General features: G+C 42.0%; 1 protein-coding gene and 1 long non-coding RNA gene across 3 annotated transcripts; both read left to right on the top strand.

Moving 5' to 3' along the window:
• Positions 1 to 1,859: 1,859 nt before the first annotated feature.
• On the top strand, positions 1,860 to 7,297 carry LOC148123406 (uncharacterized). The gene is made up of 2 exons (XR_015738288.1): positions 1,860 to 3,637; positions 4,990 to 7,297. It is a non-coding gene; the product is annotated as an uncharacterized LOC148123406 (long non-coding RNA).
• Positions 7,298 to 27,037: 19,740 nt separating this feature from the next.
• On the top strand, positions 27,038 to 48,704 carry LOC146895996 (cytochrome P450 2B2-like). 2 transcript variants are annotated; one of them, XM_087908207.1, is made up of 9 exons: positions 27,041 to 27,260; positions 31,688 to 31,850; positions 31,986 to 32,135; positions 33,949 to 34,109; positions 34,895 to 35,071; positions 35,516 to 35,657; positions 37,546 to 37,733; positions 37,890 to 38,031; positions 47,827 to 48,704. In XM_087908207.1, the coding sequence occupies exons 1-9, from the start codon at positions 27,090 to 27,092 to the stop codon at positions 48,006 to 48,008; spliced, it is 1,476 nt and encodes a 491-aa protein (XP_087764333.1). In that variant the 5' UTR covers positions 27,041 to 27,089; the 3' UTR covers positions 48,009 to 48,704. The 2 variants fall into 2 exon arrangements, with proteins under 2 accessions (XP_087764334.1, XP_087764333.1); XM_087908208.1 differs by lacking the exon at positions 37,890 to 38,031 and having other exon boundaries at positions 27,038 to 27,260.
• The last annotated feature ends 23,385 nt before the right edge of the window (positions 48,705 to 72,089 follow it).

Genomic DNA, 72,089 nt, shown 5'->3' on the forward strand with positions numbered 1-72,089 from the left:
CAGGGAATTGAGGGGGATGTATCTGACCTTTCTATGGTGGGTTCTTTAATTCGGCTCCCTGGAACTCACAAGAACTCCTTGGGTTTGTAAAAACAGAAGTTTTAGACACATACATTGTATAACGACTGTGACATATTTTTGTATAATGAAAGGTATTTTTTATTTGGTGGGGCAACCTGGCAAAACCTCTCAGCTATCAAACTGTCAGAGATCTTTGAGAAGGATAAGATTTCACTTGAGTTACTGATTTAAAAATGACAGAGAACTCACTTGGTTGGCACCCAGAGCTACTCTTTTGGGTCCTCCATGGTCGCTGAAGGTTGCATTTAACCTTTGCTCTTTAGCACAGGGCCTGTCAGGCTCCAGAAGACCCTGTGGGCTAAGAAATCTGTAGGAAGACAGGCCTACCTTACCCAGGAAGCTAGGCTGTGGATTCCCATGACTCTGTCCACGTCTGGAAGTCTTCAGTTTAGGTGAAAGGCAGTTTTACCCAATGGTCAGCGTTTCACAGTTGAAGCGAATTGCAGATGGACGCTGTTCTGCAACTGCAGATGGATGTTGTCCATTTGTCTGTCTTCTTGGAGGAAACAGAGTGCTGCTGGTAGGAGCCAGCCTTTCTTTTTTTGTTATGAAAAGTTTTTTAAATAATTAAATACTTAAATATCACATTCCCCAGATCTCTGAGGCAATATTTTGAAGAAAGACGGATAAGTGTGGAGGATTTTAAGTAAGGCATCAAAGCATGAGGCTGTTGATAGACTGGGACGGCTCAGAGAGGGATAAGGGAGTCACCAAGTCTGGGTCATGTCGATCTTCCATAAGGTTGAGAAGTTCGAAGGCTGGCACATTCTCACTTGCCAATGTTGGTGAGGCTGGACCCCTGTGGCATGGCATAGAGGACAAGTCTGCACCGGGGCATTGTGATTTCCAGTGTCCAGATTGCTAGCAGAGAGGGCATGGCCTCGTAGGAGGCCCAGGGCAATACTGTGCCAAATGGCCATTTAGACCACATTTGATGCAGCTACTAGCAAGGTTTACTTAGACTGATCTCCACTATGGTTGACTTCCCTTGTCCCCCTTCTGTGGATCCCAGTGACCTCATAGCAGCTACTAAGGCTTGGGCTTGGAGCTTTGCCGCCTGTTGTCAGGAGGACTCAGCTGTTTCTTCTTGGGCGTTAAAAACTTTAAAGGCCATTTTCACTAATCCCTGTATGGGGATTTGGGGATCTTCCTCTGCATGTTTAAAAACTTTTTTCTAATATCTGGTGCTGACTGAGAAATAAAATAGTTAGCCAGGACCGTGGCTCCTGCTGGGGAGGCTTGTGAGTCTGGTCTGCATACTGTCTACCTGCTGCCTGAATTCTACTTCCCTCTTCAGGAGTGAGAATAGAAAGAAGCCTGGAAGACATAGAAGTCATACCAGGTTAGATCTTAGGCCTGGGACAGAGAGTGAAACTCCTTAACATTAACAGAAGGATTAGCAGAGAAGGAATCCAACAGCTTTCCTAATTGAGAGAAGGGAATGTGGACTTTAATAATACCATCAGCTCCAGCTGACTTCCAGAGAGCAGAGAAGTACAGGGTTATGCAAAATCTGGTGAGAGAGGAGATGGGTGAGGATTGGTAGAGGTTAGTCCAGTGTGTAGAGGGGGTCTAAGAAGTAGGTTGAGGGAAAAGGTGCAGTTGGAGGGAGGGGAGGGGAGTAAGGTGGATAGGGAGAAAGTTAACCTTAAACTTCCAGTTTGGCTGGGGAGGGAGTAGGTAGGGGTGGGAAAGGGAAGGAATGTGGAGAAAGTTGTTCCATAGGAGGGGGTTGGGTAGTAAGGGGTCAAGGGAGTGGGGGAGGGGCCAGTGTATTAGGTTGCATAGTCCTTGCAGGGCTTTCAGGGTCCCAATTCCTGGATGGTAGGGAATCTGGAGCCTCTGTGACCCTGGCAACCAGAATCAGTTCTCCTAGACCCTGATTACTGAGAGAGGAGTGAGGGCACAGTGCCCAGATTCGTGGACATATGAGAGTTCTGTCCATTTATCCCCACAGTGGCAATAATTTTCTAGGTACTGGAGGATGGAAAACTCAAGAATTCCCTCTGGTATGCATCGCATCCCATTGTCAAGGTTGTACTGAAGCCAAATCTATCGCATAAAGATATTAGCCTTTTGGGACAGATTACATCAGACAGTCCCAAATTATAAAGATTTTGTAGGAGGCAATCCAGGGGCAATAAAGGATCTGATATCGAATTTCAATAACCTATTTGAAAAGTCTGTGCCCAATTGTGGGGTTCAAGTCTGTCACACTGCATCTACTGAGACATCTCTTGAGCCAAAACGGGGCTGTGAAAATTGAATGGTATGCATCCCTGGCCACACAATCTTCACCTCAGTTAAACCGGGCTTAGCCGCTTGGATAAGACTTTGGGCGCGATTGCGACTTAAACAGAAAGCCCCCAAATCAATAAACATAGATGTGAATGGATCCTTAAACCCTATTGACATAGAGCAAAAACGAGGGGAACTTACCAAGACAAAGCCAATCTAGCCTGGAAGCCGATTTAACTTGGCAGAGAGCACTCTCAATAAAAGCATTTTTCTGCATGTGGCCTTGAGCCCCTGGGAAAAAACACATCCTCCAAACCCCCAGTGGGACCTCCAAAACGTTAGGAATATTGCTAAAATCGAGCCTCTCTGCTAACACGTGTAATCCCAATCAGACCGAATCAGACCTTGTTAAAAGATATCCAGGTTTATTTGGACCCCTGTGCTCTCGGGTGACCCTAGGGGGAGCAGAAAGCCAACAGGACCATTGAAGAGGAAAAGGGAAGACCAATCCCATGGGATATTTAAACTGCCCCCGCCCCTGCAGAGAACAAATGTGGCTTTCCAATCTTCCTTCTCCATCTCCCCACTGAGGACATAGGGTGGCCTCCCAGGAATGCTAGCATCTGTTAAACCTGGGCTTTTTCTAATTTGGTTTGATTTGGTCTGATTCAGATTATTGCATCAGTGGAGAGGTTTATTGGGATGTAAAAACTTTTCAAAGATGTTTATGTTAATGACTTTGATGCAGAAAGTCTTGAGGGAACAATTTAACATTTAGAAAGGCACATAGTTGAGTGAGGTCTTTGGGGTCTGGGAACAAAACAATGGCAGCCCGGCTATTGCTGGCTGATATGCCTTGATCACAGGTGATGATTAATTCCTTGTACCCATTTTAGCTCTCAGTTTCCTGATATGATTTAATAAATATACTGTTGACGAGTGGGTATGCACCCTGAGGCTTTAAAACAGAAATGTTGATTTTTAGTAATCAAGAATGTAGATTTGTGATTCTTTTGAGATTTTTTTAATAAAATTACCTTTTGAGATAAATTATAAAATTATTGGTCCTTTCTTTGTAACTCTAAAATACAGCCTGTCAATAAGACCTGGCTGAGAAAAATATCTTATACTCTGTTATTGTACAACAAGTTGCTTAGATATGAATGTATGTTGATCTTTGGAAATCATTTGACTTTCTTTTCTTCAATACAGGGATTCTCTGTGTAGCCATGGCTGCCCTGTAACTCACTCTGTAGACCAGGTTGTCTTGAACTCTCAGAGATCTGCCTGTCCTGCCTCCCAAGTGCTAGTACTAAAGGTATGTGCCACCCCAACTCAGCTTGTTTTTCACATATAATATGTAAAGGGTTTAATCGTGGAAAGGAAATGAGAAATATGCTGTTGTTTACTTGTATTCATTGCAATTCCTCACTCGAAAAATAGAGTATAATTGCATTATTTTTGCACTGCTTGAAAGATTTTGCTTGGGTGTATAAACTGTAATGAAACATAAGAGATTTGAGTCCCTGACATAGTGGAGATGTGTGTGTGTGTGTGTGTGTGTGTGTGTGTGTCTGTGTGTGCGAGCGTGCATGTGTGTGTGTGTGTATGTGTGTGTGTGTGTGTGTGTGTGTTTTCATTTTTCATTGCCCCAGAGAATTATGTTCTACTCCCTTGAGAAGAAAATCTATTGTGTGATCAATTGCTGGCTCCAGGCCTCCTCTTCGGTTATTGAACTGCTAAGAGCTATTTTGTCCTAATAACTAATCATCATATTGCAGCCCTCTGCATTATAAGGTTCTATATGATTGGCCTCCAATGAAATAACAAGGCTAAAGCTCTTAGCTATTCAGACTTTCATAGAGAAGTCCAAACATGTTTATTAAAGACTGTCAGCATCACTTCTATGGTTGGTATGAAAACTGCAGTCTAACTGCTCCTATAATTGTTAATAATAGGACAAAATGCTTATATTATGAGTCGATATGAATTATGAGCATCTAAATATATAAAAGCCTGAGTACATCAGTACACTTGGTAAGTTTATGAAGCATAAAAGCTTGGCTTATTGGGTGTGAGAGGATACTCTGAAAAATCTAAATACAGTTTATAAGAAATAATGGCTTAAGGTGAGTATAGCAATTATTACAGAATTTCTTTCCCCTTCCATCATATCATTAAACCAGTATTTCAGAAGTTCAGAGTTTAACTTTAATAGAGTTCTGACAAGCTAGCTGAGCAATTACTTCTTGCTGTTTGGGTCACAAGCTCAAGATTTTAAATTTCTTTTGGTTGTCTTCTGAATACAGGCTTATGTGCTGTTTAACCTAAATGTATATTTTTTGCTAGGACTCAAGGATGTGAGTCTACTCCTGCTGTTTTACAGATACCTGTTCAATGCTTTTCCTACAATATGGATTTCAGTACAGATTGATAATGTTAATATATCTAAAACTATTTTAATAAAATGATTCATACAAACTTCAGAATATTGACAGGATTATAAAACTTGGATTTACTTTTCACAAGTTAAAAGGATTCTGGTATTTTTTTCTCTCTCCTGGTCTTGGGGCTCTGCCCCTCCCTCAATTATTGGGGCTATAAGTTTACAATTTTCAAATGAGTTCCCAAATTTTTACTCCTGTTCCTCATTTGTATCTATCTTAACAGGTTCCTACTTGTCTGACAAACACATCCAAGCATCAGTTGCTGATGACAACCTGCTCCAAATGACTATGAGTCTGAACTTGCTAAAATCTGGTGTGAACCAGCCTAGCCAATGCGATTGCTGTTTCTTCAGCTTGTGTATGACCCAGATGCTTCCAAGTTCCCTCGTTGCCTTTGACCGACATTCTGGCCTTCCAGGACCCTGAGAACAGTGTCCTATGGTCAGCAGGAAGTAATTACAGAAATGAGTATGACATCCCTATTTCCTTTCTGTAATGTTAGATAAAATGGGAATTTCTCAAATGTTGACTGGATAATGTCCAGTGTATTGGATTTTGTTAATCCCTTGGTTTAAACTTCAGTAAAGCTCTTGCCTTGTACCCGTCTGTTCTGAATGCCTCTTATCAGCCCTCTTAGGAAATACAAAAGTTGCACCTCTTGAACAAAGTGCTTGCATTTGCTATGGAAAAGGTGTGGACTACAGATTAGTACTATATTATTTTAATGGATTTAAAGTAATTTATAAGTATGATGAGTGTAATTTTTAAATACTGTGTATTATAAAAGACATCATGAAATATGCCACTTTTCTGTTTAATAATTCTATTAGGAGGACTTATCTCATTCACAGAACTGATTACATTTCTGATGCAATCAGCAGCACTTTGTAATTTCCTTTTTTTGGAGGGGGCAAGACATTTGTAGGAAGTGGATTTGAGTCACTCAGAATATCTACTGTAGGGCTACCCAAAACAGGTTTCTGAATAAATCACTGCATGGTTTATTAAAGAACAAAGCTTACAGAAATGAAAAAAGGGGAGGGCAGAATTTCTCTTTCAGGCATCCAGAGAGTGTGGTCATTGATGCCTTGAATAAATGATAATTCCTGTCTGGGTACCATTCAGGTAATGATGCTAAAACCCCAATATCAGCCTCTGGAACAAACTCATCTCAGGGATTTGAGATATTGTACTATTCAGTGGCAAGGAATTTTGAAATGGTACCTTTGAGTCTTAAGGATCAATTAAAAATAAAATAAAAAAGTATGAGTTAGGATTATATCCACAGTCACCATATTTGTGATTTATTTTTTTAATTTTTTAATGTGGTTGTCTGTAAACAATCTCCCATGAGTAGATTTTTGCATGAAAACACCACCACAGTGCGCTGGAGAGATGGCTCAGTGGTTAAGAACATTGCCTGCTCTTCCAAAGGTCCTGAGTTCAATTCCTGGCAACAATATGGTGGCTCACAACCATCTGGATTGAGGTCTGGTGCCCTCTTCTGGCCTGCAGACATACACACAGACAGAATATAGTATACATGATAAATAAATAAATATAAAAAAACACCACCACATAATTATCTCAGGCCTATAAAAAGATCCATCAACTAGTTTTTGAAAGGGTCCCGACACTATTGTGGTATGGGGAGAGGGCAAGTTTGTGGTTTTTACAGGATGAAAATAAATCTCAATTGGTATGGTGTGTGGAGCAGAGACATACTGATCCTAATGTTGCTGCTGAGAATCCAGAAAAGCCAGAGTGAGACCCATTGGGCCTATGTACCTTATCCACCAATTTTACAACCTGCTGTTGGGGAAGGAAAAGAAATTGTGGTCACAGTCAGTGATACACATCTGTTAGACTGACCTGCCACACAAGAGTTCCTGATTACTTGAAAATTTTCTCATGTTGGGAATGGTAAAGGAATTCCTGTATGTTTTGCAAAGAATATTACTTTGGAGGGATGTCTTGGAGTGTTTCCAAAATTAATGATGGGAAATGATAAACAATATACTTATTATACAAAGTTACTGCTTCCTCAAGGTAATTGAGTAAATGGTACTTCACCCTCTCAATGATTTCCTCCATGCACAGAGGAACTGAGAGACTCTAACAGAACTCTGTTGTGGAGAGGATGTACTGGTATTATCCCATTAAAGTACAATATCACAGGGACTTCACAGTCCACTCTTGACTGGTCTGGAAATCAAGAAGACTATAGCGATCCTATAGTGATCAAGAAGACTATGATACTATGCCTAGAGCAGAACCCTGGGACCAAGGACTGTCAGCTGGAATTTGGTACTCCAGAACAGAATTTCCACAGACTTATCCTTGGAAAATTGTTGCTGTCATGGGAAAAGTGAATGGACAATTCTGTTCTTCAAATCCTGGTTGCCCCCTGAAAGGAACTGTTTTGGTTTATGTAAAAATGCTTAATATTCTTTTGATGTGGGAGATAAAGCTCTCTTTATATGTTTTTATGTTTAATTTGTCATAGGCTGATTACATATTAACTAATTTTATTTCTCAAGTGGATGATCATACCTGGGTATTGGTGTTAAAACAACTTTCTTTTGTAATATTGCCTGCCTGTGCATGCAAATGAGCCATAGATTGATGAAAAAAGGTTGCAGGTAACTGAAGAAATCAAGAAAGCTTTAAGTAGACAGACATATGTTGCTGGATTAGTTATAGCAGGAACTTCAGCTCTTGTTGCTATGCTTGCTACTACTGCGGTTGCTTCAGTGGCTTTGTCTCAGTCTCTTCACAATGTGGGGTTTGTTAATCAATTATCTAACAATGTTTCTATGGCATTCGAAACACAAGAAGATACAGATGTAAAAACGGAACAAACATTGAACGTCTTATAGGATGTGGTACAATGTTTGGGAGATGAGCTCCAGAGCTTAAAATCCAGAGCACAGCTGAAGTGTCCTGCTAATTATGAATGTGTTACAGCTTCTGTGTATAGTGATAGTGTTATCGGTTGGGAGAGAGTTAAAGTACATCTCTAGGGAATCTGGCATGATTCTAATGAATCCTTAGATTTGACTAAATTACATCAAGAAATTTTGTATATGAAAAAGACTAAACTGGATTTTGATGCAGCAAAAGTACCTGATGATACTTTGGAACATTTTTAAAAGGCTGCCCATCATGGTCAGCATTTACCTTGCTTCTTAATAGTATTACAATTATTGGAGCTTGTGGGTTTTTCAGCATAAGTGATTATGAACTCACTGTTAAAAGAAGGCTTGAAACATCAAGGAGTAAAACTCCACACACTTCCCTAAAAGCTTGTTACCAGAGACTTGCAGTCAGAGATTGGTGGGTTCTCTTTGCCTCCTTTCACCCTAAGACAGAACATGAATCATTGAGATTCATGCTCCTATGATGTGTAAGATTGGATGTGGTCTTCCGAGGGACATGAGGGGTCTTTAAAAAATAAATGAAAAAGGAGGAACATGTGGGAGCCCACATGTGACTCAGTCTCCATCTGGGGTCACTTCTGACTTAAAGAAGTCATTTGAGTTCAAGCTTGGTGCTCTACTTTTTCCAGAAACCTTGAGGGCTGTGAGTAATGCCTATGGTACCCCATAGAAAGAGCACTTTTGTCAAATGGAAGAGCTCATTTTTCTACTAAGATTTGGGCTGGTGTATGCCAGCCAGAGGCATGCCTTGTTAAAAATTAGGAGCTGCTTAGCTGGATGAGATACTCTAGCTTAGCTGGATGAGATACTGTACCTGCTTGAGCTTCCTTTCAAGGACACTGTAGAGAGATCATTAGCTGATGGTACTGCCTTTTGTTCTGCCTTTTCCTGTCATTAGTACATATGCTCGGTGAGAAATAAACTCAGGGCTGTTTAGTATTTACCTTCAGTCCTCCTTGTCTATCCTACGTCGCTGTCTTCATTTCTCTTAACCTAACATTTGCTTATTCTCAGTGGCCCCTCCCAGGGTTCCCCCAGCTAATTTCTATCAGAGTGGGTGCTGACAGTTGTTGGTCACTCCCTCATCTCAGTGAGTTATTTTTAATTCCCATGAGCAGCATTCACTCTGCAGATTAAGACATTTACTACTGGGGTGCTGGAACGGGGTGGTGAGTGAAACCACCCCAGAGTTTCTTTGTTTCAATAGCCTGCCTACAGCAGGGAAGGCCTTTTGTCTGCAAGGTCCCTGACCAGCAAGGCGACCTGAGCCTGTACCAGGAGATCCATCAGAGGGGTGAGTGTGTTCCTGACCCATGGTAGTAGCCAGGGAATTGTAGCACAGACATTCCTCAACCCCCTAAACTTCCAGGTCAGTCTGCAGGGGTTTCTCTCCCCTGCTACTGCCTCTCTCTTCCTATCCCATTCCTATCCCAGCAAGGTAGGCCTTTTGAATTAGAGGTCCCTGACCAACAAGGGGAACTGATCCTGTACCAGAAGATCCATCGAAGAGCATTTGAAAGAAGAGATGGGCAGGGGCCGTTGCAAGAATTCCACCAACAATCTGAAAATCAACATGAAAACACCAGAACCCAGCAAACTTACAACAGGAGGACTTGAACACCCTAATCCAGAAGAAGTAGAAAAAATTGACATTATGAAAGTGATAGAGTCCCTTAAACAGGAGGTGAAAAACTCCCTTAAAGAAATGGATGAGAAGAATAACAAATAGTTTGAAGAAATGAGTAAATCCGTAAAAGATACCTTAGGAAACCAAGAAAAAAACAATCAAACAGATAATGGAAACAGTTCAAGACTTGAAAACTGAAATGGAGACAATGAAGAAAACACAAACCAAGGGCCAGATGGATATGAAAAATCTAGGTAAATGATCAGAGACAACAGAGACAAGCATAACCAACAGAATACAAGAAATAGAAGAAAGAATCTCAGATGCTGAAGACACCATAGAGAAAATAAACGCACTGATCAAGGAAAACAGCAAATCCAGCAAATTCTCATCACAAAACATTCAGGAAATCTGGGACACAATAAAAAGACCAAAACCAAAAGAATAATAGGGGTAGAAGAAGGAAAAGAATTACAGCTCAACGGTCCAGAAAATATATTCAACAAAATTATAGAAGAAAACTTTCCCAACCTATAGAAGCATACAGAACACCGAATAGACTGGAACAAAAAAAAATCCCCTTGCCATATAATAATCAAAACACAAAATAAACAGAATAAAGAAAGAATATTAAGAGCTGCAAAGGAAAAAGGTCAAGTAACTTATAAAGGTAAACCTATCAGACTTATACATGACTTCTCTATGGAAACCATGAAAGCCAGAAGGTCCTGGATAGATGTACTTCAGACACTAAGAGACCATGGATGCAAGTCCAGGCTACTATACCCAGCCAAGCTTTCATTCACTATCAATGGATAAAACAAAATATTCCAGGATAAAAACAAATTTAAATAATACATAGCCACAAATCCAGCCTTACAGAAAGTAATAGAAGGAAAATCACAACTCAAGGAATCCAACAATGCCCACAATATCTCAGACATCCAGCGACCCTTCCCCAGCACAACTCAAAGAAGGGAATCAAACAAACTCTATTAACAACAACAAAAAATAACCGGAGTTAACAACCACTGGTCATTAATATCACTTAATATCAATGGGCTCAATTCACCTATAAAAAGGCACAGACTTAGAGATTGGATATGAAAACAGGATCCAAAATTCTGCTGTTTACAAGAAACACACCTCACCCACTAAGACAGACATCTACTCAGAGTAAAGGGTTGGGAAAAGGTTTTTCAAGCAAATGGACCTAAGAAACAAGTGGGTGTGGCCATAATAATTTCTAACAAAGTTGACTTCAAAGTAAAATCTATTAGAAGAGATGGAGATGGACATTTTATACTCATAACAGGAACAAATCATCAGGATGAAGTCTCAATCCTGAATATCTATGCCTCTAATATAAAAAAATCCACCTATGTAAAAGAAACATTACTAGAACTCAAGGCACACATCAAGCCACACACACTAATAGTAGGATACTTCAACACTCCTCTCTCTCCAATTGACAGGTCAATCAGACAGAAACCTAACAGAGAAATAAGAGAATTAATGGAGGTAATGAATCAAATGGACTTAACAGATATCTATAGAACATTTCACCCAAATAGGAAAGAATATACCTTCTTCTCAGCATCTCATGGAACCTTCTCGAAAATTGATCACATACTCGGTAACAAAGCAAACTTCCACAGATACAAAAAAAAATTATAATAACCTCCTGTGTCTTATCAGATCACCATGGAATAAAGTTAGAATTTAACAATAATTCTACCCCTAGAAAGCCTACAAACTCATGGAAGCTGAACAGTCAACTATTGAATCACCCCTGGGTCAGGGAAGAAATAAAGAAAGAAATTAAAGTCTTCTTGAATTCAACGAAAATAAAGACACAACATACCCAAACCCATGGGACACTATGAAAGCAGTGCTAAGAGGAAAGTTCATAGCTCTAGGTGACCACATTAAAAAAAAGGAGAAAGCTCACATTAGAGACTTGACTGCACAATTGAAAGCTCTAGAAAAAAAAAAGAAGCAGATACACCCAGGAGGAGTAGAAGACTGGAAATAATCAAACTGAGGGCTGAAATCAACAAAATAGAAACACAGAAAACAATAAAAGAATCAATGAAATAAAGAGCTGGTTCTTTGAGAAAGTCAACAAGATTGACAAACCTTTATGCAAACTAATCAAAAGGCAGAGAGAGAACATGCAAATTAAAAAGATCAGAAATGAAAAGGGGGACATAACAACAGACACAGAGGAAATTCAGAGAATCATTAAGTCTTACTACAAAAGCTTATGTGCCACAAAGTTGGAAAATGTAAAAGAAATGGACTTGTTTTTAGATAAGTACCATTTACCAAAATTAAATCAAGACCAGGTGAACAATTTACATAGACCTATAAGTCATGAGAAAATAGAAGCTGTCATAAAAAAAAACTCCCAACCAAAAGAAGCCCAGAACCTGATGGTTTTAATGCAGAATTTTATCAGAACTTCCAAGAAGAGCTGATACCTATACTCCTTAATGTGTTTTACTTAATAGAATCAGAAGAGTCATTGCCAAACTCTTTTTATGAAGCTACAGTCACCCTGATTCCAAAACCACACAAAGACCCAGCCAAGAAAGAGAATTACAGACCAATCTCACTCATGAACATTGATGCAAAAATTCTCAATAAGATTCTGGCAAACAGAATCCAAGAACACATTAAAAAAAATTATCCATTATGGTCAAGTAGGCTTCATCCCTGAGATGCAGGACTGGTTCAACATACGAAAATCTATCAATGTAATCCATCATATAAATAAACTGAAGGATAAAAACCATATGATTATTTTATTAGATGCAGAAAAAGTATTTGACAAAAATTCAACACCTCTTTATGATAAAGGTTTTGGAGAGGTTAGGAATACAAGGATCATACTTAAATATAATAAAAGCAATATATAGCAAGCCAACAGCTAATATCAAATTAAATAGAGAGAATCTCAAAGCCATTCCACTAAAATCAGGAACAAGACAAGGCTGTCCACTCTCACTATTTCTCTTCATCATAGTTCTTGAAGTTCTAGCAATTGCAATAAGACAACATAAAGAGATCAAGGGGATTCAGATCGGAAAGGAAGAAGTCAAACTTTCATTATTTGCAGATGATATGATAGTATACATTAGTGACCCCCAAACCTAACCAAAGAACTCCTACAGCTGATAAATAACTTCAGGGAAGTGGCAGGTTACAAGATCAACTCAGAAAAATCAGCAGCCCTATTATACAGAACGGATAGAGAAGCAGAGAGGGAAATCAGAGAAACTTCACCTTTTACGATAGCCATAAATAGCATAAAGTATCTTGGGATAGCTCTAACCAAGGAAGTGAAAGATCTATTTGACAAGAACTTTAAGGCATTCAAGAAAGAAATTGAAGAGGACACGAGAAAATGGAAAGACCTCCCATGCTCTTGGATGGGTAGGATCAACATAGTAAAAATGGCAATTCTACCAAAGGCAATCGATAAATTCAATGCAATCCCCATTAAAATCCCAACAAAATTCTTCACAGACCTTGAAAGAACAATAATCAACTTCATATGGAAAAACGAAAAACCCAGGATAGCCAAAACAATCTTATACAATAAAGGAACTTCTGGAGGCATTACCATCCCTGACTTCAAACTCTATTACAGAGCTACAGTAATAAAAACAGCTTGGTACTGGTATAAAAACAGAGAAGTTGAGCATTGGAATCGAATAGAAGACCCAGATATTAACCCACAAACCTATGAGCACCTGATTTTTGTCAAAGGAGCGAAAAGTATACAATGGAAGAAAGCAAGCATCTTCAACAAATGGTGTTGGCAAAACTGGACATCAACCTATGGAAGAATGAAAATAGATCCATATCTATCACTATGCACAAAACTCAAGTCAAAATGGATTAAAGACCTCAATATCAATCTGAACACACTGAACCTGATAGAAGAGAAAGTGGGAAGTAGTCTGCAACACGCGGACACAGGAGACCACTTCCTATGTAGAACCCCAGTAGCACAGACAATAAGGGCATCACTGAATGAATGGGATCTCCTAAAACTGAGAAGCTTCTGTAAAGCAAAGGACACTGTCATTAAGACAAAAAGGCAACCTACTGATTGGGAGAAGATCTTCACCAACCCTGCAACAGACAAATGTCTGTTCTCCAAAATATAAAGAACTCAAGAAACTAGACTTTAAAATGCTAATTAACCCAATTAAAAAATAGGGCACTGAACTGAACAGAGAATTCTCAACTGAAGAACTTCAAATGGCCAAAAGACACTTAAGGTCATGCTCAACCTCCTTAGCAATCAGGGAAATGCAAATCAAAACAACTTTGAGATACCATCTTACACCTGTCAGAATGGCTAAAATCAAAAATACCAATGATAGCGTTTGCTGGAGAGAATGCAGAGTAAGGGGAACACTTATCCATTGCTGGTGGGAATGCAAACTTGTGCAACCACTTTGGAAATCAGTGTGACGGTTTCTCAGGAAATTCAGGATCAAACTACCCCAGGATCCAGCAATACCACTCTTGGGAATATACCCAAGAGATACTCTATCATACTACAAAAGCATTTGTTCAACTATGTTCATAGCAGCACTATTTGTAATAGCCAGAATCTGGAAACAACCTAGATGCCCCTCAATGGAAGAATAGATAAAGTGTGGAATATATATGCATTAGAATACTACTTAGCAGTAAAAAACAATGACATCTTGAATTTTGCATGCAAATGGATGGAAATAGAAAACACTATCCTGAGTGAGGTAATCCAGACCCAAAAAGATGAATATAGTATGTACTCATTCATTAGTGGATTCTAGACATTAATAAAGGACATGGAGCCTATAATTCTTGATCCTAGAGAAGCTAAATAGAAAGGTAAATCCAAAGAAAAACATGTAGTTATCCTCCTGGATATTGGAAGTAGACAAGATTGCTAGTCAAAAATTGAGAGCTTGGGGGGCGGGAGTGGGGAGGGGGTAAGGGGAGATGGGTAGAGAGAAGTGAAAAGGAGAGAATGGGAGGAGCTTGGGGGAATGGGATGGTTGGGATGGAGGAAGAGTGGATATGGGAGCAGGGAAGTATAGATCTTAATTAAGGGGGCCATTTTAGGGTTGGCAAGAGACTGGACTCTAGAGGGGTTCCCAGGTGTCCAAGGAGATGTCCCCAGCTTGTTCCTTGAGCAGCTGAGGAGAGGGCACCTGAACTGGCCCTATCTTATAGCCACACTGATCAATAGCTTACATATCACCATAGAACCCTCATCTGGCGGTGGATGGAGATAGAGACAGAGACCCACATTGGAGCACTGGACTGAGCTCCCAAGGTCCTTATGAGGAGCAGAAGGAGAGAGAACATGAGCAAGGAAGTCAGGACCGCGATGGGTGCGAACACCCACTGTGATGGTGGGGCTGATCAAATGGGAACTCACCAAGTCCAGTTGAACTGGGACTGATGTAGCATGTGATCAAACCTGACTCTCTGAACATGGCTGACAAGGAGGGCTGACTGAAAAGCCAAGGACAATGGCACTGGGTTTTGTTTCTACTGCATGTACTGGCTTTGTGAGAAACTTGTCTGTTTCAATGCTCACCTTTCTAGAGCTTTCAAGGAGCGGGGGACCTTGGACTTCCCATAGGGTAGGGAACCCTGACTGCTCTTTGGACTGGAAAGGAAGGGAGAGAGAAATGGGAGGAGGGGGGAGGTGAAAATTTTTAATAATAATAATAATAATAATAATAAACCTGAAAAAAAGACATCTACTACTTTTCTTTTGGGGGATAGGGTCTCATTAGCCCATACTGCCCAGCTCTCACCATGAAGTCACCATGTCTGGGCTATGCCTTGCTGATGATCTAACCCAGGACATCATGTGTGCTATACAGGCACTCTCCCAACTGAGCTGTGTCCCCAGCTCAAGATATCAGTGTATTGTCACTAGCCCTGTCTGCTTGTTGTTTATCTATCCATGGAGCCCCAGAGCCCTCTCTCCTCACCTCTCACTGTCCATTGTCTGTCTGTCTGCCTCACATTCTCCATTAGCAGGCTCTGAGCCAGACTGATAGGTGTGACACCCGACTTCACTTCTGGACTACAGTGGCCCAGAAGCAGCGTGTCAGTCACTCTGTGCTTTACTATGTCCACTGAAAAATATCAGAGGACAGCAGCACCTTAGGTATTTTCCTCACTTAAAAAAATAGTTCTTTGAGATTTACATTCCCTGGAATTGGATCAAATTCACACCCTTGAGCCAGCTCCTCCTAGAACCACGCCCCTTCTCTAACCACCCAAGTCTGTGTCCTCTTTCTTCTTTTAAAAACCTTTCAAGTCCAGTTGGGGCAGCAACTCAATAAGGTCAGTGGATGACTAAGAAGATTATTCTGTGCAAAGGATGTAATGTTTTCCCATCATGCTCCCTGGGCATGGAATAAGAACCTTCCCTGTTCAGTTGGAGGAAGATAGTAGGTTCATAAAAGTCCATGGTGGCATCTTGCCAGCTCATAAGTGTGGGAAAGTCCCATGTACTGCTGGTTCTTCCTCATGGGGTCAGAAGAGTTTGTGTGTGCCAGTTTCTTAAGCACTGACTTTTAGACTCAGACACAGCTTATCTCTCTCTTTAGCCTTGTTTTCTCCAGCCCCACCCAAATCAGGGCTGTCAGGAACAGGTTTGTTTACCACTGCAAGCTGCTGTTTGCTCATTTTAATAGAGAAAGTGTGAACACATTGGCCACACAACCAGGACATAGGGCCCCAGTCCCACTAAGGAGGACAGGGTGCAGGCTTATGTTGATAAAGGAGACAGACCCCTTCCTGCTAGGCCACAGTTGCACATTAGAAGCAGCTCAGATCCTTGAGGTCAGAGGATTGAGGAAGGACATAGATGCAGAGGAGAGAGGAAAGGTGGGGCTTTGGTGGGAGGAAGATGGAGAGAAAAGGACAACAGAGAACATCATGCCCCAAGGGGCAGAAAATCACATTTAGATGGGGAAAAATAAAGGCAGAACAAGACAGGGAGAGAGTGACCACCTCAGTCAGAGAGATGCAGACCATGGAGACATGTCTCCTAACAGCTGTGTTCCTGTGTTATCAGATCCCTGCTTTACTGTCTTCTCTACCTGTTCTGCATCCACCTCTGGATCTCAAGTCACAGTTGGACCTTCTCTCTGTTTCTCTCATCTGTGTCTATGGTTGTTCCAGAAGAGAGGTGAAAGAGAAAGATAACACACACACACACACACACACACACACGCACGTGCACACTGATATGCACAAACTCAAACAAACACGCACACACACATACACACACATAGAGAGACACATACATGTACACATGCAGATTGGGCCTAAATCCAATTTTTAAAAATGTGCTTGACATTCGTGCCATTATTGTGCCAGTGGGCGTCTCTTGCAGGCAGTCATTACTGTACCTCACAGGGCTCATACTGAGAATGAAGATTGCTCTTCTCCTCCAGTAGCACACATAGCACCTTCTAGCACTGTGAACACTAATAAGTCGGAGTGAGTCTTTCAGATGAGTACCAGCTAGATTGCTCCACGTTCTTCTGTACCATGAGAATGTGGTGTCTTCAGTAGTACGGGTTTACTGTCAAGCTGTGGAAGGCAACCAATGGCATTGGAAATAGACTGTGATGTTTTGGGTGGGACAGTCTATGGGACCCGTTGGGTCAGTGCAAGAAGATGTAGCCTCTTCTTGGTCTGGGGGTTTTAGGGGTGGCATATGATGCCTCTTTTGGTGTTGTCTTCCTCTTTATATGGCAATGCCATTTAAATTCCTTTAATCTGTGTATATATTTTAGGACACTTCCACAGTAGTAGGATTCTACGTGTCTTTTCAAAAAAAACCTTCAGTGTTAGTTATCCTTCCTCTCATTCCCCCTCTACTCTGTGCTGTCACCCCTTCCCCATTTGATCCTCTTGTTCTAATTCCCATTTACTTCTCATGGCACCATGTGCTATGTCCCCATCCCTGAAAGATGCCCACCCGGTCTCTTACCAACTACTTAACATCTGTGGCTGTTCTAAACAAAACCCTCATATTGAAAGCCCGAAAGCCACATAGAAGAGAGAACGTGCATTGTAGATCTTTCTGGGTCTACATTATCTTGCCCTGGATGATCATTTCTAGATCCATTTAATTACCTAAATATTTCATAATTTTATTTTTCCCTAAAGCCAAATAATATTCCATTGTAAATGAACTACATTTTCCTTATCCACTCATCACTCAATGGGCATCTTGGCTATTTCCCACTTCTAGCTGTTATGAATAAAGCAGCAATGGACTTGATGAGCAAGTATCTCTGTAGTAAGATGTTGTATCCTGGGGACATGCCCAAGAGTAGTGTAGCTGGAGTCATCAGGCCAATCTTCTTTCAGCTTATTGAGGCACCTCCACAGTGATTCCCATAGTGGCTGCACCAGTTTACACTCTCATCAGCCATGAGTAGTGTGCCTCAGATCCTGAATCCTTGCCAGCATCTGCTGACATCTGCTTTATTAATCTCGACAATTCTGGTTGGACTCAGATGAAATCTCAAAGTCATTTCCTTTCCCACCTCCTCTTCTTCCTCCACTTCTAAAGGAGATTATCTTGAAGCAGCTGCCTGGTCTTCCTACTCTTACAATGTTTCTGTGATGTTCCTGGAACCTCAGGGAATTTGTGTGGTTGTTATGTAAGTTTATTTACAGGGGACAAGCAGCCCAAAGTGAGCTCATCACTACATTCAACTAGTTTTGTCTTTCTGCAATATTTTCAGATTATTGCAAAAAGGAGCTTCTTTGACGAGGGGTGAAACATGCACTTATGAATGGAGAAGTCTGGTTTTTAAAAGCTTCAATTGTATGTGTATAAATGTTGCCTGCATGTATGTCTCTGTGTCACATGCATGTCATTGAGACCGGAGGTAGAAGCAGTTTTGAGACACAGAGTAAGTGCTGGGGATGAAATGCAGGTCCTTTGGGAGATCAGCAAGTGCTCTTCATTTCTGAACTTTCTTGCTGACCCTATCTATGCGTGAAGTTTATATGTATTGGAGTAAAATGTATGAACTGGATGGCCCGAGAATCCAGGATGTTCTCTTCTAGAGTAAGGTTCTCATGTGTCTCATGGGGTGATACAACATCACTAGAACACTGGTTGTGATATGTTAAATGTGTATATTAAATGTGTATACTATGATCCCCAAAGCAATAATGAAAAGAACAAGCACCTAGTAAGCCAAATAGAACCACAAAGACATCTATTAAGTTGGAAATTTATACTTTGCACCTTAAAGGACTAACAATGCCAACAGATCAAGGACAATGGTTAGTAGACTAGGTTACAAAATAGAATAATGAGAAATACTTAAGCCAAAGTAAGGCAGGGTAAGAAGAAGGGGCAGGAAAAACATAAGGGACAAATTATTTGCTTTTAGACTTATACCTCTTGTATAAGGGGGAGGGGGCTGTGTCCTGCAGCCTGACTAGCTTGACCCCCAAAATAATCACACAGAAATTGTATTAATTAAATTACTGCATGGTCCATTATATCTAGCCTCTTATTGGCTAACTCTCACATCTTGATTAACCCATAGCTATTAATCTGTGTTCACCACGAGGTTGTGGCTTACCGGCATCAGTCTAACTAGCTTCCGTCTTGGGCAGGAGAAGCCTGGCATCTGCCACATTGCCTTCTTCCTCCCAGCATTCTGTTCTGTCTACTCTGCCCACTTAAGGGCTGTCCTAGCAAAAGACCAAAGTAGTCTCTTTATTCAACCAATGAAAGCAACACACAAACAGAAGAACCTCCTACACCAATACCCAACAATGTCTGTAATCATGATACAAAGTAAAATGTTATATTGTAGATAGAAGCAATTCCCATAGATTCATTTTTTGGGTGTTCTGTAGTCAGTGGGATATCCAAAAAGGTGAGTCATTCCAGAATGCAATTTCGGCTCTTTAGCAGAAAACAGATACAGTCTATGATGGACTGAAAGTGAAACTGCTCTTCCAAAACATATTTATTGAATGTAACACAAAGGTTGTTTTATCCATAAAACCAAATCCTAATACCAATACCCTCTTTATCTATTCTGTATGTTCGCTGAAGAAAACAATCAGTCTCCTGAAATTTTAGTCCTTACTGGGTATTGTCTACAGTACCCAATAAATCAAGATTCTCCCAGTGTACCAGGATGTTCTTGTCACCAAAGTCATGCAACATATGGAAAACTCCCTCAGAAAAACAACTCTATATATCACAGAAAACAATCACTGTTCCTGGTTATGATTTTTTCAAGCTCTAAGGACCTCCAAATATTCCATTCTATTGTTACTAGATACAGTAAAAAACAACTGTTACATTCTAATGTTTAGACACACTGACTCTACTAGATTCCCACTACAACACTGCTCATTATAACTACACCAGAGACCCAATAAGTTCTACAGTGAACAGTGAAAAAATCTCATCCCTCTGCTGGGAGATGCCTATAGGACTCTGCAGAGGACACTGCTTCCTGCCAGCTATAATGTATTCTGGATTTGTCGCCTTTGTTGTGAGCCTTCTCCTAGGGAGTCAAGTACGGATGACTATTGGCACCACATGAACTTTAATTGTTAACCTTGCAGCTTGGTGAACCAATGATTTTATTGGAGGTTGCTCACAGGAACCCAAGAAACCAAAAAGCAGCTATATCACCACCAAATGGCTCATCTAAGCTGCTTCCTTGGCACTCCATGCACAGCTTGCAGGCAGCTATACCAGAGAGTACCTCCCTCTCCATCAGTATTTTTTATTCCTTCCATCGCTTCAGAGACACATTTGTTAGTTTTGTAATTTGACTTTTTTGAGCCTTGTGTCTTCATAGATTCCCATGTTTCCTTACTCTTTTCAGGAGAGAATATTTCAAGTCACAGGAAATAGCTACACAGCCTGTCTATTAAAGGCTTTGTCCCTAGTATGGTGCTCCTGGCAGGTGATAGTACCTTCAGAGGTGAGGCTCAGTAGGAGGATGTCATGTTTGTCACTCCCATTGTCAATGTGAGTGAATAGGGAGAGCCCAGTCTCTTCTTACTCTTTCCTCGCTGAGGCCACAAGATGGCTGGTTTTAATCTACAACATACTTTCGTTAAAATGCTCTGAACACCAAGGCTCAATCTTTGACATCTTCACTTCAATGAAAGACATTCACCTACACATACATTATAATAATTTTTTAACAGCTATAAAAACAATCTAGAGGAGAAATTACATTTTCAAACAATATTGCTGATAGATTGGATACAACTATGCCAATGAAGAACCACTGGTCCCTTCATGTTACCATATACAAAACATTGACTAACAACATATCACAAAACCAAAATGGAAGTCCAAACTATAAAACTTCTAAAGTGTTCAACATTTCCATTTGGGTGTAGGGAAGACATTCAATTATGTCATTGGTGGATAATCCATGAAAGAATGTAAATGGAACTTTACATATTTAAAAAAAAACACTTTGGCCCCTTAAATGACATCGTTTCTGTATGCCATGGCATACACCTTCACTTTCAGCATTTGTGAAGTGGAGTTTGCTGTAACTGGAAATGTTTCCCGTAATTTGATGTGTTTGTTCATGTGTACATTTGCTGGTTATTATAAAGAAAGATGTTTAAGGAAGAGGCTGTAGCTCCAATGGTAGAGTGCTTGCTCAGCATGTGTGAAGCCCCAGGTTCAATACTGAGCTCATCATAGACTTGGTACTGGTGCCTGCCTGTCATTCCAGCAGGTAGAGGCAGGAGGATCAGTAAAGAATCGGTTCAAGATTGTTTTTGGCTACAAAGCAAATTCGAGGCCAACATGGTATAAATAAGACCTCTCATCTCAGAAACAAAGTACCGCATTGCTCATGTTTCTGCCAACTTTCCTGCATCATCCAATGGCACCAACATTGGTGATGATAGAATTGCTTAGAGCGGACTACCAACTTACATGCTTTGATAAAGCTATGCCTACCAAACTCTTTGTTTAAAATGTGAGGATGCGTTTTGTCAGCTGTGAGGTGGTCAATTCTCTTCCTAAGGAAGGAGTGAGCAGACAATGACTGGACAACAAGGGAACTTTATTTACATAGTATGAACAAGCATTTAAAGGAGAAAGTAAACATCGAGACCCCATGGTGGCAGGACATATACCATGAAACACTGTGAGAATCATATCTCTGCACTCCTGGTCTTCTGTCCCTGGGCAGGTCTCAAGGGCTAGAGTCAGCCTCAGGAACGAATTCTTATCATCAGCCAAGGGATAGAATCTCAGAGGCAGAGGCAGGAATGTGCTCCATACTCTGTGTCCACAGTTCGATTCCTAATGTCTAAAGTGGTGGTTCCCAAACAGGTTCCCTGCTTGAGACAGAAACTTCAGAGCAGCAATCCTCTGACTTGTCTGTCTCTATGAGTCTTCATCACACTGTTTCTTCTTGATAGAGCATCTGGAAGCTCAGCCCTCAGCCAGGAGCCAGGAACCAGCCCAAAAGCCAGGCTCTGACCAGGATGTAGGGTATGGAATCCTCCTTCTCTGACCATTCAATGACTTTACCCCTCCAGACTTAGCCTAACCCAAATTTATAGGGCTATCTGGTTTCTGATTGACTGAATGTATATGTATGCAAATAATGTAAAAAATGGAACCAATCAAAGAAGAGGTCTCAAAAATCTAGTGGGAGATGGCGGAAAACTAGTTTACAATCAGGTCAGTGTATACCTACCTGTGCAGTGGCAGAGAAGCTGATACTCAAACTGTCCAAAGGGCTTCCATCAGTTCTCGCTCACCTTCCCCAGAAGCTGCATGGGGCAGGGTTCTCCACCACTGCCTTCTCATTCCTACTGCCACTTTGGTGATCCATCCAGCCGACCACCATTGCCTGCCACCATCTGCTCCTCCACTTGGTTCACCATGGCAGCTCTGGATTCCATTTGTGTTTCTTTCCCAGCTGCCTCATTTGACAGGTTGGGTGCCTCATTCTGGGTTGTCAAATAGTAATGCAGAGCAGCCGGAAGTCCTATCCCATTTCCCCTTCTCTTCCATAATGGTCTCTGAGCCTCAGGTGCGGGACTGTGCTGTGGTTGTAGTCACTTTATACTTTTTTCTCCAGGGTATTGCTGTGTTGATACCTCTGGCTTCAAGGTGTTCAGAATTTATTTGGAAGCTAGCAGCCCCAGCCTGAGGACTATCTAATGACTTTCTAGATGTGTCACTGGATGATGCTAATCCACAGTATGAGAACTGCACAGATTTATACTTTCACTGGTTTTGAGACATGGTCTCACTACATATGCATGACTGTCCTAGAACTCACTTTGCAGATCAGGTTGGCCTGGAATTCACTGAGATCCACCTGGTCCAGCCTTCTGCATGCTGGGATTAAGGGCATGTGCCCCACCACTGCCTCATACACTTTGATGTGCTTGATTAGTGCTACATTTGTTTCCCTAAAGTTGCCACCATGAACACCTAATGTTTCATTGTTCTGAACTTCTGGTGTGGGTCTTCTGTCCTAGACCTACAAATGGGAAACCCCAAAGCAAATATACACACACATGACTCACATCACCATTTCCTTGGTGGCCAGTCTGTGTACATTTTTAAACATTTACAAAATGCTTTAATTATTTTTCCTCTTTTAAAAACATTGTGTGTGTGTGTGTGTGTGTGTGTGTGTGTGTGTGTGTGTATGTGTGTGTGGTGGATGTGGTACTGTCTATGTACAGATGTTAGTATCTTTCTCAGTTGTTCTTCATTTTATTAACTACTTTAATCAATTAATTAATTTAAGACTACTCAATGAGATCTGTCTCTACCTGCTCTACACACAAAATTTTGAGGTTCTATATATATGATCCATATTCATGCCTAGTTTATGTGGGTGCTGGGGATTCAAACTAGGTCCTTGTGCTTCTGAGGAAGGTACATTTCAGACTGAACTATTTCCCCAGCTCATCTTCAACTTTCCCTAACTTTTGTATTATATAAGATATTGATTTTTTATGACATTTTCATACAAATCATACTTCACTCCTCTACTACCCTGCTTCTCCCTCTGTAATGAGGATTAAACTTGGTCTCATTTATGCCAGACTAGTGTAAGATTACTGAGTCCTCAGTCCCTCACTGTTGATTGCCAGAGTCTAGGTATGGTCATTTGAATGAGAATGATCCCATAGCCTCATATGTTTGAAAGATTGGTCTTCAGTTTGTTGCACTGTTTGGGAAGGATTAGAAGGTTTGGCCTTTATAGGAAGTGTGTTGGGGAGGTGAGCTTTGAGATCTCAAAAGTCCACTCATTCTCAGTTAGTTCTGCTTCTCTCTGCCTCATGCTCATGGATTAGGATGGTGCCTCTTCCTAGCAAAAGAAAAGTAACTAAGGCACCAAGCAAGTGCTCTACCACTATGGTGCATCACCCAATCTTTCATGGATTTATTTGGACATAGGTTCTTGCTAAGTTACTTAGGCAATGGGTGATGCTTAATCTCAGCTTTCCTAATGCAGAGATGAGAAGCAAGGGTGGCCATGCCCCTCCTTAGACTTCCCTCTCTTAATAAGACTTCACTTCTCATTACTGGAGAGAGAAAATTGGAGTGAGGGAGGGGAAGCAGCATCTGTCTTGTGAAGTTCAGCCACACCCTTTCTGATGTTGGCAGCAGAGTCCTTATTCAGTTGGATTGATAATCTTCAGCGATTCAGGTAGGAGAAAGGTCAGGAAACCATGGTGATTTCACGCATTGCATCTATACATTTCTGACCTTGGCAAGGTACCACAATAGACTTTAATAACCCTATGACTTTTGTCCTAGCATGCGGGGTGATGTGACACTGAACTTGGGTCATTATTCTAATGCAGGATTCCCAGTTGCAGCCATGAAGTGCATTTCATACAGCAGCTCTCATAATCTTCACATTTGGGGGAGATAAAGTGCCTTGACCTACTAATAGAAGTACGTACGTGTTGAGGACCTCTTTCCGAGGCCACACAGTGGATTAGAACATCAGCCTGGGATACAGAGAAAGACTTTGTCTAGGACTAGCAAACAAAGAGACCAACATCCAAATGTCTTTGATGTGGGACCCCCTACTGGATGTTGTGAATACCACTGGTTGATAAAGTACTGTCTTGGTCCTTCTCAGAGCAGAATAGAAGTATGCAGGAAAAAATAAACTGAATGCTGGGAGAAAGAAGGTGCAGTCAAGAGAAATCATGTAGCTGATGCCAGAGACAGACATGACAGAACATTGCCAGTAAGCCATAGTCACGTGGCAAGGCACAGATTAATGTAGTTTGATGGAACAAGATCCCCTGAAAGGTCTCCAAGAACTCTAAAACTACTTAGGCCAACAAACAACAGGAAGCAGTTTGGATCAAACACCACCCAGATTCTCAAAATGATTGTTTACAAATGCTTCTTTTCATTTAAAAGGGGTTGGGTATAAATAGTTTATGGTCACAGTCAATTTCTTTTTATAAAAAAGGGTGATACGTAATAGAGATGTATACTTGGCATTAGTATGGATCTTGAACTATTGAAACAACTTTAGGGCTGATTTCATTAAAATGTGTTTATTTATTTCTTATTTAAGTTATTGTGTTTGTGCAGCTCATTTAAAATTAAATGTATAATTTAAAATTACAGATTAATAGATAGTCGTTTATAATAGTCAAACCTATAGTCATGTTAGTTATGTTCTCTAGTTATACAATATACATTTCAGTTGGATAGATAATCTTCAACTCTTCAAAAATCAAAAGAATATGGCACTTAAAATATTTTAAGAACTTAGACTTTTCTCAACAGTAAGACATGTCTGCTCCTGGCAGCACCAACTACTTCAGGGAGGTTATTAGTCATTGAAGAAACTCATTATAAAATTTGCCTTCAATACGATAAGGCTGGTCATTTGGGAAAGAAACTACTGTTGCCTGAACTGCTTGATGGTATACTGTATAAACTGGACACGCAGGACCCACAGAAAAATGACTGCTGAACTTGCCTAAAGAAGGTGAGACAGTCCTTCAGGGTTCCTGCTTCATCAAAGACTCTGACAGATATTTGGTAGGACACAGAATAAAGTGACTGACAAACTGCCAATATAGGCCACATAGTCTTTCAAATTATCGGCCTATAGGCTAAAGTTGGATACCAAAACCTTGCAGAAGAACTTCGGATGACTGTCCAGGTAGCAAGGTTTCTCCGTCAATTCCAGAGTTTTAGAAGTTGCTTACAATGCATTTTATGATTACTTTGACAATATTATATCTTTCTGGGAACTTTGAAGGAGTTAAAGGCACATAGTTATAGTTTTTCTTAGTTATTATAAAAGATAAATTAGCTATGAAACTTTGCAGTTACAGATAAACTACACATTATAGGTGTAATTTTTTCTTGATACATGTTTTGTTATATATAATTTTATTATGTTAAAGTTAAAAACTTTCCTTTGTATTTAAACAGAAAAAGGTAATGATGTGGAATTCTCCTCTGTATAATGTGAATATGTTTAATTAATAAAGAAGCTGTTTTGGTCTATGGTATGGCCGGATAGAGCTAGGTGGAGAAAACTGAACTGAATACAGGGAGAAGAAGGCAGAGTCAGGGAGATGCCATACAGCTGCAAAGGAGAAACATGCCAGAACCTTACTGGTAGGACATAGCATCATGGTAATACACAGATGAATAGAGATGGGTTAATTTAAGATGTAAGAGCTAGCTAGGAATATGTATAAGGTGTTGGCCAAACAGTGCTGTAGTTAGTATAGTTTCTGTGTGATTATTCCAGTTAGGGTTGGCAGGAAATGAATGAGCAGTCTCCATTTCCAAAACTAAAAAAAATGCCTTACAGGATTGACCATGGTGTGATTTTATGAGCTCATTTTCTCCACTGAAGTTCCTTCCTCTCAAATAACCCGAGCTTGTATCAATTGACAATAAAGCTGCCATCAGAGCTACCCAGAGCTTTCAGAGGTTCCTCTGCCAGGTTTCATGCTTTCTCCTGCTGGCTCCCAATCTCCCCACTCCAGCATCTCTGCTTCTCCTTCTATTTCTCTCAGGTTTGGCCATCACCTGCGAGAGATACCATGGAGACTCTCCAGAAATCTCATCTGCGGCTCCATGGAGACTTGGGCCAGGGACTGCACAGACACACAGAGACACACAAGACTATGCAACACTCTTCTCTTTCTTAAATGTGAAGACATTTACATATGAATCTGAGAACATACAGATAGGCCTCCACAATGTAAGATTACACATGCAAACACACCCCCAGATTATGCAAGAGTAGGTTAGAAAGCATTTCTAGACTCTAACACAGAAACATAGAACTGCATTTTTATATTTAAATGACTTTTTATATACAAATCACAGAAAACATGCACAGGTCCATGTTCAAGAAAATAAACAGACAGAACTGAGCTAGCATATGTATACACACCCTCAGAAATTGAGGCACATGACGCCCTATGACCTTTTGTCCTGTGGAACTCAATCATGGTGTTCTTGCCAACATCTAGGGTGGAGGTAAGAAAACAGGGAGTGAACAGGTCACCGACAGCCCAATCAGGAAGTATGGTATTGATACTCCTGGACAGTGAGGAGACAGGAGGTGGGAACAACTGAAGTTGCTCAACTGGGTGGAGATCCAGGTTCAGCATAAAAGTCCTGCTGGAGTGTGCAGTGAAGTGCCTGGTGCTCAGACCAGGACCATGGAGCCCAGTGTCCTGCTCCTCCTCACTCTCTTTGTGGGGTTCTTAGTATTCATGGTCAGGGGCTACCCAAAAGCTCGTGGCCAACTTCCTCCAGGACCCCATCCCCTACCCCTCTTGGGAAACCTCCTTCAGATGGACAGAAGAGGCCTCCTCAACTCTTTTATTCAGGTAAGACATGCCCATAGCCTGTGCCGTATGGGATTAGCCCCATGTTTGCTCATGAAGATCACTCATTTGGGGTGAAGAAGGAACTCCTTCCATGCAGTAGGTTCAGGTGGGAAGGTTGCTGAGTGAATGGTGAGGTGCTGGTTGGTGGTAGATGGTGCTCAGGTTGACAGGTGTGTCCTTGTTGTTGGACAGTGTGAGACACTGTGCTTGGAGTGTGAAAGGTGTTGGGGTGTCATGGCATGCACCAAGGGCTTACAGTTTTCCTATTTGATGTTTCTTTGTTTCAAAAGAGAAAGAAAAATGTCATAGTCATCCACAGATAAGCGTTCTTCTGCCAACACAAGTGATTAGCCTGCTGTGTTCAGGAACAAAGGGGAGGAGAGGCAGGTCAGGAGGTGGAATAGGTAGGGAGTGCTTATCAGTTGTAAACACGAGGGTCATCCAAGGAGCCAACCCTGGCAGCATCTTTACCAGTCTTCACAAGCAAGATTTCCTATTCAATTTCTACTTGTTTACTAATAATCACTTAGCATCTTTGGCTCCACTTCCCATTTGGAGATCTGCTTTAGAGACATCAATCTCAACCCCTGCTACCCCTTGGTTTTTAATATAACACCCACCTGGACCAATGGTGTATTCATTTGTTTTTTTTTTTTGTTTCTTTTTTTTTACTTTTTGAGACAAGATCATCCTCTTTTATCAGGCTAATGATTCTTCTGAGTTCATATCTCACATGTTGTATTTAAAGATGTGTGATCTACCTGGCCACAAGTATTTTAAAAATGTGTTTCCTACCTGTTGGAAAGGTCAAGTTACATCATATTTATATTTTACTTTTTGGTTGTTTGTTTATTTGGTTGGATTGTTTTGTTTTTGTTATTTTCTTTTTCTTTTTGTGGAGACAGGGTTTCTCTGTGAAACAGTCCTTGCCGTCCTGGAACTTACTCTGTAGAAAGACTCAAACTCATCAAGGTCCACCTACCTCTGCCTTCTGAGTGCTGGGATTAATTTTCATTATTTGAAAATATAAGGCCTACATTTCTCTTTTTCCTCTCCTCTTCTCTATATCTGAAGGCCCTTCCTACTTGGAAGTAACTATGGTTGCCTGAATGAGTATGGATGTGGGGGCAATTGATTGGAAGTTGAGCAACATATGAACAGCTACATCACTGAATTGGCACTTCCCCCAGCATCATTAACTGTCCAGAGACTCACAGTGAGGGTTGGTGATATCCTATCGTGATAGCACAACATGCTGCATCTTTTCCCTGTAGGGACAGTCATCATGTCATCTGCAAACAAGGATCCCAGGGGTTGGCAATGTGTTCTGAAAAGGAAATTCCTACCCTCTACAGATCTCCTTAAAGAACTTTTCAAATCCACTATCCAATGTATGTGGCAATCTGGAAGCTGAGCTGACTTCCATGACTGTCAGGAGATAAGAGTCTGTTTATAGATGTAGAATAAACTCATAAAATTTAATTAGGCAAGTTATCTGCTCACCTGGGTGATACTGGATACAAGTAAAACAAAAAGATATAGGAGGAAGCCGCTTGTTGGTTCCTGGCTGCTCAGTCCTGAAATAATCACATGGAAACTGTATTAATTTAATTAATGCTAAGCCCATTAGCTCTAATTTCTTAATGGCTAACTCTTCCATCTTAGTTTAAACCCATTTTTAGTATTCTGTGTATTGCCACGAGGCTGTGGCTTCCCAGGTAAAGTTCCCAGCATCTTTCTCCAGAGGCCCCATGGCTTCTAACTAACTCTGCTTTCTTCATGCCAGCATTCAGTTTAGTTTTCCTGCCTAGTTCTGCCATAATTTATCTTGGGCTCAAGATAGTTTCTTTATTCACCAATGGTATTCACAGCATACAGAAGAGAATCCCACATCAATAAGAATTTTAAGATTGGTTGAGAGTTCAGACAGACTTACATAATATTCAGGACTTGAACAAATTACAGACTTTCTACAACAATGACAGATATGTAAAGAAGCCATTCTTTATCAGAATCTGGTGCTAGGGAAAAAGTGGAGCCAGGAGGATGAAGTCATAGTGTGACAGGGGAAAGGCCGGCACTGAATCTTCAGGTTACATGGATGAAGTGGCTTGTTAGGAGCCAAAGATGGTAAGAAATGAAGTGATTCAACTAAGCAGGCTAGAAATAGTCTCCTCATGTCTTTATCTCTTTTTTGTTGCTACCACAAAATTCCAAAGGCTATGTTCTTAATAAATTAAAGGCTTAACCTACTCAAAATTGTGTAGTGTGACAGTCTAAGATCAAAGAATCTCTTCTTCCAGCCTCTAGTGAGAACCCTTCTTGTGTGTCATAAGACAGTAGAGGACAGGAAAACCTGTTCATGCAGAAGAGGTGAACCATGTGGACTGACTCTTTTTGATAATAATCTACTCTCTGAGAACCCAGTCCTCTCTGTGAGGCCAGAACGAACCTATTCTATGGATCTGCCACAAAGACCCAGTGCCTCTCACTAGGTTCTAGCTCCCAAGGGCTCTGACACTTCTCAAAACAACCATTTTGGGGACTAAATCAACAGCAGAGAATCCAGAACAGGCAAGGAGAAAGAACAGCTGATCCAGACAGATGCATCTGGATGCCAAGTGGTAGTGATTTCCTGTGGTAAATCCCAGACACAAGCAGCTTGGCTCTCTCAAGTGTGTTGTGGATGAGGCAGGAGCCTGATTCAAATACAGCTGCTAAAGGCTGTGTCAGCTCTGCGTTCTCCAAACCCATATGCAGCTGACAAGCCCTCTGGAATGTTTCTTGGGAACTTCTCTAGTGTATCAAGATGCTGAGATCTTTTTTAGGGATCTGTGTTGATGTAAGATGGTTGTGTGGGCTTTAATCAGTGTGTCTGTTACAAAGACTGAGTGTTAATGATGATATTGTATTAGCCAGTGGTAGAGACACAAAGCTGGATCATCAAAGCTACTAATCTGTGCATTAGTGACTTACATCAATCTAAGTATCTATTATCTGTATATCCATGTGTTATCCATTTGTCTATCAATCTATCTTTATTATCATCATCATCATCATTATCATCATCATCATCTATTCATGTTTGTGTGAGTGTGTTTGTGAATGGTCCTTATGCATATCTGATATCTGAAGAAACCAAAGAGGTCATCAAATCCCACGAAGTTGGCATTACAGGCATTTTTAGCTATCTGACATGGGACGTGGGACAAAACTCAGGGCCTGTGCAACAACAGCAGTGCTCTTAGCCACTGAGCCACCTCTCCTGTCCCACCTCTTAAGTTTTGAGTTAAGATGTTTTTGAACTGGGCCACCTCTCAAGAAGCCTACCTCAATGAATTTTAAAGATGAACACTTTCTTACCACTGATTTTGAACATCAAGACTGGTCCTTGTCCCAGCCCCTTGTAATCACTACCTCCCACTATCCTGACACACCATCAACTGCATCTCTGTTTGAACATCATTTAGATGCAGCAGATGGAAACAAAACTTGGTTTTGTGTAGCATTGAGTTGGCAAGTTTCACTAACACCATTGATCTGATCTGATCTGGGGCTTGTTAGTTCATTGTTGTATAAGATTCGACGATGTGACCCCATCTAAAACTTAAATACATCAACATCAAACATATGCAGAGCTTTTACTTAGCATTGTCCCCTAAACAACAATGGGCACTGACCGTTTTCATAGCCTTTCATTTCAATTAGCTGCAGTGTAATCTAAAGGTTACAAGAAGACAGGTTGGGGGTGGGTGTTTGCAAACATTGCACCATGCTCCTCAAGGGCTATCAGCACTGGAGGGTTGCCCGTATTCCTGGGACCAATTCCCTGTAGATGCCCTGATGATTGCATTGCCAGGCATTTTCCCAACTGTCCATACTGCATTCAGACTCACATTCAGGACCACTACTAGGTGACTATCACTTTCCTTCCCATGTAACCCAGTTGGTGAGTCAGGGCCGTTCTCTATGAACGTTGTCAGAAGGCATTGGACAGGCTGAAGCTGGACCACAGGAAGCAATGGTTCAGCTGGCCAGACTGAAGGGTATGGGCATGGAACTAATGCACATCTGCATCCATATCTGTATCCATTATTTTTGAGATAGGGTCATATGTAGGTGACACTGGCTTCAAACTGGATGTGTAGACAAGGATGACTACAGATTCTCTGATCTCTACTTCTCTTGTGCCAGAATTATAAACAAATGTTGCCCTGTCTCCCTGCTCTACAGTACTGGTGTACTGTTTAGGAAATCCAACTAATCAGTGCAGATCCTGCCTGTCTGAGCACCTCTTAGGTGCTCAGGAGAGAAAGGGTAGCCAGCAGAGGGATACCTACTTGCCAGTCTATGTCTAGGTATTTTCACAGTGTAACAACAACGTCTGCACTGACTAACCACAACCCTTGTACACTTATGCTTGGCAGCTTCGAGAAAAATACGGAGACGTGTTCACAGTGCACCTGGGACCGAAGCCCGCGGTCGTGTTGTATGGGACAGAGGCCATAAGGGAGGCTCTGGTGGACCAAGCGGAGGCTTTCTCTGGCCGGGGGACAGTTGCTGTGTTTGACCCAATTGTACAAGGATACGGTGAGATATGGGGCAGGGTGAAGTGGTAGATGTGGTCTAGGAAGATGTGTGTGAGCGGTGGAGCTCGAGCTGTGGGGAAGGACTCAGGATCTCTCAACTTCCATTGTAACCACGCATGCTTCCCTACTTTCTTAGGTTTGATCTTTTCTAATGGTGAACGCTGGAAGACCCATCGGCGATTCTCTCTGGCCACCATGAAGGACTTAGGAATGGGCAAGCGGAGTGTGGAGGAGCGGATTCAGGAGGAAGCCCGACTTCTGGTGGAGGAGCTGCAGAAATCCCAGGGTGAGTCCCAGACAATGGGCAGAAAGGAAGATGGTGACACAGGGACCCGAGTGCAGAGCCTAAGAAAGAGAAAGACAAGGTCAGAGAAATAGACAGACAGACAGACAGACAGACAGACAGACAGACACACACACACACACACACACACACACACACACACACAGACATTGGAAGGATGAGATAAGGACAGAGGTGAAAAGAGAATTAAAAGGGCAGGAAAGAAATGTGTGGTATTTTGTTTCCAAAATAACTCAGAAGCACATACTGCCTTGGGTGGTCAATTCTCTTCAGAAAATCAATCATTGAATTATTTTTGTCAGTTAGGTAGTTTTGGTGGACACGCATCCTCTCAGAACTCAAAAGGTGAAGCAAGATAACCATGAGTTCAAGGCCAGCCCTGCCTACATTATGAGGTCCTGTCGTTGATGTGGCTGTGGCTGAGTTGTGGAGAGCTTACAGCACCATATACAGTGGGCATGGTCCTGCATGTTTGTAATCCCAGCACCCTCGAGGTGGAGGCAGGAGGATGAGATTTCCAAGTCTCTCTTCTACTGCACAAAGTGTTCAAGACCATTTTGACCTAATCATTGTAATTGCCCCCATCCCTGCACCCCTCCATGGTCTCATCAAAGGCAAACACAGACCTTAAGGCAATGAAGGGAATTGAGCAGGAGGACCTGCAGACATGGCCTAAGCAGGAAACTGTGGTTTTCTTCCTTTTGAGTGTGCTGGTGAGCAGCAGTGAGCACAGAGGTTCATGGGAGTTTTATTTTGGAAAAAAATCGAGGTACCCTGAGGGTACTTTAAGTTTGTTATATCAAGGGTACATTGATGACAAGACTGTTGCTTGTACCTCTATTTCTTTACATGGGGTATTTGCTATTTCTTATTGACCTTTCTCTGGAGAGCTGAGAGGTCAGTGCGGAGGGGGGAGAGAAGCAAGGTGCAGATGGTGAGAAAAATGATGGGAGAAAGAAGGCAGTGAGAGAGGAACCCAGAGGAAGAGAAACAAGCTGAGAATCAAGCTGAAAAGTGACTGAGAGTGAAGCTCTTGAGCCCCAGGAAAGTATTCTCATAGGATCAGAGACAAACCAGTCTCAGGGTGAAGGGAAAGAGTAACCCAATACTGCTGTGCTGACAACAGCCCTACCACTGCCAAGGTTCATGACTGAACCTGGCACACAAAGGCTACAGGTAGCAGGGGCTGATGGCTTCTGGGAAAGCACAGAGCTCAGAAGTCAGAGAAGGGAGGGATGGAGGAAGTCAGAGGAGGGATGGAGGAAGTCAGAGAAGGGATGGAGGAAGACAGAGAAAGGATAGAGGAAGTTAAAAAGGACTAGAAGAAAACAGGCAGATGGCCATGGAGTGTACATGGCTTGTAATTCACACAGACATCACTGAACCCTTTTGTGCACCATTCCTGCCAGTGGGAGTTAACTGTCAGTTCAGATTCAAGATGTCGTCTTGTGAGAAGGAGCAGGTGCAGGCTGCCTGAACTCTCCGTCCTGTTCCTAGAATCCTATTTGCAACCATGTTCCAGCCATGATTAGCTCAGTTTCCTTGGTGGAGGTGCATCCCTTTCTGTATATAGAAATAGCATCCAATATTCTTTACAGTACTGTGGGAAGTTAAATAAAAGGATGCATGCATCTCTGAGTGAAGAGCCCAGACCCTTATGTGCACCATATGTGCAAATGTGTTGCTGTTCATTGAGCAGTGAGTGGTGGGGACAGTGTTACAGACATGGGGCTGAAGCCAAATATACTCCTAGTCCTGTATTCCCTGCCTCTTGTCCTGTATCCTCATCCTCCAGGAGCTCCCCTGGACCCCACCTTCATCTTCCAGTGCATCACATCCAACATCATCTGCTCCATTGTCTTTGGAGAGCGCTTTAACTACAAAGACCGCCAGTTCCTGCGCCTGATGGACCTGATCTATCAGACCATCTCACTCACCAGCTCATTCTCAGGCCAGGTCAGTGGGTGGGAAGAGAGGAGGATCCAAGGCAGAGGAAAGAAAAGGCTGCTTTGTGAGTGAGGAAGAGAGTGTCTTATGTCTGAATGAAAGAAAGAGACAACACAGAAAAGCAAGGAGTCTGTGACCTGGATGGATGGAGGCAAGGAAAAATAGAAGGAGAGAGGGATGTTAAGTAGGGTGGAGAGACTTGAATGCAGAAATACAGAGCCATCCAGACATGAGAAAATGATGACGTGGGGGATACGGCTCTACCTTAGAGGACAGAGGACACAGTATTTCGTGCATGATCCCTTAAGTTCATCGCCAGGATTTGGTGGTTTACATCACATGAAATTATAGCGTTTTGGTGTTAGAGACTGGGGTATCAGAACTTCAGGCTGATTCTCGGCTACATTTTGAATTTCAAGCCTGTCAGGCATTAATGTTTCAAAATACAATACGACACAAATTAAAACCAATTAAGACAAAACAGAAAGGGGTATTGAGAGAGAGAGAGAGAGAGAGAGAGAGAGAGAGAGAGAGAGAGAGCAGAGGAGAGGAAAAGGAGATACAGACGATGTAAAATGAAGGTTAGAGACTGACTTGAAGATACAGTTCAAGGCATGTGTGTTTTGGTGTGCATGAATGAGAGGGGTGTTTGGGGGTGGATATGGGTGAGTGTGTGTGTGTCTGTGTGTATGCATTTGTTTGTGATTTCCTTCATGACATCTGTGAACCTAGAAGCACTGCTCACTTCCTGAGACCTAATAGTTTCAGGTGACCTCCTCAGTTCTATTTTTCAGGTGTTTGAGCTCTATTCGGGTTTACTGAAGTTCTTTCCTGGTGCCCACCGACAAATCTCCAAAAACCTGCAGGAAATCCTTGACTACATTAGCCAGAGTGTAGAGAAGCACCGGGAAACCTTGGACCCCAACAATCCAAGAGACTTCATTGATACCTACCTTCTACGCATGGAGAAGGTAAGTCCTGCATGAATGAGAGGGGATGGCTGAGAGTGAAGGCTGAGGATGTGAGCGGAGGAAAAGGGGACAGGGAATGGGGAGGAGAGACAGGAAATGGAGTGGAGGAGATGAAGAAGCGTCTGGAAAATGATGAAAATAAAAAGGAGGAGAAAATGTTATAAGGAGAAATAAGAGTGGGAAAGAAACACAGGGCAAGGGACAAACAGCAGAAAAGACCACAGAGGACAAAAGAGCCTGGGAGATAAACCGTGCTAAATTACCAGAGAGCACAGTAGAGAGAGAAGACAAAACAAACAGAGACCAAGTGACCTTGTCGAGGAGTGAGAAATGCCATGTGGTCCAGATAGTGAGATAGAAGGACAGTTTCCAGGACGTGTGTGCATCTCCCTGCAAGGCTCCAGGCACCCCTGACCCTCCCTTCTTTCTCCCATGTGGAACCAGGAGAAGTCCAACCAACACACGGAGTTCCATCATCAGAACCTTATGATCTCAGTGCTGTCTCTCTTCTTTGCTGGCACCGAGACCACCAGCACCACACTCCGCTTTGGCTTCCTGCTCCTGCTCAAATACCCCCATGTTGCAGGTGAGCCACAAGTGGCCAGGTGGGGAATCTTCTACCTTCACCTTTTCTGCAGAGGTCTGTGTGGATGAGAGAGACATGGGGCTCTTACATCTGGAGTTCTGAAGGCTTTGGTCTACATCTAACCTAAGGCAGTGCTGTGGCTGGTGTGTGAATGAACACTCAGCTGGTCCATTTCCATTGTTGTCTGCTATAACTTGAAGGTTGATTCATCTGTCTATACTTTCTTTTCCCCCTTCCTTCCTTCCTTCCTTGCTTCTCTCTTTTTTTCCTTCTGTCTTTGCATCCATCCGATACTCACTCATCTTTATGATAGTGATGAATAGATCACCTATTCATCTATTTACCCATTCTATTCCTGTTCCAACCATAATTTAACCATCCATATATTCACTTTTCCATTCATTTTCATCTGTACACCTGTTCACCCACACATGTAATCCTCTAACCATCATATCTATACTCATAGATTATTAATCCTTGATTCTTTCATCTCTGTTTGACCCAATGACATATATTTCATTCATTTATTTGGATGAATCAGTTTGTGAGTTTTATTCTTTATCATGGCTAGTTGAGTAGGCTCTCTGTCATTGATTCTTTGGTTCATTCAAATACAAATCTCCTCATTCCTTATTCCTTCCCACTGGCCTTGAATTCACCCTTCATGTGTCAATCCATTCCTTGGTTGGCTGTATTCATTGATTTATTTGTGTATGCCCCATTTTTTAACTTGTTAATTGATTACTACAGTGAGTGAGAAGTTGAATATGGAATCCAGGTTTGCTTTGCTCATTTCACTCACCCAGCAATCTTTCCTTTATTAACTGACTCATCCATTGCTTGGCTGACTTACACACTCACAGTCTAAGAATTTGAAATTGATGCAATGCTGTTCTGAGTATGTCTGCTGCGGCTCATGTGTGGAGGTGGGAGAACACTTTGTGCAATTGGGTCTCTCCTGTACATTCACATGGGTTCTGATATCAAAGCCAGGCTGTCAGGATGGAAATCAATGCATTTGCTGACTGAGCCCTTTCATCGGTCAATACACTCACCAATGTGTTCATATTCTGTATTTTGTTATGCATAGATTAATTTACTTCCTTTTTATTCCTGAGGATATAGCCTCAGATTGTTAGCCTGTATTTTCTTTTTTTTAACTAATGTTCACTGCTGTTTTGTCTGCACATATGTCTGTGTGAGGGTGTTGTATCCACTGGACCCAGACTCAAAGGGAGTATGATCTGCCAATGATGACGATGGAAATTGAACCCGGGTCCTCTTCAAGAGCAGCCAGTGCTCTTAACCACTTAGTCATTTTCTCTCCAGCCTCCTGTATTTTCTAATATAAATTTCATGCAAAGAACTCTTTCATGCAAAGAACTCTCTCTCTCTCTCTCTCTCTCTCTCTCTCTCTCTCTCTCTTTCTCTCTCTTTCTTTCTCTCTCTCTCTCTCTGTCTCTCTCTCTCTCTCTCTCTCTCTCTCTCTCTCTGTGTGTGTGTGTGTGTGTGTGTGTGTGTGTTATGGAAGAACACAAATTACAACATTACATTACAATTGGGGAAAATTCTTACCATCTTTCCCTCCAGGCCTCACTTAGTCTGATAGATGAAAATAGCCCTTTGCTGTGGGTTTTTCTTTTCTCTCTGTTATGAGCAAGGTTGGAGCTTTGGAGAGAGCCTCTAACATAGCTCTAAGCGTGCCTGGAGAGACAGATACCTGAGAGAAGAACAGGTGTGCGTGTCCAAGAAGTGCAGTGTGTCTTTCTCAACAGAGACTCCTGGCTCTGCACTGTTCCTAAGCTATTGGCTCACAGAAAACAGGGTCACCGTTCATTGTCTCTGTGAATGGTGCGATCATTGTCTGCTGTCTCCCTTTTCTGTGCAGAGAAAGTCCAAAAGGAGATCGATCAGGTGATCGGCTCACACCGCCCACCAACCCTAGAGGACCGCACCAAAATGCCTTACACTGAGGCTGTCATTCGGGAGATCCAGAGATTTGCAGATATTGCCCCGATTGCAGTGCCTCACAAAGTCACCAAAGACACTTCGTTCCGAGGGTACCTGCTCCCCAAGGTGAGACCAGTTGTGACTCCACATCTCTATGCCATGGTCATCCTCCACTCTCCCAATCACCACCCTTGGCCTGTTTGTGGTTTCCCAGCATTCTGCGGTTCTTTAAGGACTGACTGTCTGCATATGGGAGTCATTCCCTCTCACAATGTCTCCTAGAACATTGAAGTGTACCCCATCCTGAGTGCAGCTCTCCATGACCCACGGTACTTTGAACAACCAGATGCCTTCAATCCTGACCACTTCCTGGATGCCAATGGGGCTCTGAAGAAAATTGAAGCTTTTATGCCCTTCTCTATAGGTGAGACGGACCTGTGCTTCCTTTCCCACACACTAGAGGGCAGGTTCACCCTCCAGAATACAGTTAGGACTAGGAGCAGTCTATTCCAACTGGGAACCCAATCCACCTGGCTACTTTCCAGGAGGGGTCTGTTGAACTAAAAGTGCATCCTACTCAGGAGGATTTTGGGGAGGTATTGAAAAGCCTCTAAACCTGAGCATATTCATTCTTTTCTTATTTTATTATGAGGGGAGAACCTTTTTAAATGAGTGATTAAATGGCTGACAGAGGACAAGAAAGGATGTTTACAGAGAACACAATGGGCTAAGGGCACAACCAGTTTCCTCCTGCTGCTCCCAGCAATAAACAAGAGATTAATTAATAGAGAGGAAGGGAGCACAGATATTCCCAGGTCAGGACGTTCGTGATGTCTTTAAAGTCAATGCAGCAATGTCCACATAAATTCCTCAAAAGAGCGTAAGGTGGTTCTTCTACTTTAGAAAGAGCAACAAGAAAAATAATCCATTCATTATTTTCTAGTTGCATTAAATCCATCAGTACTCTCTTGTACTATGAGACATTTGTTTATTAATTTCCCCTTTTATTAAAAGTAGATTCTTTCCTCATACAATATATGCTGATTACAATTTTCCCTTCCCTCTCCTCCTCCTAGTTCCTCTGCACCTTCCCTACCCTCAGGTTATATCCTTTTCTGTCTCTCGTTAGAAAAGAAACAGTCTTCTAAGCGATAATAACCAAACATGATGAAATAAAATAAAAGATAAAGCAAAAACCAGTGTTTCATGCTATACAGTGCAAATAAACAGAAGGAATAGGGCCAAAGAGAAGGCACTAGAACCAGAGACCCACTCATTCGCACACTCAGGAATCCACGGAAACACTAAACTCAAAGCTATAAGATGTGCTCAGAGGACCTGGTGCAGACCCGAGCAGCCCCTGTTCCTGCTGCTTCAGTCTGAGTTCATATGAGCTTTGCTCAGTTGGTTCAGAGCCTTGTTCTCTTGGTGTCCTGCATCCCCTCTGACTCTTACCCTCTTTCTGCCTCCTCTTCCTCTGGATTCTCTAATCTCTAATGACAGAGACATTCCATTTAGAGCTCTGTGTTCCAAGGTTACTCTCTATGTGAAACATCTGGTTGTGTCTCTCTGAATTTGTTTCCATCTGCTGCAGGGGGAAGCTTCTCTGTTGATGACTGAATAAAAAGGGTCTGATCTATGTAGCAGAATGTCTTCTGGGGTCATTTTCTTGTTACTTTTATTTATCTTTTTGAGCAGTAGCATTTTTTTTTATCCTAGTCCCTGGCGGCTGGTCACTCAAGCAATGCCACATATTCAAACCATACATTGGATAATTACTCCCACAATTCACTGCATTGTGCCATTGTTGAGCCCTAGTATATCACACAGGCAGGATAGTGTGGTTCATCAAAATTATGTGGCTGGGTTGGTGTATACATTTCTCATTTTGTAGCCTGTAGAATATTTCCTGTACCAAAGTTGCTAGATCACAGGTGTGATGGTTCTATATAGGCACGAGCTAGATGTCTCCAGTCCAGTGAGTTGTGTGGGAACTGTCTTCAGCAATGAGGCCTTGCTGGCATTTAGTGGAGTCAACCTACTGTCTTGAAAACAGCCTTGGGTTGTTTGGGGTCTTCCATGGGATCCCTTTGGCCAGAAACTCAATTGAATGCTGCCCATTCCTGGTATTAGAAGCTTCATTTAGTGAGAAGAGATGGCCAGTTGGGACCATGTATTCCTCATTATTTGAAGACTTCTTTCGAATTGCCTTTCTGTAGTTTAGGAAGTTTCTACTGCACTAGGTTTCCACACCATCACTCAATGCCCCTCAATTCTAACTGTCTCTCCCCACACTCTATCCCTCAAGCCCATCTCTCCTCCCTCCTGAAGCTCCCATTCCTGTCCCCTCTGATGCCCCTACTCCACCCATGAACTCTATTCTATTTCCCTCTCTCAGGAAGATTGATATTCCCCTCCTAGTACATTTGTCTCTATCTAACCTTTCTGGGTCTATGGATTGTAGCTTGGTTATCACTTATTTAATGACTAATATTCACCTATAAGTGAATACATGCCATGTTAATCTTTTTGGGTCTTAATCACTCAGAATTCTTTTCTAGTTCCATACCTTTGCCTGAATTTTCATGATGCTGTTGTTGTTTTTAAACATCCGAATAATACTCCATTGTATAAATGTAACACATTTTATTCATCCTTCGGTTGATGAACATGTAGTCATTCCCAATTCTGACTTCTATGAATAGAGAGGGATTGAGCATGGTTGAGCAAGTGCCTGTGTGGTAGGATTAAGCATCCTTTGGGTATATGCCCAAGAGTGGTATAGCTGGGTCTGGAGAGAGGTGAATTCCTAATTTTTTAGGGTCCTGACACACTGATTTCCATAGTGGCTGTATGAGTTTGCACACCCACCTGCAATTGAGGAGTGTTCCCTTTATTCCAACTCCTCTCCAGCATGTGCTGTCACTTGTGTTGTTGATCCTAGTCATTCTGAAGGTGTAAGATGGAATCTCCAAGTCATTATGATTTACATTTCCCAGATGACTAAAGCCGTTGAACAGTTCTTTAACTGTTTCTCAGCCATATGAGTTTGCTCTATCTACGGAGAATTCTCTGTTGAGATCTGTATACCATTTTTACATTGAATTATCTCTTTTTTACATTTAATTTCCTGAGTTCATTGTATAGTTTGGATATTAGTCCTTTACTTGATGTAGAGTTGGTAATAATGTTTCCCATTTTGTAGCTGCCACTTTTTATCCAAGTGATGGTGAACTTCACCTTGCAAAAGCTTTTTAGTTTCATGAGTTCCCAGTTTTAATTATTGATCTTAGTGTCTGTGCTATTCTTGTTCTGTTCAGGAAGTCATCACGTGTGTTAATGACTTCAAATCTATTCCCCACTTTTTCTCTATTGTGCTCAGTGTATCTGGTTTTAAGTGTTAAAGTCTTTAATCCATCTGAAGTTGAGTTGTGTGCAGTATGATAAATATGAACCTATTTGCATTCTCCTACATGGAGTCATCCAATTTGACCAGCACCATTTTTTGAAGATGCTGTCCTTTTTTTCCCCAGTGTGTATTTCTGGCTACTTTTGGAAGGATGGTTGCTTTCTCTATGCTAATCCTACTGATTTATCAGCATAGGAAATCTTTCCATCTTCTCATGTCTTCTCCAATTCTTTCTTCAAATACTTGAACGTTTAATTGCACAAGCCTTTCACTTACTTTTAGAGTTACCCCCAGGATATTTATATTATGTGAAGCTGTTGTGAAAGGTGTTGTTTCCATGAGTTCTTTCTCAGTGCGTTTTTCATTTGTATGTAGCAGGGCTACTGGTCTTTGTGAGTTAGATTTGTGTCCAGCTATTTTACTGAAAGTGTTTATCAGCTGTAGGAATTACCTAGTGCAAATTTTTGACACACGCGTGCGTGCGCGCGCACACACACACACACACACACACACACACACACACACAATCATATACACCATGTGATAATAAGTTTACTCTCACTTCTTCCTTTTCAATTTGTATGCCCTTGGTTTCCTTCAGTTGTGCTATTTCTTTAGACTTCAAGTATTCTATTGAATAGATGTGAAGATTTTAGACAACATTGTCTTGTCCTGAATTTTAGTGGAATTGCTTTGAGTTCCTCTCTATTTAATTTGATGTGGGCTGTAGGCATGCTGCAAACTGTCTTTGTTATGTGTAGGTATATCATTGTATCTCTATACCCTCCAGTACATTTATCATGAAGAGGCATTGGTTATTGTCAAAGTCTTTTCTGTATCTAATAAAATGAGCACATGGGCTTTCTTTCAGTTTGTTTATATTCATTAATTTTCATATATTGAACCATCCTAGATCTCTGGAATGAAACCTATTTGATAATGGTGGATGATCTTTTTGATGTGTTCTTGGATTTGGTTTGCAATTATTTTATTGAGTATTGTTGCCTTTATAAGGAAAGTTGGTCTGTGATTCTCTTTCTTTGTGGTTTGGATATCAGGGTAACTCTGGCCTCATAAAACGAAATGGACAACATTGCTTCTGTTTCTATTTTGTGGAATAATTTGAGGAGTATTGACATAAACTCCTCTTTGAAAGTCTGATAGAATTCAGTGTTGAAACTCTCTGTCCCTAGGCTTTCTTTTCTTTTTCCTTTCTTTTTTTCCAGATGTTGGGAGGTTGAACATTGGGAGAATTTCAGTGACTGTTTCTATTTCTTTAGGGATTATAGTTCTGTTTAAATTCCTTATTTGATCTTGATTACTCTTTGGTAAGTAGTACCTATCAAGAAAATACCCATTTCATTTAGATTTTCCAATTTGGTGGAACACAAGCTTTTTAAGTATGTCCTTTATATTCTCTGATTTTCTTGGTGTCTTTTCTGTCTCACCTTTTGCTTCTGATTTTATTAATTTGGACAGTCTCTGTCTACCTTTTTATTTAGATAAGGGTTCAAAACCGTATGAATTTTCTCTAATTAATTAAGAAAAATTAATTAAGAAATTAATTAAGAAAAATTAATTCTCTTTGCTTCTTTGTTTATTTGTATTGCCCTTTTTGCTTCTATTTTATCGATTTCAATCCAGAGTTTTACTGTTTCTGGCCATCTGCTGCTTTTAGGTGTGAGCTCTGTTTGTTCTAGAGCAGTGGTCCTCACACTTCCCAATGGTCTGTACCTTTATAACATCAGTTAGCTCCAGCATTTCTCTGTTCAGATTTTGTCTGGATGACATGTCTATTGATGAGTTTTGAGTGTTGGAGTCCCCCACTGTCAGTGTGTGAGGGTCAATATCTGATTAAACTATAGTAGTTTTCTTTTGCAAACTTGGGTGTTCTTGTGTTTGGGGCATAGATGTTAAGAATTTAAATGTTCTCTTGGTGGATTTTTCCTCTGATGAGTAGGTAGTGTGCTTCCCTGTGTCTTCTGATTAGATTTAACTCTAATTTGTTAGATATTAAAATATCTATAGCACTCTGCTTCTCAGGTGATTCCATTTGCTTGGAATATCTTTTTTTATCCCCTTACCCTGAGGTAATGTCCTTGATGTTAAGGTGCTTTTGTTGGATTCAGCAGAAGGATGGATCCACTTTTTGCATCCATTCTGTTAGTGCTTTTTATTTCAATTGAGAAATTGACACCATTGATACTGAGAGATATCAATGGCCTATGATTGTTTATTCCTGTTATTTCATTTTTGCTATTGTTGGTGGTAGTGGTGGTGGCAGTGGTGGTGTTTGTGTTTTTATACTTTTGATTTTGGTGATTTGGATTTTTTTATTCCCTGTGCTTTTTTTAAATGGAGGCAATATTTTCAGATTGGAGCTTTTCTTTGGTCACTTTCTTTAGGGTTAAATTTTTAGATAAATATTGTTCAAATCTTTTATATCTATGGTGATCAAATGTTTTGCTGTTTATTGTAGTCTGGACTGATATCTGCTTCCTTTTTTTTTTAATCTGCAGCACTTCTATCTGGGCCCTTCTGGCTTTTAATGTCTCCATTTAGAAGCCAGGTATAATTCTAATAGGTTTGCCTTTATATGTTGCTTGGTCTTTTTGCTTTGAAACTTTTAAAAATCTTTTCCTATTCTGTACATTAATGTGTTAATAGGTCTTCCTTTTCTGGTCCACTCTATTTGGTGTTCCATAAGATTCTTGTACCTTTATAGACATCTCCTTCAGGTTAGGAAAATTTTCTTTGTGATTTTTCTGAAAATATATTCTGGCCTTTGAGCTGGGGTTCTTTTCCTTCTTCTAGTTTTGTTGTGGTCTTTTCACAGTATTCTAGATTTCTAGGATTATTTTATGTCATTAGCTTTTCAAATGTCACATTTTCTCTGACTGATATATCCATTACTTCTATCATATCTTCAAAGCCTGAGAATCATTCTTCCACCTTGCTGATGAAGCAGCCTGTATAGTTCCTCTTCTAACTCATAAATTTTTCTTTCCTACAATTCCCCGATTTGGGTTTTCTTTCTTGTGTCTATTTCCATTTTCAGGTCTTAAACACTGTTTGTGTTTTCCTGGATTTCTTTAAGGGATTTATTAATTTCCTCTTTAAGGACCTCTACCACCTTCAGAAAGGCAGTGTTAAAGTCTTTCCTTGGGCTGAAGCTATGTCGGATGCCAAGGGTCAACTGTGCTAGGTGGGCTGGGCTCTCATGGATTCATATTGTCCTGGCTGTTACAGATTGTGTTTTTGTGCTGGCACCCAGGAATCTGGTTTGGGGGTGATTACAGGTCTCGGTGCCAATATCTGGGTTTGTCTTTGTTGGGTGGGTGTTTGGTTTCTTGGTTTCTGAGTTTTAGGTGAGCATGATGACTGTGTGTTGCCTCATATGAAATTTTCTGTGGATCTCTTTCCCCGTTCTGCCTAGATGGTGTGTTCCCAGGGAGTGCCTGCTGGTGTAGGAAGCTGGGATAATGGGATGAGCTGGGGGAAGGAAGATTGGAAGAAAAGATCCTAGAGATACATTGGGGATGGGGTCAGGGAGGCAAGGGAGAACACAACAGGCATTCTGCTACAGAGCTGGAGGTGAGATGGGGGCAGTTGGGGTGGATCTGGGGAATCAGAGGGAGAGGTATCTCTGTCAGCCTACCTGCTTCCCTAGACAGAGTGGCCTTTGGGTCAGTAGGGGGTGCCTCCTGGGAAAGATAAGGGAAATTCAAAGAGATGAGGAGTGCCGGTAGGGAAGGCTTCAGCAAGGGTTCTGTTGCAGAGGTGGGGTGAGGTCTGGTGTTTGGGTCTTGGGGAACAGAGGGAGAGGTGAAGATCTCCAGTCCTTCTACCTGGATCCAGGGCAGGAGTGGCCTGTGGGTTAGCAGAGAGAGTGCAAATTGTTTTTCTTAGGGAACAACAACAAGAACAAATAACATCATCTATGAACTGCCATGAGCTTGTAAGGTCTTAGGGCTAGGGAGGGGTTTATCTGTGAGTACTGGGGAGACGAGGCATGTCCTGACACATTTGTATCTATTAAACACTCATCGACTTGTTAAACTGTAAGAGAGATCAAAATTACTAGTATTTATTTTTTCCAAGAACCCATACCGGATGGATAATCTCCTGAAACAGAGAAGGATCAGAGTTACCCCACCCATCAGTGTCTGTAGACCAGAGGGATCTGGGCATGGACACACAGTTTGATAGGTGCCAGCTCTGCTTTTGCTTTACTTGCCATGCTGAGGTAGTTGGCAGCCTCAGGTCAACTGCTGTGAGTGACTGACTTTTGTTCTTCACTGGAAGAATATAATATCAAGTTAGTGTGTTGTTCAGTTGCCTGCATTTGGTCAGTTTGTTACATACAGAAGCTGCCTCTGGCCAAATTTAATTCAGTTGAATGGACTCTATAAATGTAAACATAGAAACTTTGTGTTCTGGTTTCTTATCTTTTGGAGAAAGAAAGGGTCTAGAAACAATTGGTTTGCTTTTAGTAGCCCACCACCACCCTCATGCCAAGGATGGAGCCCAGGGCTGTGTATGTTACTGTGGTAAGCAAGTTCTCTTCCAATGAGCACACATCTCCAGCCTCCCTGTGGTGCATTCTAGAGATGTTCTCCTGCTGACCATTTTGTCCTCATCCCCTATCAGAGAGATTTAAGGCAAGTGTTCTCCTGCTGAGCCATGTCTCCTCTAGGAAATTTCTAGTCCTGAATAACAAGTGACTTCAGTGTCCCTGGGCTCAGCCCTGCTCCTGAATTGTTCACATGATTGTCCCAAGTGTAGAAAGGCAGGGATGTGAAAAATAAACTGAGACAAATCAACGATAGAGAGGTATGGCGATTGAGACAGATTCCAATAAAGAGAGACCCACGGAGACGCAAGGAATCTACAATAGGACGAGATGTGTGGTAGAAATCAGAGTGTGGACATGAGATAAAAGAAGATTGGTGAAGAACCACATGTGAAGATGTAAGTCAGGAAGACAGGAAGGGGAGCGAGACGGGACGGGGAGAAAGGCACAACTAGAAAGAGACCAAGAAGCAGGAGAGGAGACACAGAAGGAAGACGTGACAAGGTGTCCTTGGACAGAAAAACGGGAGGGGATAGGATGCAATCTAGGGAGTTTATAAAGACACAAATGGATGGAAGACGTCAAAAGACAAATAGTAGAGATACATACAGACACAGGTTCAGGTAGGTTGCCATTTGCAGATAGAAAAAAGTAAAGAGAGACAGACAGACAGAGAGAGAGAGAAAGACAAAAAGAGAGAGAGAGAGAAACAGAGACAGAGACAGAGAGAAAGACAAACGTGTTAAAGCCAAAGAGACATAAATGGTGTCCCAAAAGACCTGCATAAGTATGGAAACTTTGTGTTGATAGTGAGATACGTCACTAAAAGCTGCTATGGAAAAATCTGGTTCACAAAACCAGTACTAGGAAAACCATCTCAGAGAGCTCTCCATGAATTTCTAAGCTCATGCCGCCTAAATTCTGGAAAGGTGGGGCCAAAGCGGGTAGGGTGCTTTCCCTAAATACTCCTACACAGGAGTGACTTCCCAACAGTTGGAGGGCTCAGGGGTTTCTGGGAATCCCTCCTCCACCTGGAGGCCTGAGGCAGTCAGCTGCAGAATAAGAATTACTGAGGTACAGACAGGTGGTGGAGCTTCTGCCTGGAATTTCAGGCTCCCTTGCTCTGTGCTGCTTCATGCCCAAGGAGAAAAACCAACAAGGATTAATTATACCCCTGTGATCGCGGTGGGTGCCATGGAGCCCGCATTAAATGCTTCTGCCCATTCTACATTGTATGAACAATTGTATTTGAATCTCGATATGTAATTTCTGCTGTGTGTGACCATGAAAAGAAACCTGTGGTTCCTTTTAGGGAGTCTACAAAGTCAAATTATTCTCAGTAGTCCTGACTAGTAAGAATTTCCTTCCTCATTGTTGATGGTCATTAATCTCAAGCTGAAGAAGAAATGGGGGCAGAGAGACAGAGACAGAGACAGAGAGCGAGACAGAGAGACAGAGAGACAGAGATGTGGTGGGGATGAGAGACAGAGAAGACAGAGACTGGAGACAGACAGAGAACTCTTGCAATGTATTCCATTATCTTCCTGCCATGATCTCCCAAGTGCTGCACTTGCAGGCATGTGTCTCCATGCCTGGCTCATATAGGACCCTTAATATCATCCAGTTGTCAATCTAAGAATCTTTGTAAACAGCACCTTCACCCTCAAGACAACCGAGAAGTTGGGGACCAGTCTTCACACATGAGAAAGGAGGAAACATTAAAGATTTTACATTATTTATGTTTAAACATACATATTTGTTCCTACTCTATTGTGTTCTTACAATTTTGAAACAAGGGACTCTGATAATAAACAAAACCTAGAAATCTGTCAGAAATTACCATGCGACATCAACCAACAATTTGGCTTGCATTTTATGACTGAATTATTACATATATGTCCCATACATATACATGTGCATATGGAGGGTGTTTACGTTTATGACAGAGGACAGACTGTGGGAATTTGTTCTCTTCTTGCAACATGTGGGACCATGGGGTGAACACTTGTCGTCAGGATCGATGACACGCTGCCTTCCATGCTAAGGAGTCTCACTGGCCCTTATACCAATTGTTTACGGTTTAGGTAAACTCTTACTGTTCTCACTTGAATAGCAGGTTAATGATCAAACTCATCCTTCTCCATTGCAATGGGAGAGTTGTCTGGATTTAGGGAGGGGACTGTCTGAAGATTGCCTACTGCCCTGGGGCTCACATGGCTCATTCTCTGTGCCCACAGGAAAGCGCATTTGTCTTGGTGAAGGCATTGCCCGCAACGAATTGTTCCTTTTCTTCACCACCATCCTCCAGAACTTCTCTGTGTCCAGTCCCGTGGCTCCTAAGGACATTGATCTCAGGCCCAAGGAGAGTGGCTTGACCAACGTAGCTCCAACATACCAGATCTGCTTCTTGGCACGCTGACTGGGCTGAGGTGACCAGGTGTCCCCACTCCTGTTGAGAATGGCCTCATCTTTCTTCCTCTGTGGGAATTGCTGCCAGCCAGGCCATAGGTCACTGCTCATATCCTTCACCCTTACTGCAGCTTCTGCAAAACTCTCAGGTGTGTTCTTCTGCCCTGAAAATGACACAGAAGAAATCACTCAGTGTCTTTCTTGTGTGAACTGAGAGACTTCTGGAGGCCACATCTCATGTTGAGTCTGGTCCCTACTGCACTTAGGAAACACAGTTTCCACATAGAGACATCTGGTGCTCAATGAAACAATCAAATGAATGCCAGAGGTCATGTCAAATGAGGAGCAGGTGGAAACTGAAGTTCAAAGTGTCAGATCACCAGGAAGAAATCTCTCTGATGAGCTAATCTTGTTTCATGCAAGACTATGAGAACACAGACTCTGCAATATCTTTTGATTCCACTTTGCTTTTACATGTTTGCTGTTAAAATCTTTCCCTGGTATCTGGCTTTCCCTGGTGTGAGTAGATGTTGGGAGACCCCACTTCCTGTAATATAGTGTGTTTCTCTCACGAAAACAACCTGATCTACTGGGTAATTTAATCTATGGATTATCAAGAAGTTGATTCCTTCATAACTGTGCTGTCTAATTGATAAAATGTTAGATTATACAGAGTTTTGGTAAATAAAAAAGGAAGTAATTCACAGTTGTTGCCTATGAGCTCCCACTAAGGGAATGCTGCAGATCATAGCTCAAATTAAGAAGAACAATGATCTAGCTGTCTCAAATTTCTTGAATCTTACATTTTGGTATAAAGGCTGTTTGGAGAATAAAGGAGGAGGAATTTTTCAGGATGTGAACCATGGATTTCATGAGGAATCTCTGAGAATCTCCTCCCCCACCATAAAGCCGTGTGAGTTGAGTCTTTATTCCCACACATTCATGGTGGTTCAGAGGAATAATTTATGGTCTGGGCTTCCACCAGACCATGACACTTTTGGAACCCAGTCCCCCCTTTTCACTCTTCCATTTCCAACATCAACAGCTCCATGATATTTAGTGAGCACTCTAATTTCTAGCATCCCAAATTTGTACATTCACTAAGTTCACTGAGTAAAAGATTAGCTATCACCAGCTCTTTCTATACCCTGCTAAGTTCAGAGATTACACCATGGGCCAGGAATCTGTATTGGTAGATTCTCAGAATAGACCAGGGGTCTAGAGCACAGAGACAAGAAAGCTCCCAGACGTCAGATTTCTAAAGGAGTGGAGATTATTTTAGTCTCTCTGTGTTTCTGAAGATGCTATTATTCAATGGGTAACCAGCAGCATCCACAACAACTGAAGAAGAGCAGATGTGTGAAGTGAAGGCATATTCAGATGGAAGAGTGTGCACCCAACTGCATAGAGCCCTGGGTCTGAGCCTTGGCATCACATGAAGAGATTGTACTGGGACAGTTTTGTCATCCTATGATTTGGAAGGTTGTGGCAGGAGCCCAGGAGTTGAAGGTTACCCTCTGTTCCTTACATGGAGGCTAGCCTGGAACCCAAGAAACTCTATCAGAAAGAATATACAAAGTCCATCTTTTTCTTAACAAAGTACATCGTCTACTTGTTTACAGAAGTCTCATATAGCATTTCTGGTTCTGGTTTGCCACTCACTACTCGTAGATCTTACTTTGAGAAAATATTTTATGTACTTGAGAGTTTGAAGCATTTATGCTTGTGTAGTTTGTAACTGTCCTTTGAAGGTCAGAAGAGAATATTGGATCCCTTGAAACTGGAGTTACAGTGTTGGGAAGCCATGGGATGGGAACAGCAAACAGTTTTGGAATTCATGGGATGAGACCTGGCAGTCAGCATAAACAAGCTGATGAGCTTTGGAGAAGCTGAACCCTAGAACTGTGTGTCCTGAGGACCTCACGCTGTTATTGTCCGTAGCTCTTCTTATTACCCTCATGATCACCATGTCCCTCATTATCTATGGTTGGCATGAAAACTCTCAGGCACTTTCTAGCCCCTCACTGGACAGTGTTACTGTTACTCAGAATAATAATTATTGACTTTTTCCAAGCATTGCTGCTGGAGCAGATGAATGATTCAACCAACACCCTTGGAAAGAATTTAAACATATAGATTGTTGGTAAAGTTAGGTTAAGATTGTTTGGCTTATGGCTTCACTCCAGCCTCTGTCATCCCTATACCCAAAAGGTCTGGAATGTTTGGGTGGAAAGTTCCATTCTAAGCCTCCTCTCCTGGGAGTCCACCTCTGAGAAAGCCCCTCAAACAGTGGCCCCTCCTCAGAGATGCTCAAGACTGTTAGGAATCTTCCTGAAAATGAGCCTCTCCACCGAAGCAAATAATCCCAATCAGACCAAACCAGACCGAATTAAAAGATATCCAGATTTAATTAGACATCTGTACTCTTGGGTGGCCTGAGGGGAGAATGGAAAGCTAACCAAAACCACCAAAGAGGAAGAGGTAAGACCATGCATATGTTTTCTGGGGAGCAGTTTAAATAGCCTGTGGGAGTGATCTTGACCTTTCCTGGGGAGGGTCAAGATTTGGTGGGCTCAGGGGAGGGCGCTTCCAAAGATGGATGCCAGTGGCTGGGATTACATTCCAGACCCTTAAAAGAAGATATGACAGGAAGCTGAGGTGACATTTATGACCATAATTTTAGGTTCTCTTTGGATGAAGAGGCATTGACTTAAGTCCGAATACTTCCTGTGGATGTGGGGGTGATGTGGGGAGGGGATAGCTGGGTGTTGGTGCTAAGTGAGAGGTGTGGCTGAAAAGACATCCTGTTCACTGTATCCTGGAGATGCCAGGCATCTGTTCCTTGAGGAAGATGAGAAGGCAGGTGACTAGGAGAAAAAAATATTATTATTACCCATCTTGTTTGTATCACCAAAGGAGAGTGTGCCAGGATGAGGAGCAGATAAACCCTTCATTGTGGCATCTTGGAAAACCAGAGGGTGGAAAGTCCTAACTGCTGGACAGACCAACTGTCCTGAGTAGGTCCCCGCTTGAGCCTGGAGAGATGGTACCAGCAAGGATGTCCCAGGAGCTTGGCAACCAAGGGGATGCTGAGGATTACCATATGAGGTGCTATCCATCGAGGTTCAAGAGACCTAAGTGCTAGCTGTTGAGGAGTACTCTGTCCCTTGTGGAGAGCCAGGCAGGTTTAAGGGCATTAGGGTTCACTGGTGTGGGGGCAAAGAGACAACTGTCAGCATGTGAAGGGAGAAGGGAATCTCAGAAGGGAGAGGTAGGGGACATAGCCTGATAGTGGAGGAGTTTGGTCTGGGAGGTGATGGTTAAGAAGAAAGGGACAGCCATAAAGCTGCTCAAAAGGGCTCAGGTCCATAAGAGAATGTGGGCTGGCCCTGAGGTGAGTTAGGGCAATGGGGAGAAGGGAGGGCCGAGATAACCTGAGTTCAATGGAGAGCCTGATTAGCTGTTGTTTTATGAGTCCATTGACCCTTCCCACTTTTCCCAAGGATTATGGATGGTAGGGGATGTGGAATTTCCAGGAGATGCAGAGAGCTTCTGACACAAGCTCTATGACCCTGGAAGTGAAGGCTGGTCCATTGTCCATCTGGATGGTCCATGGTACGCCAAACTGAGGATGATGTGGTCCAGGAGTACCTGAGCCACCACATCTGCCATTTCCCTGGAGGCCGGAAACACTTTTATCCATTCTGTAAAAGTGTCCACAAGTGTTAGGAGATAACGAAGTTTGTTATGAGTCAGCATATTGGTAAAATCAACCTGTGGCATTCACAAAGCTGGTGTAGAGACTGATGTATGTGGAGAGCCCTCTGTGGGCTCGCCTGGGCACATGCCTGACAGGAGGAGTGAACCTGTGAAATATGATCTCAGAGTTTTATGGCTCTAAGAAGAGGGGCTCCCAGAAGCTGAACAGTGCTTTGGGGACTATGTGTAAGTTCTGGTGGATGTCGGAAATGATCGACGATGCCTGGTCTTGAGGAAGGATGAGATGGATAGTTAAATAGAACCATCCATCCTTTTTTTGTCCCCTCCCTTTTTATGAGCTCATCCCTCTCTTTTGATTGGTAACAGGGTTGATAGGAAGGAGTTAAGAACAATGTATGTTCCGTGGAATCAGAGCAGTTGAAGGCCAGCCCTGGGGCTACTGAGTCAGCCTTGGCATTGCCTAAGGCCACTGGGTCCTTGGAGGATTGGTGTCCCCAACAGTGAATAATGGATGCTTCTGTAGGGAGTTGGAGGGTCTCCAAGAGGCTGGCTATAAGGGGTCCATTAACTATGGGAGTGCCCTTGAGAGTAAGGAAGCCCCTTTCCTTACAGAGTGCAGAATGAGTATGGCCTATTAAGAAGACATATTTAGAGTCAGTATAGATTTTAGCCCATTGGCCATTGGCTATTTGGAGTGCCCTTGTCAAAGCAATTATTTTGGCCTTTTGTGAGGAGGATCCCATTGGCAGGTGGTTGGCTTCAACTGTGTTAGTGGAAGTGATTTGTCTATGAGGTAACTTCCAAAAACAAACAGGGTGAGTTGGGGAATCTGTTAGTGCTGGTATAGACAACCTGGTCGTGGTGAGTTTAAAGCTTTTACAGCCTCTGTGCAAGGGTGAGTGAAGGTACCAGACAGGGAGGAAACAGGAAGGAGTGTTGTGGGGTTTAGGGCAGGGCTGGAGGCCAAAGTAATTTTGTTATTTTCTAAAAACAGTAAGTGAAAAACCTGGACTTGTGAAGGCCCAAGCCAAGAGAAAAAGAGAGAGAGAGAGAGAGAGAGAGAGAGAGAGAGAGAGAGAGAGAGAGGAGTATCTCAGAAGTTCTGAGAGGCAGTGGGTGGAATATACCTTGATTGGCCTGGACAAAGTGAACCTGAAAACTTCCCAAGTGAGTTCAGCTGCTGCTGCCAGGGTTCTCAGGCACGGTTTCCATTCACAGAAGGTGAGGTCCAGCTGTTTGGATAAAAAGGCAACAGCCCGATTCGAATGCCCAACCTGTTCTCTTAGAACTCTCATGGGCACTCTGACCTCTTATCTGTATAGAGATGATAACCTTCATGGGGTCTGGAAGACCAAAAGCAGGGGCTGTTAGAATGGCATCTCACAGTATAGAGAAGCGGTGGTGGATGATGGTCGGGTGAGTGACAGGCCGCATGGGGGTCTGTCTGGGTGCCTGATACAGAGGCTTGGCTGTAATGGTAAAGTAAGGGATCCAATGATGGAATAACCCTGGTAGGCCCCAAAAATGAGAGGATTTGAACATCTGTGGTTTGGGGCTGTAAATCCCGCAGGACCTGTACCCTGTCAGAGGTGAGGGTCTTAGACTCTAGGCTAAGTTGCACACTCAAATATACCACTGTAGGACAACACAGCAGAGCCTTAGTTGGCCAGACTCGGTATACCAGGGATCTGAGGGAGTTCAGGAGTGCAGAGGTGGCCTGTTGGGACAAAGACAATGTAGGAATGCAGAGAAGATCATCAACATACTGGAGGACTGTGCTAGGACCTGGGTCAAAGTTGGAGAGATCTTTAGCCAAAGCTTGGCCAAAGAAATGGGGGCTGTCCGCAAAACCCTGAGGGAGAATAGTCCATGTTTTTATTCTTTAAAAAATAATGCTGGCGTGACTGCAGCTGCTAGTCCAGATAGAGACAGCTAGAGCGGTGCAGATTCCCCGAGGCGAGCGGCAGAGCGGCAGAGTGGTGGCTCATCCGGGACAGGCTGGTGCTGCCATGCGGCCAGGAGAGTCACCCAAGCAGGCGGGTGGAGTGGGCGGATAAAAGGCTTACAGGACATAGTAAATAGACATAAGGCTGAACATTTATTACTTAAAAAGAGAAGAAAGACAGAAATAGTAAAAAGGAGGGAGAAAGACAAAAACATGTGTGCACACACCAAGAGAGGGAACAGAAAGAGAGAAATATGGTGACGAGAAGTCAGAAGTCACTGGGAGTGGGCGTGGCTTGCTCCTTAAAGGGACCAGAGACCAAAAGAATAACATTCCCGAATCCTTTTCATAATAAAAAGCAAGAGATTAGACACCACAGTTTGAAGGAATTGGGGCGGCAAATTCTCAAGACTGTTTCTACTGATTTGTGGGTGTCGTCTTTGGTGTGGGGGGAGAACCCGAGAGAAGGCTGGATATTGGTCACATCCTGGCATAGTTGGTCTCTGCACCCAAGAGGTATCTGTATCATGGAAATGTCTGGTGTCCCTTGTTCCTGTTTAGGGTATTGGCAGAACAGAGGACAAAGTTAAATTAACAAAAAAATATTTTAGGACCAGGGAATTGAGGGGGATGTATCTGACCTTTCTATGGTGGGTTCTTTAATTCGGCTCCCTGGAACTCACAAGAACTCCTTGGGTTTGTAAAAACAGAAGTTTTAGACACATACATTGTATAACGACTGTGACATATTTTTGTATAATGAAAGGTATTTTTTATTTGGTGGGGCAACCTGGCAAAACCTCTCAGCTATCAAACTGTCAGAGATCTTTGAGAAGGATAAGATTTCACTTGAATTACTGATTAAAAAATGACAGAGAACTCACTTGGTTAGCACCCAGAGCTACTCTTTTGGGTCCTCCATGGTCGCTGAAGGTTGCATTTAACCTTTGCTGTTTAGCACAGGGCCTGTCAGGCTCCAGAAGACCCTGTGGGCTAAGAAATCTGTAGGAAGACAGGCCTACCTTACCCAGGAAGCTAGGCTGTCGATTCCCATGACTCTGTCCACGTCTGGAAGTCTTCAGTTTAGGTGAAAGGCAGTTTTACCCAATGGTCAGCGTTTCACAGTTGAAGCGAATTGCAGATGGATGCTGTTCTGCAACTGCAGATGGATGTTGTCCATTTGTCTGTCTTCTTGGAGGAAACAGAGTGCTGCTGGTAGGAGCCAGCCTTTCTTTTTTTGTTATGAAAAGTTTTTTAAATAATTAAATACTTAAATATCACATTCCCCAGATCTCTGAGGCAATATTTTGAAGAAAGACGGATAAGTGTGGAGGATTTTAAGTAAGGCATCAAAGCATGAGGCTGTTGATAGACTGGGATGGCTCAGAGAGGGATAAGGGAGTCACCAAGTCTGGGTCATGTCGATCTTCCATAAGGTTGAGAAGTTCGAAGGCTGGCACATTCTCACTTGCCAATGTTGGTGAGGCTGGACCTCTGTGGCATGGCATAGAGGACAAGTCTGCACCGGGGCATTATGATTTCCAGTGTCCAGATTGCTAGCAGAGAGGGCATGGCCTCGTAGGAGGCCCAGGGCAATACTGTGCCAAATGGCCATTTAGACCACATTTGATGCAGCTACTAGCAAGGTTTACTTAGACTGATCTCCACTATGGTTGACTTCCCTTGTCCCCCTTCTGTGGATCCCAGTGACCTCATAGCAGCTACTAAGGCTTGGGCTTGGGCTTTGCCGCCTGTTGTCAGGAGGACTCAGCTGTTTCTTCTTGGGCGTTAAAAACTTTAAAGGCCATTTTCACTAATCCCTGTATGGGGATTTGGGATCTTCCTCTGCATGTTTAAAAACTTTTTTCTAATATCTGGTGCTGACTGAGAAATAAAATAGTTAGCCAGGACCGTGGCTCCTACTGGGGAGGCTTGTGAGTCTGGTCTGCATACTGTCTACCTGCTGCCTGAATTCTACTTCCCTCTTCAGGAGTGAGAATAGAAAGAAGCCTGGAAGACATAGAAGTCATACCAGGTTAGATCGTGGGCCTGGGACAGAGAGTGAAACTCCTTAACATTAACAGAAGTATTAGCAGAGAAGGAATTCAACAGCTTTCCTAATTGAAGGGAGAAGGGAACATGGACTTTAATAATACCATTGGCTCCAGCTGACTTCCAGAGAGGCAGAGAAGTACAGGGTTATGCAAAATCTGGTGAGAGAGGAGATGGGTGAGGATTGGTAGAGGTTAGTCCAGTGTGTAGAGGGAGTCTAAGAAGTAGGTTGAGGGAAAAGGGGTAGATAGGTGCAGTTGGAGGGAGGGGAGGGGAGTAAGGTGGATAGGGAGAAAGTTAACCTTAAACTTCCAGTTTGGCTGGGGAGGGAGTAGGTAGGGGTGGGAAAGGGAAGGAATGTGGAGAAAGTTGTTCCATAGGAGGGGGTTGGGTAGTAAGGGGTCAAGGGAGTGGGGGAGGGGCCAGTGTATTAGGTTGCATAGTCCTTGCAGGGCTTTCAGGGTCCCAATTCCTGGATGGTAGGGAATCTGGAGCCTCTGTGACCCTGGCAATCAGAATCAGTTTTCCTAGACCCTGATTACTGAGAGAGGAGTGAGGGCACAGTGCCCAGATTCATGGACATATGAGAGTTCTGTCCATTTATCCCCACAGTGGCAATAATTTTCTAGGTACTGGAGGATGGAAAACTCAAGAATTCCCTCTGGTATGCATCGCATCCCATTGTCAAGGTTGTACTGAAGCCAAATCTAGCGCATAAAGATATTAGCCTTTTGGGACAGATTACGTCAGACAGTCCCAAATTATAAAGATTTTGTAGGAGGCAATCCAGGGGCAATAAAGGATCTGATATCGAATTTCAATAACCTATTTGAAAAGTCTGTGCCCAATTGTGGGGTTCAAGTCTGTCACACTGCATCTACTGAGACATCTCTTGAGCCAAAACGGGGCTGTGAAAATTGAATGGTATGCATCCCTGGCCACACAATCTTCACCTCAGTTAAACCGGGCTTAGCCGCTTGGATAAGACCTTGGGCGCGACTGCGACTTAAACAGAAAGCCCCCAAATCAATAAACATAGATGTGAATGGATCCTTAAACCCTATTGACATAGAGCAAAAACGAGGGGAACTTACCAAGACAAAGCCAATCTAGCCTGGAAGCCGATTTAACTTGGCAGAGAGCACTCTCAATAAAAGCATTTTTCTGCATGTGGCCTTGAGCCCCTGGGAAAAAACACATCCTCCAAACCCTCAGTGGGACCTCCAAAACGTTAGGAATATTGCTAAAATCGAGCCTCTCTGCTAACACGTGTAATCCCAATCAGACCGAATCAGACCTTGTTAAAAGATATCCAGGTTTATTTGGACCCCTGTGCTCTCGGGTGACCCTAGGGGGAGCAGAAAGCCAACAGGACCATTGAAGAGGAAAAGGGAAGACCACTCCCATGGGATATTTAAACTGCCCCCGCCCCTGCAGAGAACAAATGTGACTTTCCAATCTTCCTTCTCCATCTCCCCACTGAGGACATAGGGTGGCCTCCCAGGAATGCTGGCATCTGTTAAACCTGGGCTTTTTCTAATTTGGTTTGATTTGGTCTGATTCAGATTATTGCATCAGTGGAGAGGTTTATTGGGATGTAAAAACTTTTCAAAGATGTTTATGTTAATGACTTTGATGCAGAAAGTCTTGAGGGAACAATTTAACATTTAGAAAGGCACATAGTTGAGTGAGGTCTTTGGGGTCTGGGAACAAAACAATGGCAGCCCGGCTATTGCTGGCTGATATGCCTTGATCACAGGTGATGATTAATTCCTTGTACCCATTTTAGCTCTCAGTTTCCTGATATGATTTAATAAATATACTGCTGACGAGTGGGTATGCACCCTGAGGCTTTAAAACAGAAATGTTGGTTTTTAGTAATCAAGAATGTAGATTCCTTTGAGATTTTTTTAATAAAATTACATTTTGAGATAAATTATAAAATTATTGGTCCTTTCTTTGTAACTCTAAAATACAGCCTGTCAGTAAGACCTGGCTGAGAAAAATATCTTATACTCTGTTATTGTACAACAAGTTGCTTAGATATGAATGTATGTTGATCTTTGGAAATCATTTGACTTTCTTTTCTTCAATACAGGGATTCTCTGTGTAGTCATGGCTGCCCTGTAACTCACTCTGTAGACCAGGTTGTCTTGAACTCTCAGAGATCTGCCTGTTCCTGCCTCCCAAGTGCTAGTACTAAAGGTATGTGCCACCCCAACTCAGCTTGTTTTTCACATATAATATGTAAAGGGTTTAATCGTGGAAAGGAAATGAGAAATATGCTGTTGTTTACTTGTATTCATTGCAATTCCTCACTCGAAAAATAGAGTATAATTGCATTATTTTTGCACTGCTTGAAAGATTTTGCTTGGGTGTATAAACTGTAATGAAACATAAGAGATTTGAGACCCTGACATAGTGGAGATGTGTGTGTGTGTGTGTGTGTGTGTGTGTGTGTGTGTTTGTCTGTGTGTGCGAGCGTGCATGTGTGTGTGTGTGTGTGTGTTTTCATTTTTCATTGACCCAGAGAATTATGTTTTACTCCCTTGAGAAGAAAAATCTATTGTGTGATCAATTGCTGGCTCCAGGCCTCCTCTTCGGTTATTGAACTGCTAAGAGCTATTTTGTCCTAATAACTAATCATCATATTGCAGCCCTCTGCATTATAAGGTTCTATATGATTGGCCTCCAATGAAATAACAAGGCTAAAGCTCTTAGCTATTCGGACTTTCATAGAGAAGTCCAAACATGTTTATTAAAGACTGTCAGCATCACTTCTATGGTTGGTATGAAAACTGCAGTCTAACTGCTCCTATAATTGTTAATAATAGGACAAAATGCTTATATTATGAGTCGATATGAATTATGAGCATCTAAATATATAAAAGCCTGAGTACATCAATACACTTTGTAAGTTTATGAAGCATAAAAGCTTGGCTTATTGGGTGTGAGAGGATACTCTGAAAAATCTAAATACAGTTTATAAGAAATAATGGCTTAAGGTGAGTATAGCAATTATTACAGAATTTCTTTCCCCTTCCATCATATCATTAAACCAGTATTTCAGAAGTTCAGAGTTTAACTTTAATAGAGTTCTGTCAAGTTAGCTGAGCAATTACTTCTTGCTGTTTGGGTCACAAGCTCAAGATTTTAAATTTCTTTTGGTTGTCTTCTGAATACAGGCTTATGCGCTGTTTAACCTAAATGTATATTTTTTGCTAGGACTCAAGGATGTGAGTCTACTCCTGCTGTTTTACAGATACCTGTTCAATGCTTTTCCTACAATATGGATTTCAGTGCAGATTGATAATGCTAATATATCTAAAACTATTTTAATAAAATGATTCATACAAACTTCAGAATATTAACAGGATTATAAAACTTGGATTTACTTTTCACAAGTTAAAAGGATTCTGTTATTTTTTCTCTCTCCTGGTCTTGGGGCTCTGCCCCTCCCTCAATTATTGGGGCTATAAGTTTACAATTTTCAAATGAGTTCCCAAATTTTTACTCCTGTTCCTCATTTGTATCTATCTTAACAGGTTCCTACTTGGCTGACAAACACATCCAAGCATCAGTTGCTGATGACAACCTGCTCCAAATGACTATGAGTCTGAACTTGCTAAAATCTGGTGTGAACCAGCCTAGCCAATGCGATTGCTGTTTCTTCAGCTTGTGTATGACCCAGATGCTTCCAAGTTCCCTCGTTGCCTTTGACCGACATTCTGGCCTTCCAGGACCCTGAGAACAGTGTCCTATGGTCAGCAGGAAGTAATTACAGAAATGAGTATGACATCCCTATTTCCTTTCTGTAATGTTAGATAAAATGGGAATTTCTCAAATGTTGAATGGATAATGTCCAGTGTATTGGATTTTATTAATCCCTTAGTTTAAACTTCAGTAAAGCTCTTGCCTTGTACCCGTCTGTTCTGAATGCCTCTTATCAGCCCTCTTAGGAAATACAAAAGTTGCACCTCTTGAACAAAGTGCTTGCATTTGCTATGGAAAAGGTGTGGACTACAGATTAGTACTATATTATTTTAATGGATTTAAAGTAATTTATAAGTATGATGAGTGTAATTTTTAAATACTGTGTATTATAAAAGACATCATGAAATATGCCACTTTTCTGTTTAATAATTCTATTAGGAGGACTTATCTCATTCACAGAACTGATTACATTTCTGATGCAATCAGCAGCACTTTGTAATTTCCTTTTTTTTTGGAGGGGGCAAGACATTTGTAGGAAGTGGATTTGAGTCACTCAGAATATCTACTGTACGGCTACCCAAAACAGGTTTCTGAATAAATCACTGCATGGTTCGTTAAAGAGCAAAGCTTACAGAAATGAAAAAAGGGGAGGGCAGAATGTCTCTTTCAGGCATCCAGAGAGTGTGGTCATTGATGCCTTGAATAAATGATAATTCCTGTCTGGGTACCATTCAGGTAATGATGCTAAAACCCCAATATCAGCCTCTGGAACAAACTCATCTCAGGGATTTGAGATATTGTACTATTCAGTGGCAAGGAATTTTGAAATGGTACCTTTGAGTCTTAAGGATCAATTAAAAATAAAATAAAAAAGTGTGAGTTAGGATTATATCCACAGTCACCATATTTGTGATTTATTTTTTTAATTTTTTAATGTGGTTGTCTGTAAACAATCTCCCATGAATAGATTTTTGCAAGAAAACACCACCACAGTGCGCTGGAGAGATGGCTCAGTGGTTAAGAGCATTGCCTGCTCTTCCAAAGGTCCTGAGTTCAATTCCTGGCAACCATATGGTGGCTCACAACCATCTGGAATGAGGTCTGGTGCCCTCTTCTGGCCTGCAGACATACACACAGACAGAATATAGTATACATAATAAATAAATAAATATAAAAAAACACCACCACATAATTATCTCAGGCCTATAAAAAGATCCATCAACTAGTTTTTGAAAGGGTCCCGACACTGTTGTGGTATGGGGAGAGGGCAAGTTTGTGGTTTTTACAGGATGAAAATAAATCTCAATTGGTATGGTGTGTGGAGCAGAGGTATACTGATCCTAATGTTGCTGCTGAGAATCCAGAAAAGCCAGAGTGAGACCCATTGGGCCTATGTACCTTATCCACCAATTTTACATCCTGCTGTTGGGGAAGGAAAAGAAATTGTGGTCACAGTCAGTGATACACATCTGTTAGACTGACCTGCCACACAAGAGTTCCTGATTACTTGAAAATTTTCTCATGTTGGGAATGGTAAAGGAATTCCTGTATGTTTTGCAAAGAATATTACTTTGGAAGGATGTCTTGGAGTGTTTCCAAAATTAATGATGGGAAATGATAAACAATATACTTATTATACAAAGTTACTGCTTCCTCAAGGTAATTGGGTAAATGGTACTTCACCCTCTCAATGATTTCCTCCATGCACAGAGGAACTGAGAGAGTCTAAAAGAACTCTGTTGTGGAGAGGATGTACTGGTATTATCCCATTAAAGTACAATATCACAGGGACTTCACAGTCCACTCTTGACTGGTCTGGAAATCAAGAAGACTATAGTGATCCTATAGTGATCAAGAAGACTATGATCCTATGTCTAGAGCAGAATCCTGGGACCAAGGACTGTCAGCTGGAATTTGGTATTCCAGAACAGAATTTCCACAGACTTATCCTTGGAAAATTGTTGCTGTCATGGGAAAAGTGAATGGACAATTCTGTTCTTCAAATCCTGGTTGCCCCCTGAAAGGAACTGTTTTGGTTTATGTAAAAATGCTTAATATTCTTTTGATGTGAGAGATAAAGTTCTCTTTATATGTTTTTATGTTTAATTTGTCATAGGCTGATTACATATTAACAAATTTTATTTCTCAAGTGGATGATCATACCTGGGTATTGGTGTTAAAACAACTTTCTTTTGTAATATTGCCTGTGCATGCAAATGAGCCATAGATTGATGAAAAAAGGTTGCAGGTAACTGAAGAAATCAAGAAAGCTTTAAGTAGACAGACATATGTTGCTGGATTAGTTATAGCAGGAACTTCAGCTCTTGTTGCTATGCTTGCTACTACTGCGGTTGCTTCAGTGGCTTTGTCTCAGTCTCTTCACAATGTGGGGTTTGTTAATCAATTATCTAACAATGTTTCTATGGCATTTGAGACACAAGAAGATACAGATGTAAAAACGGAACAAACATTGAACGTCTTATAGGATGTGGTACAATGTTTGGGAGATGAGCTCCAGAGCTTAAAATCCAGAGCACAGCTGAAGTGTCCTGCTAATTATGAATGTGTTACAGCTTCTGTGTATAGTGATAGTGTTATCGGTTGGGAGAGAGTTAAAGTACATCTCTAGGGAATCTGGCATGATTCTAATGAATCCTTAGATTTGACTAAATTACATCAAGAAATTTTGGGTACGAAAAAGGCTAAATTGGATTTTGATGCAGCAAAAGCAGCTGAAGATATTCTGAAACATTTTTAAATGGCTGTTCCATCATGGTCAGCATTTACCTCACTTCTTACTAGTATTACAATTACTGGAGCTTGTGGGGTTTTTTGGCAAAATTTGATTACCTATTGTTTTCGAGGTGATTATGAACTCACTGTAAAAAGTGGGCTTGAAACATCATTGAGTAAAACTCCACACAAATCCCTAAAAACTTGTTACCAGAGACTTGCAGTCAGAGATAGGTGAGTGTTCTTTGCCTCCTTTCAACCTAAGACAGAACACGAATCATTGAGATTCATGCTCACATGATGGGTAAGATTGGAGAAAGGAACCACCAAGGCAGACACAGTCTTCTGAGGGACTCTGAGAGGTCTTTAAAAAATAAAGGAAAAAGGAGAAATGTGTGGTGGCCATGTGTGACTCAGTCTCCATCTGGGGTCACTTCTAACATAAAGAAATGATTTGAGTTAAGCTTGCCTGCTCTGCTTTTTCCAGGAACCTTGAGGGCTGTGAGTAACGTCTGTATTAGCCCACAGAAAGAGCACTTTTGCCCAGAACGAAGAGCACATTTTTCTACTAAGATTTGAACTGGTGTATGCCAGCAAGAGGCATGCTTCATTAAAAGTTAGAAGCGTCTTAGCAGGATGAGATAATGTACCTGCATGAGCTTCCTCCCAAGTACTCTGTAGGGAGGTCATTAGCTGATGGTACTGCCCTTTGTTCTGCCTTTTCCTGTCATTAGTACATATGGTCGGTGAAGAAATAAACTCGGGGCTGTTTAGTCATTACCTTCAGTCCTTCCTGTCTATCCTATGTTTCTGTATTCATTTTTCTTAACCTAACATCTGCTCAGTCTCAGCAGCCCTTCCCAGGTTGTCCCCAGCTAATTTCTATCAGAGTGGGTGCTGACAGTTTTTGGTAGCTCCCTCATCTTGGTGAGTTATTTCTAATCCCCATAAGTAGCATTCACTCCACAGGTTAAGAAGTTTATTACTTTTCTCTTGGGGGATATGGTCTCATTAGACCAGGCTGCCCAGCACTTACTATGTAGCCACCATGCCTGGGCTATGCCTTGCTGATGATCAAGCCCAGAACATCATGTGTGCTAAGCAGGCAGGCACTCTCTCACCTGAGCTGTGTCCCCAGCTCAAGATATCAGTGTATTGTCACTAGCCCTGTCAATCCACCCACAGAAACCCTAGGACCCTCTCTCCTCGCCTCTCACTGTCTTTTGTCTGTCTGTCTGTCTGCCTCACATTCTCCATTAGCAGGCTCTGAGCCAGACTGGTCAGGTGTGACACCGACTTTACTTCTGGACTACAGTGGCCCAGAGGCTGGGGGTCACCCACTCTCTACTTTACTGTCGCCATCGAGAAATGTCAGAGGACAGCAGCACCTTAGGTATTTTCCTCACTTGAAAGATTAGTTCTTTGAGATTTTCAAACTGTGCAATTTGATCACATTCACACCCCTGAGCCAGCTCTTCCTAGAACCAAGGCCATTCTCTAACCACCCAAGTCTGTGTCCTCTTTCTGCTTTTTACAAATCCTTCAAGTCCAGTTTGGGCAGCAACACCAGTAATGTCAGTGGATGACTAAACAGATTATTTTGTGCAAAGGATGTAATGCTTTCCCATCATGCTCCCTGGGCATGGAATGAGAACCTTCCCTGTTCAGTTGGAGGAAGATAGTAGGTTCATAAAAGTCCATGGTGGCGTCTTGCCAGCTCATAAGTGTGGGAAAGTCCCGTGTACTGCTGGTTCTTCCTCATGGGGTGAGAAGAGTTTGTGTGTGCCAGTTTCTTAAGCACTGACTTTTAGACTCAGACACAGCTTATCTCTCTCTTTAGCCTTGTTCTCTCCAGCCCCACCCAAATCAGGACTGTCAGGAACAGGTTTGTTTACCACTGCAAGCTGCTGTTTGCTCATTTTAATAGAGAAAGTGTGAACACATTGGCCACACAACCAGGAGTTAGGGCCCAAGTCCCACTAAGAACAGGATGCAGGCTTAGCTTGACGAAGGAGACAGACCCCTTCCTCCTAGGCCACAGTTAAACATTAGAAACAGCTCCATTTCTTGAGCTCAGAGGATTGAGGAAAGACACAGATGCAGAGGAGAGAAGGAAGGTGGGGCTTTGGTGGGAGAAGGATGGAGAGAAAAGGACAACAGAGAAGATCATGCCCCAAGGGGCAGAAAAAGGCACTCAGACAGAGAAGGATAAAGGCAGAACAAAACAGAGAGAGAGTGACCACCTCAGTCAGAGAGATGCAGGAGTCCATGGAGACATGTCTCCTAACAGCTGTGTTCCTGTGTTATCAGATCCCTGCTTTACTGTCTTCTCTACCTGTTCTGCATCCACCTCGGGATCTCAAGTCACAGTCGGACCTTCTCTCTGTTTCTCTCATCTGTGTCTGTGCCTCACAGGGCTCATATCTGGGTGAGACTGACGATTGCTCTTCTCCTCCAGTAGCACGCATAGCACCTTCTAGCACTGTGAGCACTAGTAAGTTGGGGTGAGGCTTTCAGATGAGAACCAGCTAGATTGCTCCATGTTCTTCTGCACCATGAGAATGCAGTGCCTTCAACAATATGGGTTTACCATCAAGTTGTGAAAGGTAATAAATGGCATCGGATATAGACTGTGATGTTTGGGGTGGGACAGTCTATGGGACCCAATGGGCCAGCTCGAGAAGATGTAGCTTCTTCTTTTTATGGGTGGCGTATGATGCCTGTTTGGGTATTGTCTTCCTCCTTATATGGCAATGCCATTTAAATTCCTTTATTCCATGTATATATTTTAGGACACTTCCACTGTAGTAGGATTCTATGTGGCTTTTCAAAAGAACCTTCAGTATTAGTTAGCCTTCCTCTCATTCCCCCTCTACTCTGTGCTGTCACTCCTTCCCCCATTCACTCCTCTTGTTCTAATTCCCACGTACTTCTTATAGCACCATGTCCCCATCCCTAAAAGATCCCTCACCCATTCACTTACCAGCTACTTAACCTCTGTGGGTGTTCTGAACAAAACACCGGTATTGAAAGAATAAAGGCAACATAGAAAAAAACATGTAATGAGGGTCTTTCTGGGTCTGCATTACCTTGCCCTGAATGATCATTTCTACCACCATATAGTTACCTGATCATTTTGTAGTTTCATGTTTCTCTATAGCCAAATACCATTCCGTTGTATATGAACCGTATTTTCATTACCCACTCATTGCTCGATGGGCACCTTGGCTATTTCCAACTTCCGGCTATTATGAATAAATCAGCAATGGACTTGATGAGCAAGTATCTCTGTAGTAAGATGTTGTGTCCTGGGGACACGCCCAACAGTGGTGTAGCTGGAGTCTTGTGGCAGATCTACTTTCAGCTTGTTGAGGCACCTCCGCAGTGATTCCCATAGTGGCTGTACCAGTTTACACTCCCATCAGCCATGAGTAGTCTACCTCAGATCCTGAATCCTTGCCAGCATCTGCTGTCATCTGCTTTATTAATCTCAACAATTCTGGGTGGATTAAGATGAAATCTCAAAGTCGTTTCCTCTCCCTCCTCCTCTTCTTTCCCCACTTCTTCTAAAGAAGATTATCTTGAAGCAACTGTCAGGTCTTCCTCCTCTTACAATGTTTCTGTGATGTTCCTGGAACCTCAGGGAATTTGTGTATTTATTTTGTAAGTGTATTTACTGGGGACAAGCAGCCCATAGTGAGCTGATCTCTGCACTCTACTAGTTTTGTCTTTCTGTAATGATCTCAGAGAATTGCAAAAAGGAGCTTCTTTGATGAGGGGTGAGAGATGCACTTATGAATGGAGAGTCTGGTTTCTAAAAGCTTCAATTATACATGTATGAATGTTGCCTGCATGTATGTCTCTGTGTCACATGCATGCCACTGGAACTGAAGGTAGAAGCAGTTGTGAGACACAGAGTACGTTCTGGGAATGAAATGCAGGTCCTTTGGGAGATCAGCAAGTGCTCTTCACTTCTGAGCCATCTTTCCAGCCCTGTCTCTGTGTGAAGTTTATATGTATGGAAGTAAAATGTGTGAACTGAATAGCCCGAGAATCCAGGATGTTCTCTTCTACAGTAGGGTTCTCATGTGTCACGTGGGGTGATACAACATCACTAGAATGCCGGTTGTGATATGTTAAATGTGTATACTATGATCCCCAAAGCAATAATGAAAAGAACGAGCAGCTAGTAATCCAAATAGAACCACAAAGACATTTATTAAGTTGGAAATTTATACTTTGTACCTTAAAGGAGTAACAATGCCAACATAACAAGGGATATGGTTAGTAGAATAAGTTACAAAATAGAATAATGAGAAATACTTAAGCCAAAATAAGACAGTGTAAGAGAAAGGGGGGGAAGAACATGAGGGACCAATAATTTGCTTTCTATCCAACAATGTCTGTAATCGTGATGCAAACTAAAATGTTAGATTATAGATACAAGCAATTCCCATACATTTGGGTGTTCTGTAGTCAGTGGGATATCCAAAGCAGGTGAATTCAATTTAGGCTCTTCAGCAGAAAGTGGGTCCAGTCTCTGATGGACGGAATGTCAAACTGCTCTTCCAAAGCATATTTATTGATTGTTACACAAAGGTTGTTTTATGGGTAAAACAAATCCTCATACCAATACCCTCTTGATGTATTCTTTATGTTCACTGAAGGAAACCATCAGACTCCTGAAATTTTAGTCCTTATTGGGTACTGTCTACAGTACCCCAATAAATCAAGATTCTCCCGGTGTGCCAGGATGGTCTTGTCACCAAAGTCATGCAACATATGGAAAACTCCCTCAGAAAAACAACTCTATATATCACAGAAACAATCACAGTTCCTGGTTATGATTTTTTCAGGCTCTAAGCACCTCCAACTATTCCATTCTATTGTTATTAGATACAGTAAGAAACAACTGTTACATTCTAATGTTTAGACACAATGACTCTACTAGATTCCCACTACAATACTGCTCATTATAACTACACCAGAGACCCAATAAGTTCTACAGTGAACAATGAAGAAATCTCATCCCTCTGCTGGGAGATGTCTATAGGACTCTGCAGAGGACACTGCTTCCTGCTGGCTATAGGGTATTCTGGAGCTGTCCCCTTTGTTGTGAGCCTTCTCCTAGGGAGTCATGAACAGATGTCTATTGGCACCACATGAACATCTTTTTAACCTTATAGCTTGGTGAGACAATGATTTTATTGGGGGTTGCTCACAAGAGCACATGTAACTGAAAGACAGAGGCATCACCCCCAAATCCACCCCAGCATGGGCAATGGCTCATCTAAGCTGCCTCCTTGGCACTCCATGCACAACTTGCAGGCACCTGCACCGGAGAGTACCTCCCTCCCCACCATCGTTGCTTATTGCTTTCTGTCCTTCAGAGAGGTGTTTGTGAGTTTTGTAACTTCTTGACTTTTTTGAGCCTTGTGTCTTCATAGATTCCTGTGCTTCCTTCCTCTTTCCAGGAGAGAATGTTTCAAGTTACAGGAAATAGCTACACAGCCTGTTTAATAAAGGCTTTGATTCCTGGTGTGGTGATACTGAAAGGTGATGGGACCTTTAAGAAGTGGACTCAGTGGTTTCCCACTGTGATTTAGTAGTGAGACCCCAGTCTCTTCTTCCTCTTTTCTGGCTGAGGCCATGATATGGCTGGTTTTAATCTGCATCATGTTTTTGTTTAAACTCCCTGGTTCAATCCTTGACATCTTCACTTCAGTGAAAGACATTGACCGGTACATACATTAACATTTTTAATAGTTAAAAAACAATCTGAAGGAGAAATTACATTTTCAAACATATTGCTGATAGGTTGAATATGACTTGCCAAAGAAAGAACATTGACTTGTTCACATTACCATATACAAACATGGACTCACAATGCATCACAAACCAAAATGAAAGTCCAAACTATAAAACTTCTAGAAGTGTCCAACATTTGCAGTTGGGTGTAGGGAAGACATTCAGTTTTGTCACAGATGGGTGATCCATGAAAAGAATGGTAAATGGAATTTTCCATATTAAAAAAAAAAAACTTTGGTACCTAAAATGACATCGTTTCTGTGTGCCGTGGCATACACCATCAATTTTAGCATTTGGGAACTGGAGTTTGCTGTAATTTGAGATGTGTCCTGTATTTGGAATGTTTGCTCACATGTACATTTGTCAACTTACTGATTGTTTAAAAAAGAGATTTAAGGAAGGGACTGTAGCTCCACTGAGCATGTATGAAGCCCAGGTTCAATACCGAGCTCATCACAGGCTTTGTGCTGGTGCCCAAGTGTCATTCCAGCAGGTGGAGGCAGGAGGATCAGTTGAGGATCGGTTCATGATCATTTTTGGCTACAAAGCAAATTCGCAGCCAGCATGGTATAAATGAGACCTCTCATCTCAAAAACAAAGTCCAGCATTGCTCATGTTTCTACCAACTTTCCTGCATCATCCAATGGCACCGAGTTTTGTGATGATAGGATTGCTTAGAGCAGGCTACCAATGTATATGCTTTGATAAAGCTATGCCTTGCAAACTCTTTGTTTAAAATGTGAGGATGTGTTTTGTAGGCTATGAGGTGGTCAATTCTCTTCCTAAGGAAGGAGTGAGCAAACAATGACTGCACAACAAAGGAACTTTATTTACCTCATGGGAACAAGCATTTAAAGGAGAAAGTAAACATTGAGACCCCATGGTGGCAGAAGGACACCCACCATGAGACACTGTGAGCATCATATCTCTGTACTCCTGGTCTTCTGTCCTAGGGCTGGTCACAAGGAATGGAACCAGCCTCAGGAATGATTTCTCATCTTCAGCCAAGAATTAGAATCTCAGAGGCAGAGGCAGGAATGTGCTCCACAGCCTGTGTCCACAGTTGGAGTCCTACAGGATGAAGTGGTGGTATCCTGAACAGGCTCCCTGCTTGAGACAGAAGCTTCAGAGCAGCAATCCTCTGACTTGTCTGTTTCTGTGAGTCTTCATCACACTGTTTCTTCTGAAGAGAGCATCTGGAAGCTCAGCCCTCAGCCAGGAGCCAGGAACCTGCCCAAAAGCCAGGCTCTGGCCAGGATGTAGGGTATGGAATCCTCCTTCTCTGACCATTCAATGACTTTATCCCTCTAGACTTAGCCTAACCTAAATTTATAGGACTATCTGGTTTCTGATTGACTGGATGTATATGCTTGCAAATAAAGTAAAAAAATGGATCCAATCAGAGAAAAGTTCTCAAAAATCTAGTGGGAGATGGAGGAAAACTAGTTTACAATCAGGTCAGTGTATACCTACCTGTGCAGTGGCAGAGAAGCTGATACTCAAACTGTCCAAAGAGCTTCCATCAGTTCCTGCTCACCTTCCCCAGAAGCTGCATGGGGCAGGGTTCTCCATCCCTGCCTTCTGGTTCCTCCTGCCACTTTGATCATCCACCTAGTCGACCACCATTGCCTGCCGCCATCTGCTCCTCCACTTGGTTCACTATGGCAGCTCTGGGTGCCATTTGTGTTTCTTTCCCAGCTGCCTCATTTGACAGGTTGGGTGCCTCGCTCCGAGTTGTCAAATAGTAATGCAGAGCAGCTGGCAGTCCTATCCCATTTCCCATTCTCTTCCACAATGATCTCTGAGCCTTAGGTGCAGGACTGTGCTGTGGTTGTAGTCACTTTATTCTGTTTTCTCCAGGGTTGTGTTGATACCTCTAGCTTCAAGGCATTCAGAGATGATTTGGAAGCTAGCAGCCACAGCCTGAGGATTATCTAGTGACTTTATAGATTTGACATCGTTGATGCTAATTCACAGTATGAGAATTGCACAAATTTATACATTCACTGGTTTTGAGACATGATCTCACTATGTAGTCCTGACTGTCCTGGAACTCATTTTGCAACTTATGTTGGGCTGTAACTCACTGAGATCCACCTGGCCTTGCCTTCTTCATGCCGAGATTTAAGGCATGTACCCCACCACTGACTCATACACTTTTATGTGCTTAATTAGTGCTACATTTTTCCCTAAAGTTGCCATAATGAACACCTAATGTTTCATTGTTCTGAATTTCTGTTGTGGGTCTTCTGTTCTAAGACCTACAAATGGAAACCCCAAAGCAAATATACATACACATGACTCACATCACCATTTCCTTTGTGGCCAGACTGTGTCCACTATTAAAATATTTACAAAATCCTTTAATTATTTTTCCTCTTTAAAAATGTTTTGTATGATTGTGTGTGCATATGTGTGTGTGTGTGTGTGTGTATGAGTGTGATGAATGTGCTACTTCATATGTGCAGAGGTCAGACAGTGATGTTAGTATCATCCTCTGTTGTTCTCCATTTTATTAACTACTTAAATCAATTAATTAATTTAAGACTAGTCAATGAGATCTGTCTCTAACTGCTCCACCTTCCAAATCTTGAGGTTCTATATATATGCTCCATGTTCATGTCTAGCTTTACGTGGATGCTGGGGATTCAAACTAGGTCCTTGTGCTTGTGAGGCAGGTACATTTCTAACTGAACTATTTCCCCAGATGCTCTTCAACTTTCCCTAACTTTCATAGTGTATAAAAAATAGATTTCATTATGACATTTTCATAAAAATCATACTTCACTCCTCTACTACCCTGCTTCTCCCTCTGTAATGAGGATTTAACTTGTGATCTCATTTATGCCAGACTAGTGTTAGACCACTGAGTCCTCAGCCCCTTACTGCTGATTGCCAGAATCCAGATATTATCGTTTGAATGAGAATGATCCCATAGCCTCATATGTTTGAATGATCGGGCTTCAGTTTGTGGCACTGTTTGGGAAGGATTAGGAGGTTTGGCCTTTATAGGAAGTGTGTCATGGTGGTGAGCTTTGAGATCTCAAAAGTCTACTCATTTTCAGTTAGCTCTCCTCTCTGCCTCACGCTTGTGGATTAGGATGATGCCTCTTTATGGCAATAGAAAAGTAACTAAGGCACCAGGCATGTACTCTACCACTACGGTGTATTACCTACACTTTTAAGGATTTATTTGGACATATGGTCTAGCTAAATTACTTAGGTAATGACTGATGCTTAATCTCAGCTTTCCTAATGCAAAGATGAGAAGCAATGGTTGGCCATGCCCCTCATTAGACTTCCCTTTCTCAATAAGACTTCACTTCTCTTTACTGGAGAGAGAGATGGTGTTAGGGAAGGGAAGCAGCATCCTTCTTGCGAAGTTCAGCCAAACCCTTTCTGATGTTGGCAGCAGAGTTATACTTTAGCGATTCAGGAAGGAGAAAGGTCAAAAAACCATGGTGATTTCAGGCATTGCATCAGTACTTTTCTGACCTTGGCAAGGTGCCACAATAGACTTGAATGACCCTGGGACCTTTGTCCTGCAAAGCGGGGTGATCTGGCACTGAACTTGGGTCATAATTCTAATGCAGGATTCCCCGTGGGAGCCATGAAGTGCATTTCATACAGTAGCTGTTATAATATTCACATTTTGGGGGAGATAAATTGCCTTTACCTACTATTAGAAGTACATATGTGTTAAGAACCTTTCTTAGGCCACACAGTGGATTAGAACATCAGCCTGGGATACAGAGGAAGACCATGTCTAAGACAAACAAAAAAAGATACCAACATCCAAATGTGTTTTGATGTGGGACTCCCCTCTGTATGCTGTGAATATCATTGGTTAATAAAGGACTGTCTTGGTCCTGTACAGGGTAGAATAGAAGTATGCAGGGAAAAATAAACTGAATTCTGGGAGAAAGAAGATGCAACCAAGAGAAGTCATGTAGCTGATGCCAGAGACAGACTTGACAGAACTTAGCTGGTAAGCCATAGTCACGTGGTAATACACAGATTAATGAAGATAGCTTAGTTTAGGATGTAAGAAGTAGCCAGTAAGAAACTAGAGATAATAGGCCAAGCAGTGATTTAATTAACACTGTTTCTGTGTGGTTT

The sequence above is a fragment of the Myodes glareolus genome, chromosome 1 (assembly GCF_982192425.1).
Source record: "Myodes glareolus chromosome 1, mMyoGla1.1, whole genome shotgun sequence".
Taxonomy (NCBI): Eukaryota; Metazoa; Chordata; class Mammalia; order Rodentia; family Cricetidae; genus Myodes; species Myodes glareolus.

Excerpts from the sequence above, each read along its gene's own strand:
- LOC146895996 (XM_087908207.1), top strand. The coding sequence starts at position 27,090 with ATGGAGCCCAGTGTCCTGCTCCTCCTCACTCTCTTTGTGGGGTTCTTA. Across the intron at positions 31,851-31,985 it reads CCCAATTGTACAAGGATACG|GTTTGATCTTTTCTAATGGT; the intron begins GTGAGATATGGG and ends CTACTTTCTTAG. Across the intron at positions 32,136-33,948 it reads GGAGCTGCAGAAATCCCAGG|GAGCTCCCCTGGACCCCACC; the intron begins GTGAGTCCCAGA and ends CTCATCCTCCAG.